The sequence below is a fragment of the Nicotiana tabacum genome, chromosome 23, assembly GCF_000715075.1.
Source record: "Nicotiana tabacum cultivar K326 chromosome 23, ASM71507v2, whole genome shotgun sequence".
Taxonomy (NCBI): domain Eukaryota; kingdom Viridiplantae; phylum Streptophyta; class Magnoliopsida; order Solanales; family Solanaceae; genus Nicotiana; species Nicotiana tabacum.
In genome coordinates this window covers 111,561,096-111,633,184 of record NC_134102.1, presented here as the reverse complement: position 1 = coordinate 111,633,184, position 72,089 = coordinate 111,561,096, and the positions used below count along the sequence as shown (strand labels likewise).

The 72,089-nt window shown below is 37.6% G+C and overlaps 1 protein-coding gene across 1 annotated transcript; it reads left to right on the top strand.

Moving 5' to 3' along the window:
• The first annotated feature begins 25,534 nt into the window (after positions 1-25,534).
• On the top strand, positions 25,535-33,290 carry LOC107786442 (cyclin-A2-2-like). The gene is made up of 13 exons (XM_016607908.2): positions 25,535-25,669; positions 26,790-26,868; positions 28,232-28,597; positions 28,698-28,977; positions 29,608-29,741; positions 30,058-30,150; positions 30,868-31,001; positions 31,449-31,524; positions 31,966-32,042; positions 32,140-32,173; positions 32,247-32,396; positions 32,483-32,617; positions 32,841-33,290. The coding sequence occupies exons 3-13, from the start codon at positions 28,277-28,279 to the stop codon at positions 32,892-32,894; spliced, it is 1,488 nt and encodes a 495-aa protein (XP_016463394.1). The 5' UTR covers positions 25,535-25,669; positions 26,790-26,868; positions 28,232-28,276; the 3' UTR covers positions 32,895-33,290.
• Positions 33,291-72,089: the final 38,799 nt, after the last annotated feature.

The window sequence follows — 72,089 nt, the reverse complement described above, 5'->3', positions numbered from 1 at the left end:
CCTTTGCACCTTAAGCTGGTCTCATCACAGATTTGATCATTCTATATGCTATTGAGAATTTGGCCTTTCTATAAGTTGCCATGGGTTTGTCCCACTTTAAGCTGTTGCGGGTTGATCCTTGAGAATTTATCTGCCTATGTGGTGATTTAGATTTGTCCGTCTATATGATGATATGGATTTATCTGTCTGTACGGTGATATAGATTTATCTGTCTGTATGGTGATTTAGATTTATCCGTCTAAATGATGATGTAAATTTGTTCGTTTATATGACGATGTGGATTTGTCATCTATGTATTGTGATATTTTTGTCCTTCTATATACTACGAGAGATTTATCTTTCTATATGTTGTTGTGGATTTGATCATCTATATGCCGTCATGGATTTACCCTGCTATGGGACATCATAAAATTACCACAACAACTTTTCTTGTTTTGGCATACAAAAAAAAGAGACAAAACGCAGAAAAATAAACTTTTACCTGTCAAGGAACAGTTGAACAAGCTTGCAAACACTGTAATTGATGCTACAAGAATGTAGAGCCTACGGTTTATATAGATGGTGAAAGAGAGCCTGGAAAGACTTATCTCTCGATGTGGGATTAATTGCAGTGGTGGTGGCTTCAATTCTTCCGTGTCCGGGTAGATATCAGTCGAAATAACTCTACTCCTAATAGGATTTGTGAAGGTGTGCGACCAGTAACATAGAAGTATCATGCCCTTGAGTGAAACATGATCTTTATCTTTGTTAGTTGGCCAATTTGGTGAAGTTAACATCAATATTTAATATGCAAAGTAAGTGTTCACCAGAAGAGAACATGTAAGCATCAAAGTATTTATTGATTTAAAGTGTTGTTTCAAAGGCAACACCAAGTAAAAATTATGGTCCAAACCGTAAGCCCTCTCTTTCTGACAAAATGAGATATTTCAATTAAATGAAAGTAAAATCTCTTAAAATATAATTTGAACGAGACATGGATGAATAAATCCATGAAATTATTTGCAAGAAGAAGGGCGCTAATGGCCTTTGTTAATACTTCAAGCCTAGTCATTATATTGGCACTCCAACAGGTCTTGAAGTGGTGGTAATTGTAGGTATGTAAAATTTATTGGATTCAAATTCAATAAATAATTTGGATTATATTTTAAATATACTAGTCTAAATAAATTATGAGATAATATAATTAGATTAATTGTATAAGTCTAATATTGTAGACAATAAATTTGCGTCGAGAAAATAAATTCAAGACCGAAAAATATCGCAACAATCGTAGTATTTTATTTCAAATAATTTGAGTATACAATCTCTATGATTCCTCTGATTTTACTTTTTCAATATAAATTCAAGGGTCTTTGAGCTTAATCTTGAATTTGAATTTGATTTATCCGTCGCGAATGATGATCTCGAATTCAACCAGCACGAACTTTGATTTGAACTCGTACTCCTTGAATCTTGATTTGTTCTTCGTTCTTGAGCTTGAACTTGATTTGTCCTTCGTTCTTGAACTTTAACTTGATTTCTTGAACTTGAACTTGATTGCTTGAAGCTTGAAATTTGTGGAGGAATTTGCAGTGTTTGATCCACGAGCTCTTTCTTGCTTCTTGTTATAACTTCTGGTGTCTTTTCTGAGTTATGAAGACCCCTATTTATAGTTGTGGGAGGGAAGAGTTATGATAAGAACAAACTCTTTCCGACCAATCAGATTGAAGAGTGACAAGACCGCATTTGATTGGCCAGAACATGTCACTTGCCATTTGTGGCGCGGTTTCATTGGCCTTTTAATTTGACTTGGCATACGTTGTCATTCTGACACGTGGAACGATCCTATTGGATCTTTCGTTTGACTTGGCGTGCCACGTCATTTGACACGTGGCACCAAACTGGGCCTCTAGGAAGATGATATCTTGGGCTTAATGAAGTTGGCTCATCACTTTAGCCCAATTAAATGGGCTAGTCCAATGGATTAAGACTTATTTATTTAATCTATATATATTAGACTTATATAATTAATTCAATTATATTAGCCCATAATATTTATTTGGACTAAATATATTCAATCTGAGATTAAATCCAAATTTCTTATGAATTTAAATTCAATAAAAATTTAATTGTCTACAAATGCCCCCTACTTCAAAACTTGTCGTGTGGATAACTTTGTTAGAACCTAGACAAAGGATTGAAGTATTAGTACGACATCATTTATTTTCCATCGTACCGTAGCCTTTATATTCCAAGTACTTATGGAATAGCAGATCCTTTTAATCATTTGGTTGTTCACTTGAAATGTTTAAAACAATATTTATGACGCTACACAGTTTTAGGAGTTGGCAAATTTCATACTAAGCATCTTCATGGGGATAAACACGTAGCATCACATGCATTTGTTGGTCCAAATACATTTTCTACCACTTATTTGGTGTCATCTCAATTACTTCAAATTCTTTAATGACCAAACCTTGCATGACCAATAACTCTAAAAGGATAAGTACGCGTCAAACTGGTTGCACTTCCGTGGAATTTGCTTTCCTGCTTCTTTTGGAGTTTATATTAGAATCAACCATCGCCCCTAATTTGAAGTTTTCCATGTCCATGTCACATCTCCAAGTAGGTTTAGCTAATTTCTCGCCGGATAATGATAATCTATTTCCATTAGGAGTAGTAACCGCGTCCCACATTGTGATAAACTATTATGGACACCCGTCATTCACTGTTATATATAGCACCATGTTCTTTAGTTTCAATATTAAGAAGCAGTCTTTGCATGAACTTTTGGGTTCAACTTGCCAGCACCCGTGAGGTCAGAACTTTTTTTTAATCGTATTTTTTTTGGTATTTTTTTTTGTAGGTCAAGAATAGTAGGACGAGCTCTTGCATCAAGATGGTGATCTTAGGGTGTGAAGGGATGGGTACTTATCCCCATCCGAATATCGGAGAGATTACTCTCAACGTGGCCCAATTATCGGAGAGATTACTATCAAGGTGACCCGACTATCGGAGAGATTACTCTCAATGTGGCTCGACTATTAGAGAGATTACTCTCAAAATGACCCGACTATCGAAGAAATTACTTTCAAGGTGGCCCGATTATCGGAGAGATTACTCTCAATGTGTCCCGACTATCGTAGAGATTACTCTAAAAATGACCCGACTATCGGAGAGATTACTCTCAGGGTGGCCCGACTATCGGAGAGATTACTCTCAATGTGGCTCGACTATTGGAGAGATTACTCTCAAAATGACCCGACTATCGAAGAGATTACTTTCAACGTGGCCCGATTATTGGAGAGATTACTCTCAATGTGTCCCGACTATCGTAGAGATTACTCTAAAAATGACCCGACTATCGGAGAGATTACTCTCAGGGTGGCCCGACTATCGGAGAGATTACTCTCAATGTGGCTCGACTATCAGAGAGATTACTCTCAATATGGACCGACTATCAGAGAGATTACTCTCGAAGTGACCCGACTATCGGAAAGATTACTCTCAAGGTGTGAAGGGATGGATACTCATCCTTGCAAAAAAAAACGGAGGCCATTTCAGGACGCAAAGGTTCATATGGCATATCGAAGTACAAGTCCATGGCAATAAATAGACAAATCCTCAAACATCACATGGGAGGATAAATCCATGGCAGCATATAGAAGGAAAAATTCATAAAGAGACCAACTTAAGGTGCAAAGGAACTTATATGTCCACTTTAAGATTGAAAAATTAGAAAGTTTCAACTTGAACACTTGGTGAACTTTGAAGATTTGGTGGACTTCGCAGACTTTAACTTGAGGAGTGGTGGACTTTTAAACTTCAACTTGAAAAAATTAGAAGGCTTGAAGACTTCAACTTGAAGATTTGGAGGACTTAAATAATTCAATTTGAAGACCGACGGACTTGAAGACTTCAACTTGGAGACTTGGAAGGCTTAAATATTTCAACTTGAAGAGCGACGAACTTGAAGACCGGAAGACTTAAAGATTTGGTGAACATGAAAACATAGTGAATCTCCGGGCTTCAATATAAATACTTAGTAGCCTCTTAAAAGACTAAAATCATTCCATTGAAGATACCAATTTACCACAGAGGCTTGCCCCCTTTAAATCAAATGGGATCCAAAGTTTAACAGAAGAATGGTATCTCAGCTCGATTTTCAAGTGCTGATTGAATGGATTACATTCCATCGTACTTCATTTGGAAAACGATTGGGAGGGGGGGGGATTATGTATCTGTTGAACTTATGCGACTGAACTCAGAATGAAACTCTAAGCTGCCTACGTACCTCGGTGAAAAGGATCAAGTCATACCGTAGTTCAGAATGAGTGATTTGTTTTTTTAAAATCTTTTTATGTCCTAACGTTTTCCTTGGACGCCTCTTTCGAGGTTTTTCAACCTAGCGGACCTTTTTTTTGATGTCCTAATTTTTGCGTAGGCCGCCTCTTTTGAGGTTTTCAACCTAGCGGACTTTTGATTTTTGGGCCGTACACAGTTTATACTCTTGCGGGCTAGAAGTGTAGGAACATGCAGTTTAGGCTCATGTGTCAAGGAGCTTTGTAAATTCAAGGATAATACTTCTTCAAAAACTTGCTATTGATAGGGCTGATTCTCATGTCATTTGCATCAACCAGCTTGTAAGCACCACTTAAATAAGCTTCTTGCACGACATATGGCCCATCTCATTTTGAAGTGAACTTCCCTACAGGTTTATGGGAAGTAATAATGGGTCTTCGTATGTTAAGGACTTGATCTCCTACTTGAAAGGATCTTGGGCGAACTCTTTTATTGAACGCGCGAGACAATCGAGCTTGATAACATTCAAGACACTGTTGAGCTTCCAACCTCTTCTCATCAAGAGCCTCCAACTCTGCTAATCGAAGTCGAGCATTTTCTTCATCAGTGATGCCTTCTTGAATAGCTAATCGTAATGAAGGTATTTAACGCTCGAGTGGCAAGACAGCTTCGACTCCATAAATAAGTGCATAAGGGGTCACTTGTGTTGGTTTGTGGTGAGTTGTCCTATATGCCCACAGAGCTTCTTCCATACGGTCATGCCAATCTCATTTGGATTTGGAGACGACTTTCTTTAACAAGTTGCATAGAGTCTTGTTGAATGCCTCGGCTATACCATTGGCGGCATCATTGTACATAGAAGAGTTACGTTGCTTGAAGCCAAAGAGTTCACAAATCTTGTTCATCAACCTATTGTCGAACGGCTTGCCATTATCCGTTATTATGTAGCGAGGAATGCCAAAGCGATAGATAATATTTACTCGGATGAAACTTGCAACGTTTTCCTTCTTTACTTCCTTAAGAGCAACAACTTCAGCCCATTTTGAGAAGTAGTCAGTTACAGCCAAGATGTATAGGTGCCCATCCGAAGACTTTGGCAGTGGTCCAACAACATCCAATCCCCAAGCGTCAAACGGCCAGGATACAACAGTCGGGTGCACACTTCAGGAGGTTGATGAATAAAATTCGCATGGAATTGACAAGCCTTGCATCTTCGAGCATAGTCCAAGCAATCTTTTACCATCGTTGGCCAATAATATCCTATCCTTTTTATATGAAAGTGGAGCTTTAGTCTAGACTAGTGTGATCCACATACCCCAGAATGTGCCTCTTGAAAAGCTTGGAGTGCTTCTTCTTCCCCCAAGCATCGTAGGAGTACTCCCTCAAATGACCTTCTATATAGAGTATCTTTGTAGTAAAGGAAGCGAGGTGCACGGCGACGGATTTCAGTCATTCTCCTCGGATTTTTTGGAAGTATCCCATAGCTTAAGTAGTCGATAATAGGTTGTCGCCATTCTTCTTTCTCAGCTTCAGAAATAGTGACAAGATGCTTGAGTTCATTTTCTTCACCTTCGGCGTCATTTGGCGACGATACTACCCATTTTTGGCAGACAGTAACTTTCGCTTGATCAGGCAGGTTTAACGATGAAGCTAGGGCAGCTAAAGCATCAGCCTTCTTATTTTCTTTCCTTGGCACATGTTGGATAGTCACATCACCGACCCACCCCATTAAATTTTTTAGCATAATCATGATATTGGCGTAGTTCATGTTTCTTGACCTCATAACTACCTAAAATCTGGTTGATTACCAACTGAGAGTCACTAAAGACTTGCAATTGCATCCGCTTCATTTCGATAACCATTTCAAGCCCAAGTATTAGTGCTTGATACTCAGCAACGTTGTTAGAGCAGAGTTGTGTCAACGTAAAAGAGTAGGGCAGAACTTCACCTTGAGAAGTGACAAATACTACACCAGCACTTGTTCCTCCGTGATGTGCAGTACCATCAAAGTACATCTTCCATAGAGGTTGAACTTCAATGACCATTACGTCCTCATCAGGTAGTTTGTCAGCTAGCTCCCAATCATCGGGTATAGGGTGATCTGCCAAAAAGTCCGCTAACGCTTGTCCTTTAATAGCCTTTTGAGAGATGTACACAATTTCAAATTGTTGAAACTGGAGGTACCACCTTTCTAGTAGATCACTAAAGACAGGTTTTGACATTACAAACTTGATGGGATTTGCCCTAGAAACAAGGCGAATGACATGAGATTGAAAGTAGTGCTTCAACTTTTGAATTGAGAAGACTAGGTCCAAACATAACTTTTCGATTGGCGAATAATTCAGCTCATTTGGTGTCATCATCCTGCTCAGGTAGTAAAGGGGGTTTTCTTTCCCCCAACTATTTTCTTGGGCCAACAGTGCTCCGACGGACCTTTCTTGTGCCAAAATGTATAGTATTCAACGGCTTTCCAAGTATAGGGGATGCCAAAACTGGAGGCTTCATCAAGTAAGTTTTAATACTTTCAAAGGCATTGCTGCAAGCTTGGTCCCACTTGAAAGGAACACCTTTCTTCATGAGGCGACTGAATGATTGGCACCTCCCAGCTAGGTTTGAGATGAATCTTCTAAGGTATGCTAGCTTTCCTTGCAGACTTTTCAATTCATGAATATCCCGAGGCTCGGGCATTTTCAAAATGGCATCCACTTTGGCTTGATCAATTTTGATCCCTCGATGTCGGACAATGAAACCAAGGAACTTTCCAGAAGTAACTCCAAAGTCACATTTCAATGAATTCATCCTAAGTTGGTACTTCCGGAGCAACTCAAACACCATTCTCAAGTCTTTCAAGTGGTTTCTCTTCTCTCGTGATTTTACCACCAAGTCGTCAACACAGCATTCGACATTCTTGTGGAGAAGATCATAAAAAATATTCTGCATAGCCCTTTGGTAAGTAGCACCAGCATTCTTCAAGCCAAAAGGCATTACCTTGTAGCAATAAATACCCTTGGGGGTACGGAATGTAGTAAGTTCTTCATCTTTTGGCGCCATGCGAATTTGGTTATAGCCCAATGAACCATCCATAAATTACATTGCCTCGTACCCAGTAGTAGCATCGATCATCAACTTTGGAATAGGAAGTGAGAATTCATTTTTCGGACACGCATTGTTGAGATCCATGAAGTCAACGCACACTCGAATCTGGCCATTTTTCTTCCTTACAGGGACGATGCTTGAAACCTATGTTGGGTATTTAACTTCACAATAAAGCCAGCTTCGATGAGTTTGTTGACTTCGGTTTTAATCAAGGGAACCAAGTCCGGCCTAAAGCGTCTTTGAGCTTGTTTAACAAGACGGGCACCATTCTTGACTGCAAGGTGATGGACTGCTACTTTCGGTTCCAAGCCAGACATCTCTTTGTAACTCCAAGCAAATACATCCCTGAACCCCTTGAGTAACTCAATATAAGTGTTTTCTTCATCAACTTCTAGTAAAGCACTTAGGTAAGTGGGTGTTGGTTCTTCATCGGTGCCAAGGTTAACTTCTTTTAAGGCATCAACTGTTGTCTTTACCCCTTATTCAAGTTCAGGTGGAGCATCTTTCGCATCTTCATCTTCTTGAGGATCCCCATCGTTGAAGGATATGTGATAACACGGTGAAACATCCTCCAATTTCTTGTCATCCTCTGTTAGAGATAAAATATCATGCTCGCCTTGTGCAGTAACATGATACGAAGAACCCACATTTTCTTCATCTTCATCACATTCTTTAGTGTATACCACAGTGTATGGCTTCACCTTTAGTACCTCATTACATAAAACCATGACTTTTGTTTGTCGCCTCATTCTAAAAAGAACCAGACTTTGGAAATCCTTAGAGACCTTCTGAATTTTGGGCGAAGCGGGTGTTCTTGTATTTCGATAATTTCTCTGAAACTTATTACCCTTATTTAATGGACCCAATCTCTCAAACACAGAAGTCCTCACAATTGATTTTCCAAGTCGATCAAAGACAGAAGGCTTGTTAGAAGCGGCATATTCATCCTCTACAGTAATATAATTGCTTCTTGCCCTTCTTATGGAGATGCACACTGGTGACAGTTGCTTGTATCCCAAACCTTCACGTGGTTGCCTCGTCGCAGCTTCTGATAGGAGCTTCCCTAACTTTGACGGCCCATTAGGATTGTATCTAGTTTTTGCAAATAGCCTGTAAGCGTTAGGATCAAAACCTTCATTTGTTTGCTTTATAGGGAGTGCCACATTCTGCAAACGATTTTGGGCCACAAAACCTGTAAGTGGTTTTGAGGATAACTTTACATCCTCAATTCGTTTTACCGGAAGAGTTAACTCCTTTAGCATGTTAGTTTGGAGATTAGATGGTTCACCTTCATCTTTTTTCCTTTTAGGGATATATTGGAGCGCATGAGTTACTTTCTTGCCATAAGATGCAATATCCCCTCTATAAGGGTTATTCGAGTTAGGTTGTACCTCCTCAGTAACAGCTTTGGCTTTACCAGCAGTCATCTCAGCTCTTTTAGTTGTGGGCTCGTCATTCTTGCTTTTCATGACATCATCAGCTTTTAGCTCATTCACAATGCGGTTCTTCAAGTAGAACTTTGCATCGGCGAAGTGTGACTCAACCTCGGTGAATGGCTCATCATCAGCAATTATCATCTTCTCGACTTCACCCTCGTAGTACTTTAAACATTGATAGTAGGTAGATGGAACTACTTTATTCTCATGTATCCAAGGCCTTCCAAGCAAGACGTTGTATGAGGTCTTTGCATCGATCACATGCAGCCATGCACTTGATTGTATATCTTCGATGGTGATTCTCAACTTGATCGCACCTATGACTCTTTGCCCCCCTTGGTTTAATCCTTGGATCACGACTTTCCGAGAGTCCGTTCATGGGGATACCAAGTTCTTTCACAGTGCGAATTGGCAAGATGTTCACTGAGGATCCTCCATCAACCAAGAGTCGATTTACCCTTTCATCATACATATAGCCAACCAGGTACAACGGGCGGTTATGAAGAGTGTCACCTAGTTAGGAAAATCATCATTTGTGAATGTAACTTTTTCCTCGCACGCGTTAGCTTCTTGAGAAATAGACTCGATGAGATTTTTTGAAGATGGTGTCAACGGTAGGTCATCACTCTTTTCATCTCCTTTATCAGCATTGCAACAAGAGGCCTCAATACTGTCACGGGAAATCTTCATGCGGAACCAACATGGAAAGAAATCCTCCAAGGTCACTGGATGTCTTGGCTTTTGAGGGCGGCGTACCTCCACTTTTGCTTTCTTCAAATGCCTAACTAGATTCTGTTTTATTGGTATTTTTACCATCATCTTCCTTGTTGGTTGTTCTATTAATTATTTTTGTGGGCTCATTTTGTGGCGCCTACGACGAGTCACCAACGTCCAACCTTCATCATCATCAGGTTGATCGACTTCAACTTTGTTGTTCTCCAGTAATTCTTCGTCTTTACTTTCTTTAAAACCATATAATTCATCCGGACTGAATGAGACAAATGTGATAGAGACTTGGTTCGTGCTTGCTTTCTCATCTTCAAGCACGATCTTCTTTTCATGAGCCAAGTCCATAACTTTGTCCTTGAAGACAAAGCACTTCTCTAGAGGGTGGCTTACAAGTGGATGGTTTTTGCAGTAATTTGGGTCATTCATTTTACCAGCTTCATTTGGCCGCTTCATCTCCGGAAGCTCAATGAGATTTAACTCGAGGAGTTCTTCAAAAATTGCTGGCACATCAGAATCCAGAAATAAGTACTCCTTCTCTTACATTTATTTTAGAGTCAACTTCCCACTTGGTTTCTCTTGAAAAGAAGTGGATTTTGTATTCTGCTTCTTGCTCACCTTCGTTGTGAACTTCACAGGTAATGTGTTGACATTCATAGCTTCTTTGTTTTCAGACCTGGATACAAATTTGCTCCATTTCCTAACTTCTTGCTTGTCGTTCCCTTTGCGAGGCTCATATATAGGCAACCTTTCGTTTCCAGTGGAGGCCATGCTTAACTCCATGTCGTGGGCACGAGTCGCGAGTTCTTCAAATGTGTTAGGCTTGATACCTTGCAAGATGTAGCGGAGTCCCCAATGCATGCCTTGGATGCACATCTCTATGCCAGAAGCTTCACTAAGCCTCTCTTTGCAGTTGAGGCTTACATTCCTCCAACAATTGATAAAGTCGATAACTGGTTCATTCTTTCGTTGACGAGTATTTGTAAGTTCTATCATACTCACAGTACGTCTCGTGCTATAAAAGTGATTGAGGAACTCTTGCTCTAGTTGATCCCAGCTATCAATAGATCCAACCTCGAGGTCTGTGTACCAGTCAAAAGTATTTCCTTTTAGCGAGCGGGCAAACTGCTTGACGAGGTAATCTCCATAAGTCCCAGCATTGTTGCACATCTCAACGAAGTGCGTCACATGTTGCTTTGGATTACCTATACCATCAAACTGGTGAAACTTTGGAGGCTGATAGCCAGGAGGCATCTTTAACATATCGACTCTGGAAGTGTATGGCTTTGCATATGTGAAGGAGGATTTGGCAGCAACTTCATACTTGTTCTTAATGGTTCCTTCAATGAACTCCTTCAATTGATCGATTGGAATCATCCCTTCAGATGAGACAGTGATAGCCTTAGCGGATGATACTTGTCTTGGGGGAGAATCAATCTCTGGAACTTCTGGGAGCTTGCCAGGTACATGGCTGGATTCTTCTTCCATCAAGATTCCCACCCTGTCTGTTAGCTTGTCAATTCTAGCATCTTGATTTTGCATGCACTTGGTCAAGCCAGCGATTGCTTCCGTCAAGTTTGCCAACTGCTCTTCCAAAGATGAAGTGTTTGTCACAACGGCTTGCATGATTGTTGTAAATGATGGGGAGTAGCATGGATTGTCACACAGATTGATTCTCGAATGGCTCACGCTATGCGGTGTAAGTGGGGATAATCCATCACTTGAAGCATCATCATTTTCCTTCATAGCAGAGTGCTTGGATCCGGAGAGGCCAAGCAGAGCAAGAGTTTTCTTGATCTTTTCAGCAACATCGCTTCCTCCTTCGGGTGCGTTTGTGGAAGATCTTGCTCCTTTTGAGGATGGAGATCCGAAAATAGAGGTTGATGCGAACGGCACATGGGATGCTTGTTGTCCTAACGAGCTTGCTTTGCTCCTCGTAACTGGTCCAAAGCTTCCAAAAGTAACATCGAGGATGCTTTCCACATCAGCATAGAACTTGGAATTAGCAGCCTTGGTAGAAGTTGAGCTGGAGTTGATTTTCTTTGAAACTATTTTAATGTTCTTGAACATTGGTGATTTGAAAAGTTGAGATGAGAGGTAGAGATTGTCCCACTGGGCGTGCCAAAATTTGTAGACAATAAAATTGCGTCGAAAAAATAAATTCAAGACCGAAAAATATCACAACAATAGTAGTATTTTATTTCAAATAATTTGAGTGTACAATCTCTATGATTCCTCTGATTCTACTTTTTCAATATAAATTCAAGGGCCTTTGAGCTTGATCTTGAATTTGAATTTAATTTATCAGTTGCGAATGATGATCTTGAATTCAACTAGCACGAACTTTGATTTGAACTCGTACTCCTTGAATCTTGATTTGTTCTTCGTTCTTGAGCTTGAACTTGATTTGTCCTTCGTTCTTGAACTTGAACTTGATTGCTTGAAGCTTGAAATTTGTGGAGGAATTTGCAGCGTTTGATCCACAAGCTCTTTTTTGCTTCTTGTTATAACTTCTGGTGTCTTTTCTGAGTTATGAAGACCCTTATTTATAGTTGTGGGAGGGAAGAGTTATGATAAGAACAAACTCTTTCAGACCAATCAGATTGAAAAGTGACAAGGCCGCATTTGATTGGCCAGAACATGTCACTTGCCATTTGTGGCGCGGTTTCATTGGCCTTTTATTTTGACTTGGCATGCGTTGTCATTTTGACGTGGCACGATCCTATTGGCTCTTTCGTTTGGCTTGACGTGCCATGTCATTTGACACGTGGCACCAAACTGGCCTCTAGGAAGATGATATCTTGGGCTTAATGAATTTGGCTCATCACTTTAGCCCAAATAAATGGGTTAGCTCAATGGATTAAGACTTATTTATTTAATCTATATATATATTGGACTTATATAATTAATTCAATAATATTAGCCCATAATATTTATTTGGACTAAATATATTCAATCTGAGATTAAATCCAAATTTCTTATGAATTTAAATTCAATAAAAATTTAATTGCCTACAAATACATATGAATTAATTAAGGGTGAAATTAAAAAATAGCCAGATTTACAAGTGGTAATTCAAAAATAGTCATAGTTTCAAAAGTAATCGAAATTTAGCCACTTTTCATGTAAAGATAAATCTGAACAAAAACACTGTTCAAAATCTGAAAAAATATTCTAGCATAATATAGTGGAGCTCGAATCTTTTGCATGTGAACTTCCAGCATAATATACGGGAGTTCCAGCATAATATACTGGTCCAGCATAATATGCTGGAAGTTCATACACAGGTGCTCCAATATCTAGTATATTGTGCTGGAACTTTCCGTGTGCTGGAGTTCCAGTATAATATGCTGGAAGTTCATACACAGGTGCACCAATCTCCAGTATATTATACTGAAACTTTCCGTGTTGCAGCAAAATAGTGACTATTTTTTAATGACTTTGTAAACGCTGACTATTTTTCAATTACAAGTCTGAAAACTGGGTAGCCCGTGCTATTTTTACATTAAATAAATAAATCCAAATTCATTGGGCTAGCCTATTTAGTTGGGCTAAAGTGATGAGCCCACTTTATTAAGGCTAAAATATCATCTTCCTAGAGGCCCGGTTTGGTGCCACATGACGTGGCACGCCAAGTCAAGCGGAAAAGCCAATAGGATCATGCCACGTGTCAAAATAATAATACATGCCCAATCAAATTAAAAGGCCAATAAAATTGTGCCACGTGTGCAGGTGATATTTTCTCGCCAATCAAATTAGGCCTTGCCACACTTCAATATGATTGGTCGGAAAGCTCATAACTCCTCCCTCCTACAACTATAAAGAGAGGTCTTCATAACTTAGAAAAGAGACAAGAAGTTATAACAAGAAGCAAGAAAGAGCTCGTGGATCAAACGCCGCAAATTTCTCTACAACTTTCAAACTTCAAGCAATCAAGTTCAAGTTCAAGAAATTAAGTTCAATCTCAAGAACGAAGAACAAATCAAGATTCAAGGAGTACGAGTTCAAATCAAAGTTCGTGCTAGTTGAATTCAAGATCATCATTTGTGACAACAAATATAAATTCAAGATCAAGCTCAAAGGCCCTTAAATTTATTTACTATTAAAAAGAAGAATCAGATGATTCATATAGATTGTACACTCATATTACTTAAAATATAATACTACGATTGTTGCGATATTTTTCGGTCTTGATTATTTTCTTGACGTAAATTTATTGTCTACAAATTCAATTTGTTTGCAATAAATTTTCAAGATATGAAAAATAAACTGCAATCACAAAATAGGAGAAAAATATTTTTACTAATCAATTGTGAGTATAATTCTGTTTCTTCCTTGATTCTTCTCTCCTGATTATCTCCGTGATTCGAGGGCTGAAGCAGCGTATTTCTCGAATGTAGGATGATATAGACCTCATGGGACGTATTTGATCTCCAGCTTCTTGAACTATTTGATTGTCAAGAAGTATCCGTCCATATTTTGATTTCTTTGTGAATATCCCAAGAGTTTATGGGATTTTTGGGACCCCTCTTCAAGTGAATATGTATCCTTTTATATATGTGTGCGTTAGGGTTTAGGGTAGAGTAACTTCCAAGAAACCCTAATAGACTCCTAGGATTTCAAGAGTCTTGTAGTATCTTGAATTTAAGATTTAGCTTGATCCGTTAAAATTTTGATGTCAACAAATGCCCCCTACTTCAAGATTTGTCGGGGTGTAGGCTTGCCGAAAGTTGAAGACGAGACTTGAAGTACTCGACCATCGCAACAAATGATTTTGAAACTTGGAGTTTTCGATTTACAGGAGGAAGAGATGAATGGCAGAACTGGTCCCATTAGGCATGCCAATTTATTTGCAATAAATTTTCAAGATATGAAAAATAATCTGCAATCACAAAATAGGATAAAAAATATTTTTACTAATCAATTGTGAGTACAATTTTGTTTCTCCCTTGATTCTTCTCTCATGATTATCTCTGTGATTCGAGGGCTGAAGCAGCGTATTTCTCGAATGTAGGATGATGTATACCTCCTGGGGATGTATTTGATCTCCAGCTTCATGAACTATTTGATTGTCAAGAAGTATCCGGCCATATTTTGATCTCTTTGTAAATATTCCAAGAGTTTATGGGATTCTTGAGACCCCTCTTCAAGGGAATATGTATTCCTTAATATAGGTGTGCGTTAGGATTTAGGGTAGAATAACCTCCAAGAAACCCTAATAGACTCCAAAGATTTCAAGAGTTTTGTAATATCTTGAATTTAAGATTTAGCTTGATCTGTTAAAATTTCGATGTCTACGATAAGCGACAATCCTGTTGACATGAGAAAAATTTCTAGTAAAGTGTCAAAGTATATTAAAAAATTGTTGGTCACAATTTCAAAAGATACGGCATATTAAAGTGAAATAAGTAATTTACAATTTATGTATACACTTTCCTGTTTGGTATGTTAAGAAAGAATGAAATATTTTTATATTTTAAAAATAGTTTAATTTTAATTTTTTTATTTTATTCTTATAACCACATAAATATATGGTTTGTTTTAGACCGAAATTTTAAAGATTTTTTAAACTCAATGCTAAGTACATCACATAAAACGAGAGGGAATTAGGAGTATTATATAGGAGGAAAGAGAAATTAAGAAAAGAAAAATACATGTGAATACCGACACGCTAGGGACAAGATCCTGCTGTTTTTTTAAAGTGTTAGAAGATAGTGTGGTCACAAGAAAGGACTCATCTATTCTTCCCAAGTTCCAGTAGCAAACAAACCTTCACTGAACAGAGGAATTGAATTTGCAGAAGCGTTTTTATATTTGTTTATTCTCAACCTTTTGGTCAACAACGTTCCAAAAAGTCCGCGCCATTGGCCCCAAAATTTAAAAATTGAAAATTTCAACATTATTGCTCAGACCTTAAGATTTAGTTGACTTTTAAATTACTTGCAGTAAAAGTGAAAAGAAAGTGAAGTTATTAGCAGCACTCCAACTATTATTCCATGCTAGAGATATCACTTTCTCTGCTAAGTATGTTGTCTTTTTCACCTTTTACTTTTAAACAAATGATATTACGAATCCTCTTTTCAAATAAAAGAGCTTTTCTTTAAAAACTACTAAAGGTAATAATTTTTATTTTTATTTTCCTGTATTTCTAAGTGCAAAATGTTTAAATGTTTAAAACTTTAAATATATAGAATTAAGTTTGTGAACGGGGCATGCCTAGATAACATATGTATCACTGTATCAAAGCACGTAAAGATTTGAAACTGTTTTCCAAGCTAGCTTAGTTGATAAAAATACTATTTTCCGAAGTGACAGAATAATCGTCGTAATATTATTATAGCTAGTATCTAAGGGGTGAAAATACTCAAGGAGGCTAGAGAAAATTTTTGGGATTTTAAGCTTGTGTAGTTTAAAGAAGGTGAATGAGAAATGGAGAGAAAATGAAATATTTGAGTTTCCCTTGGGAAAGGGACATTGTCTTATATCGGAGGAAGAAAAAGCTTTTGATGGGTATATATATAATTGTTCTTCTTCTAGCTCTTAAAGAGTTAAGAAAAAGGCAAGCCTCGCGCCGTCATCGTCGTCGCTCGCTCGGCTTCGGCTTCGGCTTCGGTCTAAGGTTGATTGATTAATCTTTTTGGACAAAATTCCTTTCAATTATTTAATTAAATAATTAACGAAAAATTCAATCCGGAATAACCCATGACCCGCGACCCGGTTCCTTACGAAATTTTCTGAGCTTCTTCTTCTTCTTCTGCACAATATTTTCCAGTGTGTTTTACGACCATTGAGTGGTTCACAGTTCATCAGAGTTTTGGTACCAATACACTGGTGAGTTAAATCGTTCTATCCTGGGAGATATATTCCAGTACCTCGGGTACTTGACGGAAATAATTTTTTTAAGGACACACTATGTATTCAGTGGGCTCGATTTATTCCTATAATATTTTTTTAATTTGTTTTCGAGAATCTATTTCGTTAAACAAGTATTACTAACTTTCTGTTTTATTTTTTTCAGAAAGTTTAATTGTTTATTACAGCAATACAGAATAATAACAATCTCAAGGAATTTTTTTTAAAATTTTGTATTTTGTTTGTGGAGATTAAAACCTGTGTGGTTTTCTACTCCTTCTGAATTTTACTATTCTGATTTGAAGATATAAAAACTTCATCAGAGTATTGAAATTCGTAAAACGATTTGAAGAACATAAATACTTCATCGTTTTTCTGTAAAACAGTATATAAAAACTTCGGTTTTATTTATTATACATACTGTTTTTTTTTGGTTAATAACAGTATTGTGTACTGTTCTGATTTTGCCATTAATTGAACTATTCTGTTGTTTACAGTGAAAAATAGCAATTGATAACGGAAATTCTTCTGCGACTATTGCGGCAACGACGATAGCCTCGTCAAGCCGGACTGCTGTTTCACCGGCAGAGAAACTGGGGAAATTTTTCGGAGCCAACTTCAAAGGATGGAAGCAAAGGGTGTTCTTCTGGCTTACCACACTTGGTATGCAGAAATTCACTAGTAAAGAACCTCCAGTGCCTGCTGCGGATATGCCGGACAATGAGAAATTCATGATTGTTGAGGCGTGGAAGCAGGAAGATTTTCTTTGCAAAGGATATATCTTAAGCGCTTTAGAGGATGACTTGTACAATGTGTACAGTGTGATGAATACTTCGAAAGAATTATGGGAAACACTTGAGAAGAAGTACAAGACTGAAGATGCATGCTTGAAGAAGTTCGTGGTTGCCAAATTTCTAGACTATAAAATGATAGACAGTAAAATTGTTGGAACCCAAGTTCAGGAGCTTCAACTTATTTTTCATGACCTTATTGCTGAAGGTATGGCCGTGAATGAAGCATTTCAAGTGGCTGCAATGATTGAAAAATTGCCTCATTCGTGGAGAGATTTCAAGAACTATCTTAAGCACAAGCGCAAAGAAATGAAGTTGGAAGATCTTGTGATTCGTCTCAAGATTGAGGAAGACAACAAAACAGCCGAGAAGAAGTCTCGTGGAAATTCAACGATCATGGGAGCTAATATCGTTGAGGAGACTGCTCCAAAAAGTAAGAAGAGAAAGAGGTCTTCTGGACAGACTAAGGAGCAGAACAAAAAGAAATTCAAGGGCAGCTGCTACAATTGTGGAAAAACCGATCACAAAGCCCCTGATTGTCGTCTCCCGAAAAAGTATAAGAAGAAGGGACAGACCAACATAGTGGAGAAGAATTATGACATTGATGATCTGTATGCAGTACTTTCGGAATGCAACCTAGTTGGAAATCCGAAGGAGTGGTGGATTGACTCTGGAGCCACTCGACATGTTTGTGTTGTCAAGGAAGCATTTGCGACTTACTCTACTGCTGGTCCCGAAGAAGAGCTTTTCATGGGAAATACTGCAACAGCCAAGATTGAAGGTTATGGGAAGATATTCCTGAAGATGACTTCCGGCAAGGTGTTAACGCTCAACAACGTTCTTCATGTTCCTACTATTAGGAAGAATTTAGTTTCTACTTCTTTGCTTGTTAAGAATGGATTCAAATGTGTATTTGTTTCTGATAAAGTTGTCGTAAGCAAGAATGAAATGTATGTTGGAAAGGGCTACCTCACAGAGGGCCTCTTCAAACTAAATGTAATGGTTGTTGACAGTATGAATAAAATTGTAGCTTCTTCTTATTTATTGGAGTCAAATGATTTATGGCATATTCGTTTAGGACATGTCAATTACAAAACCTTGCGGAAGTTAATTAATTTAGAAGTGTTGCCTAAATTCGAGTGTAATAAATCAAAATATCAAATATGTGTTGAGTCCAAGTTTGTAAAACATCCTTATAAGTCTATTGAAAGGAATTCAAATCCTTTAGACTTAATTCATACTGACATTTGTGATATAAAGTCGACACCATCTCGAGGTGGAAAAAAGTATTTTATTACTTTTATTGACGACTGCACTTGATATTATTATGTTTATTTGCTTAATACTAAGGATGAAGTAATTGAAGCATTTAAGCAATACAAAAATGGAGTGGAGAATCAATTGAATAAAAAGATCAAAATGATTAGAAGTGATAGGGGTGGAGAATATGAATTTTCATTTGCAGAAATATATTCGGAATATGGAATTATCCATCAAACTACTGCACCTTACACACCTCAATCCAATGGAATTGCGGAAAGAAAAAATCGAACATTAAAGGAAATGATGAATTCTATATTAATAAGTTCTGGATTACCGCAGAGTTTGTGGGGCGAAGCTATCCTTACAGCTAACCGAATACTCAACAGAGTACCCCATAACAAAACGCAGTCTATTCCATATAAAAAATGGAAAGGAAGAAAACCCAACTTGAAATATTTCAAAGTGTGGGAGTGTCTAGCAAAGGTACAAGTTCCTTTACCTAAAAGGGTTAAAATCGGACCAAAAACTGTTGATTGCGTTTTCATTGGATATGCTACAAACAGTAAAACATGTCGGTTTTTGATTCATAAATCTGATAATTCCAAAATTCACATTAATACGGTAATGGAATCAGATAATGCTGAATTCTTTGAAAGTATCTATCCGTATAAAACTGAATGTGAGTCGTTATGTGAAAGACCTAAACGACCTCGGGAAGAACCAAAGGAAAATACTCCAAGTATAGAAGATCCAAGGCGTAGCAAACATCAAAGAACATCTACTTCATTTGGACCAGATTTTGTGACATTCTTGCTTGAAAATGAGCCTCAAACTTTTAAAGCAGCTATGTCATCTTCTGATTCAGCGTTTTGGAAAGAGACAGTCAATAGTGAGATTCAATTAATTTTGGATAACCATACATGGAAATTGGTAGATCTTCCTTCAGGAAATAAGCCTTTAGGTTCGAAATGGATCTTTAAACGGAAAGTGAAAGCTGATTGACAAATATAAGACAAGACTTGTTGTCAAAGGTTATAGACAAAAGGAAGGCCTTGATTACTTTGACACTTACTCGCCAGTAACGAGGATAACATCTATTAGGGTGTTAGTGGCACTAGCGGCCGTGTATGGTCTTGAAATCCATCAAATGGATGTTAAAACAACTTTCTTAAATGGAGAATTAGAGGAAGAGATTTACATGGAACAACCTGAGGGTTTTGTGGTAACTGGTAAAGAAAAGAAAGTGTGCAAACTTGTTAAGTCACTTTATGGACTTAAGCAAGCATCCAAACAATGGCATGCCAAATTTGACCAAACAATGTTGGCAAGTGGGTTTTAAATCAACGAGTGCGACAAATGTGTTTACATTAAAAACACTCCAGGTCATGAAGTCATTGTTTGTTTATATGTTGATGACATGTTGATAATGAGCAAAAACATGGCAGATATAAATTCTACTAAGCGCATGTTGGCTAGCAAATTTGATATGAAAGACTTAGGAGTTGCTGATGTGATCTTAGGAATCAGAATTCACAAGACTCCACAAGGTCTAGCATTATCACAGTCTCACTACATTGAAAAGGTACTTGACAAGTTCAAGTATTTGGATTTCAAAATTGCCAAGACTCCAATTGACGTGAGTTATGCACTTCAAAAGAATGAAGGTGAAAATGACTCACAATTAGATTATGCAAGAGTATTGGGAAGTTTGATGTATATCATGAATTGTACACGACCAGATATAGCATGTGCTATTAGTAAACTGAGTCGGTTTACAAGTAATCCCAATCACATACATTGGATGGCAATGAAACGAGTTTTGGGGTATTTCAAACATACCCAAAATTACGCTTTGCATTATAACAAATATCCCTCCGTGATCGAGGGATATAGTGATGCAAATTGGATCACTGAATCATCTGAAGTTAAATCTACGAGTGGATATATTTTCACAATTGGGGGTGAAGCAGTGTCTTGGAAATCATCCAAACAAACGTGCATCACCTTTTCTACAATGGAATCTGAATTCATAACTTTAGATAAGGTCGGTGAAGAAGTTGAATGGCTCCGGAATTTCTTGAAAGATATTCTATTTTGGCCCAAACCTTTGGCACCTATTTGTATACATTGTGATAGTCAAGCGGCAATAGGCAGGGCAGGGAACGTTATGTATAACAGAAAATCTCGTCATATACGACGGAGACACGATACCGTTAGACAACTACTCTCTAGTGGTGTTATCACAATTGACTACATAAAGTCAAGAGATAACGTGTCGGATCCACTTACAAAAGGCCTATCTAGAGAGGCAGTTAAAAGATCATCAAAGGGAATAGGGTTAAGGTTTAGGACAAGTCATCATGACGGTAACTCTACCTAATAGACTGGAGATCCCACGAGCTAGGTTCAAAGAGATCAAACAAAGTTATGAATGATGGTTCAACATTGTCAAATAACTCAACCCATTCTCGTGATGAAGACAATGTTCAGAAATCGAGGTAAAGCATTAAGGTTTTTTGATGAGTCAACAAAGCTTAAAGGTTTTTAATGATTTGCTAAGTCTGACAGGATATGACCAGATAGTGTGTCTACAGAATTACACGTTTAGAAATCACCTATGTAAGTGTGAAGTGTAAGCCGTTTCAAGGGGAATGAAAGTAAATGCCCATTCTCTAAGCACTCATAAAATTAAGCAGTGTTCATGGCTGAAACGAACACAACCGTGAGAACCATAGATGGCTAAGGATTGATTGTGTGACTTATGTTGTCTAGGTATACAACAAATCTCGACGGTTCAAAGATATCAAATCTACCGATTGACCGAGTATATCCGATATAAGTTCACTACGGAAAGTTCAAAGGGAAACATACTTATCCAGATGCAATTAATTCTTGCATGTAAAACACACACGCGTCCGTGCATTCCTTTAAATTATAGCCATTCCCCATTCATGTGGGGGATTGTTGGGATTTTAAGCTTGTGTAGCTTAAAGAGGATGAATGAGAAATGGAGGAAAAATAAAATATTTGAGTTTTCCTTGGGAAAGGGACATTGTCCCATATCGGAGGAAGAAAAGGCTTTTGATGGGTATATATATAATTGCTCTTCTTCTAGCTCTTAAAGAGTTAAGAAAAAGGCAAGCCTCGCGCCGTCGTCGTCGCTCGCTCGGCTCGGCTTCGGCTTCGGCTTCGGATTATTCGGATTCGGATTTGGTCAAAGATCAATTGATTGATTAATCTTTTTGGACAAAATTTCTTTCAATTAATTAATTAATTAATTAAATAATTAACGAAAAATTCAATCCGGAATAATCCATGACCCGCGATCCGGTTCGGTCAGGCCCGTTTTCTTTCTCGGATTATTTTAAATATATTTTTTCCGCAATATTTCAAACACCCCTTTTCCAACAGCCATAGCTATTTCTGAAAGGTTGCAAACATTTTCAGAAACATTGCCATCAACTCTATAAATAGAGTTTGAATCCCAGAATCTTTCCTTACGAAATTTTCTGAGCTTCTTCTTCTTCTTCTTCTTCTTCTTCTTCTTTTGCACAATATTTTCCAGTATGTTTTACGACCATTGAGTGGTTCGCAGTTCATCAGAGTTTTGGTACCAATACACTGGTGAGTTAAATCATTCTATCCTGGGAGGATATATTCCAGCACCTCGGGTACTTGAGGGGAATAATTTTCTTAAGGACACATTGTGTATTCAGTGGGCTCGATTTATTCCTATACTATTTTTTTTATTTGTTTTCCAGAATCTATTTCGTTAAACAAGTATTACTAACTTTCTGTTTTGTTTTTTTTCAAAAAGTTTAATTGTTTATTACAGCAATACAGAATAACAACAAAAATATCTTCAAACTCAAAAGTTTTATGGATAATCTCCATATTTTTTTTCAATTTGAGGCACGGCTGCGCATTAGTTAAGGAGGGGTTTGTTAGGTATGAATTCAAAAACCAAAGACAATTTAGTAAGTCCATCAAAGCGAGTGAGTGATTATGGTCCCAAGCTTGTAGTACATTTGATAAAAATAGTCTTCTAACTTCTAATGTTTTAAAACCAACTCACTAATAAAATAGAATACGTTTTCGAGATATAGAGGGTGTTTGACTAAGTTTATAAGGTGGTCAAATTGGCTTATAAACATCTTTTGACTTATTTACGTGTTTGATAAACATCCAAAGTGCTTATAATCCAAGTGCATATATAAGTTAAAATCAGCAATAAGTTATAAGTTTGTCACTCTCAACTTATAGTTTTTCAACTTATAAACACTTTTCGTTTGACAAAGATTTTTTCTAGTTTATCTTTAATAATATTTTGTAATCACGGAATACTTTTCCCAAAATAAATTTACTAACTTTCTCCTCGTTCCATATTTGTTGTTCATCCTTTTCTTTACAAAGAAACTTTTTAATTTATATTCTCTTGTAAAGTTTTTAAAGGTATTTTAGTCATTTTAATAAATGAATAACTTATCAGCACTTTTTTATCAAACACATCAACTGCTTAATATCAATTTCAGCACTTCTATCCAAACACGTAAATATTTATTTAACAAATCAATTTCAGTACTTAAAAATATTTTTCAACACTCAAGCTTATCGGCTATTTACGGTCATCTAATTCAAACGGGCTCATATCAGCTAAAATCAACTAAAAGGACACCTTGAAGTTGTGCATTCGATATTAGTCCAGAAAGGAATGAATACAATAGTCATAAACTTTGTTTAAATATTTGACTAATTTTTGGGTTGATTTCTTTGTTTAATTAATGAGATCACCACAGCTCAATAGGGTATTTACCATCAAAGTAGACCATAAATGGTGATTTAGAATGTCCAGATGAATGTGATAAGTAGTTTCAAAAGAGACTAATCCCTATTAGTCAGGGCTAAATGTTTGCTGTTCCTAAATAAAAAATTGCCTAAAAAAACTCACAAATTGTTTTTGCAGTTCATCCACAAGTTGAATTTACTCTATTGATTGTCAATTATTTTCCAATCTGTCCTTGAAATTTGGAATCATCATATTCTAACAAATGATTCCACCCCCACTCCAAAAGAAAATTGAAATAAATTTATGAAAAAAATTGAGAATGCATGTTCATTTATAGGGCTGCGAATGGTAAGTAAAAAATAATTCTGAAATGTTTTTTCCAGTTTTTGAAATAAATGCCGTCATTCAATTGCGTTGCGTCCAGGCATATTGCAGGTCTCATAAATTGGTAATAAAACCTGAGTCATAAATTTGTAGGTTTAATTTTTAATTAAGAACATCAATCGTTTTTTGTTATCCACTCCTTTTATTAGTTTATTACTCCTATTTCCTTTTAGGGGCTTGGATAGGTTCATTGGCTTTACACTATTTCCTCTTCACTTATTTGTCATTAATAATCCCTTAAACGTTTTTTTCTTCTACTTCATCATTTATTTAATTAAGTTTATATTTACCAATAAACACAGCCTTTTATTGAATCCCGGGGTATATTTCATCTCAAAGAGAGAGTGATAATTCAATATAGCAGAAAAATTAAAATTGAAAGTGAACTTATAATAAACCATTGCCTTTTTCAACCCTAGGGCACATTTTATCTCAATGAGATAGTGTTAATTCATTAAAGCCAGAGACGAATATAGAATTTAAACTCTATGAGTTCAACTTTTACGATACTAGCATTAAACTCATTGTATTTTTAAAAGTTATGGGTTCATATAATCTATTTGTTATAATTTTAGTAAATTTTTATTCATAAGTTTATTCTCCGCATCGAAAGTACTGAGTTCAGATGAACACGACATCAATATGCTGCATTCGCCTCTGATTAAAGCGTGAAAATAAAATTAGAACATTAACACAAAAAAAAGTTTTGAAATTTAAAAGTGAGATTATCAATAACTCTATCTTTTATCGAATGAATGTTTCATGTCAAAGAGAGAGTGTTAATTTAACAAAGCATGAAAATAAAATTTAAAAGTAACATTTCAATGTCTAAGCGCAAAAACATTAAAGTTTAGAACGTTATAAAGTGGTAATAAAACCTTAGTCATAAATTTGTAGGTTTAAATCTTAATTAGGAACATCAATCGTTTTTTTGTTATCCATTCCTTTTATTATTTTGTTATTATTACTCCTATTTCCTTTTAGGGGCTTGGACAGGTTCATTGACCTTACACAATTTCTCTTCACTTATTTGTCATTAATAACCCCTTAAATGTTTTTTTTCCTACTTGATCCTTTATTTAATTAATTTTGTATTTACCAAGAAACACAGCCTCTTATTATAACTCAATTCAAAAATAAAATAAAATATTGAACGATAATATTTAATTTCAAAGCGCAAAAAAATTTACAATTCAAAAGTGAACTTATCAGTAAACCATGGCCTTTTTCAACCCTATGGCACATTTCATCTCAAAGAGAGAGTATTAATTCAATAACGTGTGAAAATAAAATTAGAACATTAACACAAAAAAAGTTTAAAATTAAAAAGTGAGATATTCAATAAACTACTCCATCTCAAAAAAAAATAAAAATTATCAATAAACTACTAGTATATTTTGTCAAATAAATGTTTCATCTCAAAGAGAGAGTGTTAATATAACAAAGCATGAAAATAACATTTTAATATCTAAGCGCAAAAACATTAAAATTAGGAAGTGAAGTTTTCTATAAACCATTGCCACTTAGGATATATTTCATCTGAAGGAGAGTATTAATTCAACAAAGCGTGAAAATAAAATTTGAACAATAACATTTTTAATGTCTAAGCACAAAGAAGTTTGAAATTAAATAGTGAGCTGTAAAATTAAAAGCTAAGAAGAAAGGAAGAGGTAAAAAAAAGAACAAAAAAAAGAAGTCTATTGTCGGATAAATATCAAAATCAGGAGTGGAATTAGTAAAAGAAGGCCTTTTTTTTTTTCCTTTTATTTTTTGTCATTTGGCAGATATTTAGAAGTTTAAACTATGGCTCTATCCCGCTCTCACGCTCCAAACCCCACCCCATACCCCACCACACCACCTACATGTGTACAGTCCTAGTGCTGTTATATATCTAAACATTACTCACTCTACACACTTCCACTCTCCTCCACTGGACCACAGCTACAAACTTCATTTTAATGGCCGATCGGTGTTGAGAAAAACCCTAGCTCGGTTTCCGAGGGACCTCCATTAGAACGCTCTCTCGGAGCTCATAATTTATTTGTTAATGCAAAGTAAGCTCAGCTCCCATGCATACATTATTTACAATTTAACACATACATACATTACATGTTCCTATGTGCTTGTGCTTATATACGGACATGTATTCTGATATGTATATAATCAAGCAGATTAGGTGCAACGTACCACTTGCATTGTACTCTTTTTTTGTTGAAATTTTGAGCTCCGGGTGCGGATTCCTCGAGAATTGCTTCGATCTGTCTTATTTGCAATTTAATTCAGTTTTTTTTTCTTCATGTTTTTGTTTTTCGGAGTTTCAGTCTTTGGATTCAGCAACTTCAATTTTTTTTGGTTTAGTTTTATTGTTTTTTTTCATTTTCTTGAGGTAGGCAAGTTTTCTCTTGAAAATTTTGTGTTCTCTTTAATCCTGGCCAAAAAAACATAATTTTCCGTTTTAGTTTTGAGATTGTCATTTCTGATGGAGGAGTTATCCGGTTGTGTTCGGAGAGATTTATCCTGCTACTGTCAAAAAATATAGGAAATTGTCAGAAAATATAGGAAATTTTCCAATTTAAAAATTACTTTTGGTTTATAAGATAATCCACCAAATATTACATTAACTGAAGATATTTCTAGTATTAGCATTTTAGCTTTGTTCCAAAGGTTAATAAATTGTACCCGGTGACACAGCTTAGAACCTTAGGTGAATAAGACCTCTTGTTTTATTCAGTTATCTGTAAATATATTTGATTTATGGATAACAATTAATGAAATATGTTAAGTATATATGTCAGTTCTGTTTCTGAATTTTTGGTGTTATCAAGTCTTTGTACAAGGCATAGATGGGCATTATCATCCTGAGTAGTGCAATGCACGAATTGTAAAACTCTTTCAACAGCACAATCTTTGTGCTGTTTTGATTCTAATAAAATTCTCAAATAAAAAATAAAAATAATAATAATGGTGTCTTACTGACTGTCTCCATATGTCATATGTGTGATCCATTCACCTTGATGTGGAAACATGCTAAGAGTTTAGAAAAAGAAAATCTCTATGCACAACTAAATATGCTACTATAATTATCATTAAATAATTTGCATTGTATATTTGAAACATAGCTCTTTTACTGCTCAAGATGAGTTCTATTTTAATTTAATGAAGAGTTTAATGCAGGCTTGATTTTTCTGGCGAGAAGAACATGATTGCTGCTTATTTATTTATACCTCTGGAATTGCATCGGAATGTAATACGGGTGAGTTCTACTCTTTCAAAAGTGAATACGTATGTTGTGCATGTGCTGTCGTTTTTTGTGATATTCGTACTATTTTGATGATCTTGAGCCATAAAGAACTGAAAAAGCAGATATGAAATAGCGTCACCTCACTTGACAGTTTGTTATATAGTTGGTATTTTTGATGAAAGGATATGTTGGTTGTTGTGTTTGTAACGCTTTCCCTTTATTGCTTCTCTTCAGATAATTCCATTCTGTTTTGAATATGGATATATAATAGTATATTTCTTTCCTAGTTGGCTCCTGGTCGATCAAAAGAGAGAAAGAAGGGATTCTTTTGCCTAATTGACAGATGCTATTGTGAATTTAGCCCGTGGTACTATCTAGAGATATAATCTTTTTTCCCAGTTTGAGCTCTGTTACATGCTTGGACCTTTGTATTCTCAATCTCTTCTTAAGTAGATTGCTAGTTGGTCCTTGTTATTGTGTGATTGAATCATTATGAAGAAACAGCATATGACTGCTTGATGACGGGTGGAATAAGACATTTTATTACAAAAGGAAAAACAAATATTGCATCCTATGTGGTATGATGGCAGAAGTTGAGTAAAGTCCGAGAGCTAATTACCAGTACTGCCTTTTGGTAAGTGGTTCGTATTTCATTATGTGCTCTTGAGAATGCTAGCATCCAAATCTCGTTCATGATGGACTTCTCTAAGTATTTCACTGGTTCTTCACTTCTTTCCTAGTTCAACTTCAACATTGTCCTTTTATCAGATTATGAGTCCTAAATTAGAACTACTTTTGGGATTTAAAATTTCTAAAAATTGCACTGATCATGGTTTCCATTTCAGGTTTATATTTTAGGGTAGACTTGGTGCTTCAATACCAATAGCTCCATTTGGCATAGGCTGCATATAGTTAGCTAACTATGATAGCTCCTATTTGAATCTATCAAACCAGTCGATTATGTTTCCATTGATTGATCTTCTCAATTATGAGCTCCCAAATCCAGCTTGTGGTTGACAGTCGCCATGGTATATTAAACAGTCAAGCATTTTAAACTGATCCTGCATTCCTGGTTCTCTTCTTATATGGTCAATGATACTCTTTTAGCTTTACTTTGGTGTATCTGAATTCGCTGGGAGATAATTCTTATTTCTATCAAGCTTTTATGGTCCTTTATTGGGGCTAATTCCAAAAGGAAGTCTTTCTGGTACTTGTTTATATTAATCAAGTTTTTTTGGCCATGGTCTTGATGTTTTAGGTCCGTGGTATCTGTACTTGCTTCTAGATAGTCTTCTTTTCTTAAATTCTTTTTCATTGTGCCATATTTATTTCATGTGTATTTTTTGGTAACGGGATGTTGGTTCTGCAATTGTAGTTTTGATATTAGGTGTGTCATCGAGTTCAACGCACTTTCTGCTCGATGAGGCATGCAAATATAAAACATGGATCTTTTCATCTTGAAGAGCACAATATGCGAATCACACGAGCACGAGCAAGAGCAAGTGTGTTGGGTTCATCAGGACGATTACCACCCCTACACCCATCCACAAAACAGGATAAGAAGCATGTATTGGGAGCAGAGTCCAAAAGATCGAAAAGATCTGCCTCAGATGAGAACAGACCTGGTACCTCTAGTACTGCTACTGGTGTTCAGCCTAAGAGAAGGGCTGTTCTTAAAGACATGACGAATGTACTTCATGAGAACTCTCACATGAATTGCATCAACGGAAGCAAAATTCAGGTTTTCTTTTTTTGTTGACACACAATGTTCGCCATTTGGAAATAAAAATAATTGTGTTATATGAATTGCTTGTGGTCAAATATGTTCATATTGGTGATAGGTTAAAAAAGGCTCCGATAAGAGGAACAATAAGGCGAAACCTGCTGTTTCGGTAAAATTGTCACAGCTCCAAGAGAAAGGAAAAGAGGATATAGCTGATAAAGTAAAGAAAGTGAAGGTTGAGGGATCACAAGAAATAAGTTCGGGGGCAAACTGCAAGGAGGATATGTTACCTCAGCTAAGTAGATATGTCACTCCAGCACAATGTGGTTTAGTCCATCTAGTGCCTGTGAACAGAAGTTCCTGTAAGGCCATCCCACTTCAGGATATAATGAAAAAAGGTTTGATGTTGTCTGTCATCGTGCAAGATATAAAAGCATTGAAAATTTAATACATTGTCTATCCTTTTAGCCTTTTAAATAGATTAATGTGATACAGCCATGGTGGGGCTAAAATGCCAGCTTATTTTTAGTTTAACAAATGCTGGGCTCTCTTCAAATTATTATAGTTGCTCTCTGTTCTGTGACATGGATCACAAGCTAAGTACTTAATCAGCCAACTTTTGCTGGAAATTGTCTCATTCTGAATAGGGAAATTTACCACTATCTGTCCTGCTGCAACAGGTTTATATGTAATATATTTATGTTTGATCCTTGATGCATTAGAGTCTTTTATTATCGTGAGAAGCCTACTAGCTTGTTAGAGCCTTTGCATTGAATTGAAGTCTCAATATGTTAATTCGTTGAACTTTCCTGTTCTCATGCCCACTTGTTCTGTAGTGTATGGTAAAATGACACTTAGATGAATAAGAGATTGAATAGCTGGTAAAAAAAAGGGAAAGAAACTTGTTAGTCTGCCTTATCTTCTGCAATGACCTCCAAAAAACTCTAATCATCTGTTCATCAGGTGAAACTTTACTGTATCATATCCTTTTGTGAAGCTGCTAAGTTTCTTTCTGTTGCATCATGCAGATGAAAGCAAAGTTTGCCGGAAACAAGAAGGCTTTGCTAATCTAGGAGTTGCTGATATTGATTCAAGACACAAGGATCCACTGATGTGTAGTCTGTATGCTCCTGATATTTATAACAATTTGCATGCCATTGAGGTACGTAAAATGACTGTTATACTGCTGATATGTGATCATACACAGCATCATGCCACTCTGGTGGTACAAATAAAATCAATGTTCTGTAACCTACAATCAGTTACTATAACTTATCTTGGTTCTAGTGCAATGATATCATGGATAATAAAGGGCTTAAAATGACATACCCTGCACACGTCATGGATAAAAAACTGAATAATTTTTCACTTTGAACAAGTTTAAAAGATGTAGCTGTCCTTTTCTTTGCCAAATAAAGGAAGAACTAAAGTTTTACTGGTGAGCCCATAAAGCACTGATGGATTTTTCTTTCCTGCAGTTTGACCGTAGGCCTTCTGTTGATTACCTGGAAAAGCTGCAGCTGGACATTAACAAGGGTATGCGAGGTATTCTGATTGATTGGCTTGTGGAGGTCAGTTAACTTTGGATGCATTACCAAATGATTTAAAATTTTCTTCTCACATTTCTTACCAAGCACTATCCTTTTTAATTGTTTACTACTTTTTCTTGGACGTTTTTGTTCTCTAGCATTAGATTGATCAGTTTTTACTGAACAAGCATTATCAACTGAAATGTTTGCTTCATATCCAAGTTTCATCATCTTTGTTTAATATTTCCTTTTTACTACGCATCTTTTTTTTCCATTTTGAGATATTTACAGAAGAAGCTTTCCTTGACCAAAATTCTAGTATTTGAGAAACAGCATGCAATTAGACTGCAGTATCATTTGTGTATGTTTTTAGTAGGATTGGCATATGGGGTTCATAGTTTGATAGTTTTATCAGTTTCTCCCTCCCTGATTTTCTTTCATAATTGGTCCAACCCAAAAAACTTGACCTCTTTCTTTATTGGAAAGTTTTTCTATCTTCAACAATTCGAACTATTATAACTAGTATTAATTTTATTTTGTCTAAGACATGATATAACATCTTGTCAAATATCTCACTTCTTGAGCACTTTTTTGCCAACTTCAATACAATAAATTCAAATATCTTATTATTAACAACCGGACCCCGCGCATAGTGGGAGCTTAGTGCATCGGGCTGCCCTTTGCAAGTCCAAATCAGTTCTACTTTATTTTCACTATCTTACGATATCATTACATGTTGATCATCAATATCTCTTGCAGGTTTCAGAAGAATATAGGCTGGTTCCAGACACACTTTACCTAACTGTTAATCTTATTGACCGTTTCCTATCTGAAAATTACATTGAAAAACAAAAGCTGCAACTACTTGGAGTTACCTGCATGCTAATAGCTTCGTAAGTTCTTGTTTCTGACATTTTGATAATTTGAACATCTGGCCCCGCTTACTTCTGACATTCATATTTAAGATGACCGGGCATCAAGAGTAGGCCCTTGGAATGGGCTATCTTCTGGTTGCCTGCCTGTGTAAATGTCTTGCTGCACTTTTGTGTTATCTAGCTTGTGGAAGATGATTGAAATATTGTCAGATTATAGGGTAGAAAGAAAAGGATTTACTTTCAAGAGCTTAGTTGATTTCATAAACATGCTACAAACTTCTGAGCATGGATTGTGGTCTACCCTTAAACTGAGTTCTTTTTCTCATTTTCTCAAGAAGATAATAGTGTCCCAACATATAAATGTACCTACCTTCAGCAATAGAGAAACTAACTGAATCTGCCTTTATTCAGTGGCTCTTTTCTGCAGTACTAAGATTTTCTGTGTCATTGCACTGAATGTTGCAGCAAATTTGAAGAGATTTGTGCACCTCGTGTTGAAGAATTTTGCTTCATTACAGATAACACTTACTCGAAGGAAGAGGTATCCATTTTTTATGCTAATATACTTTATCGTCATCATCTCTTTGGTCTGTGATTTGTGCAGGTCATTTATACATTTATACAACCCAATGATATTGTGTTCCAGAGTTAGTCCTACTGAGTACTGATCAAGTTTCCTAGTAAAAGCTGATCCTTGTGCAATATTGTAACCATTTGTCAGTATGTTTGTCGTTACTTGCAAAGTCAACCTAACATTCTTTTCTATTAAACTGGTTTGTATTGCTTAATTTTTCCATATTAAGCTGATCTTCCACAAGGTAAAATTATCTAGTTGCCTTCTTGATTTTTCCCACTTGGATATACTTCTTCCTAAGTACTTAAACTTCCTAGGTTTCAGCTTATTTGCGCTGTCCATCTTCAGTCGACCGACATAAACTTTGTCATGTGGATGTGTAAAGGCCATAATTACATCATATTGCAGGTAATAAAAATGGAAAGCAGAGTCTTGAACCTTTTGAGCTTTCAACTTGCTTCTCCAACCACTAAGAAATTCCTGAGGTAATACAATTTGTATCATCTGTTAGTAATTTTTACTTTAGTATGATACATTGAAAAGCAAGCTTTTCATTGTGGCATTGTTCATCCTCGCTTTTAGGAGATTCATTCAAGCAGCTCAAGCTTCTTACAAGGTATGAGATAGCACTATTTTGCCCGACATCATGATAAGAATGCTTATATGTAAATAATTGCTCCAACCGGCAGGTTCCCTCTGTCGAACTGGAATTCATGGCAAATTATTTAGCTGAGTTAACACTTGTTGACTATGGGTTTCTTAAGTTTCTTCCATCTCTTACTGCTGCATCAGCTGTATTTCTAGCTAGATGGACGCTTGATCAATCTAACCACCCATGGGTATGCATCTTTTAAACTCCTTGATACTATTCGTCTTCCGTTCTGCATTTGAATGCAACTATGAAATGACTGGTGATGTATCACAGAATCCAACTTTGGAGCACTATACCAGATACAAGGTATCAGAGCTTAGAACTACAGTTTTTGCACTGCAAGAGTTACAGATGAACACCAGTGGCTGCACCCTCAATGCCATACGTGAAAAATATAGACAACCAAAGGTAAACAACTACTACGTCACATTTTGCTAATCACCAGCTTATGCTAAGAAATTCAAACTACCTAGCGGACAAGATTTCTGTAGTCGAATGTCTGCACCTATTCAGAAACAAACGTCATGATAGTTATAAGGATACATTTCAAACACAACCTTTTGGATTATACCTCAAATATCAGCTGTTCAATGTTTTATGCATATAACTAAACCTCTTGTCATGTTGACAGTTCAAGTCCGTGGCTACTTTAGCAGCTTCAAAACCAGTCCAATCACTGTTCTAAGAAGAGCTCGTATTCCATCTGCTTGGCCAGTTCAAATGTTGTGAATCCATCCTAAATCTCTCATATTAAGTCAGACTTGCATGGAAGTATCCCATAATCTGTCAATCGCCAAAAGAGCCCTCATTTTGTTTATTCCTCTTCCAAGGTTTAACTGCTGTATCATTCTAGATTCTAATTTGTTCAAGGTACTAATAGATTATTAGGTGGAAATGTGAAGGCTTAGTTGAAGTGAAGCTGTTAATTTAACAGAATATTAGTAGAAAAGAAGTTAAGAGTAACCGATAGCTACTTGCTATCTTGTAGTTTGACTTTCGAGCTTACTGAAAGCTCCAGTTGTAAAATCGTTCTGAAACTGACATTTCTATTCTTTTAGTCAACAAATTCGTTCATGTTAAATACTTGACTAGTGTTGGATCTACTTTTAAATATAAGAAATTGGGTTGAAATGTGGTAATCCATTTTTAGCTTCCTGACCTTAACGTTTGTTGATTTTTATTTTCATTTCTGGTATTCCAATTACTGCTTTCCTTTTTAGGGTTAAATTTGATTTGTAGATTGCATATATGTAAAGTAGAATGATGCTGAACTACAGTTAGGATATCGTTTGATAATTTTAAAGAATTGTTAACGGGGGGTTATAATAATTGAGAGATCTGTTAATAACTCCCGTAGTTGGATAATCCCGCTAAATCACTGATCCGATCTTACACCACCTAACATCTACAATGTAAATATCCATAAAATGTGACCCTTTTTTTGCTTACAATTGACTATATTAATGTATTGCTTCTTGAAGCCGTGAAAGAGTCTTACAGACCACACCAACTAAGTGATCATGTCAATGGAGGAATGTTGCACCAATCCTACAAACGCCTTGCAAAAGTAGGCTCCATCATGAATCAACTACTTCAGCATTAGTTCTATTTGACTTATAATTATATTATTATTTGACTTACATACGGAAGTACGGAACACTTGCTGATCACCATGAAAACGTTAATAAAACTCTTAACTTCCTTCAGCCAACTACTTCTATATCATAAATTAACCTAGTATAAATTGAAAAGTTATGTGCCTTTTTATTTTGATGATTTAACAAACTTCATATGAGAACTAGATAGGGAACCTAATACACAGCATCAAAGTGCTCAGAACAACAAGTCATACGTCCGGCACAAGTTCCAATAATATCAGTCAAAGAAACAGCAGAGGGAACAGATGACTATCAGTTCCTCTGGTCATAGTACAAGTCAACTTCTTACAGCTGTTAAAGCTGTTGCACTGTTGCACTGCACACGCAACAATGCAGGAGTCACTTTTTGGAGCATGTTGTGTACCAGATACTCGCTTACATCATCCCAATGACCTCATTTATATATTATCAACATGAGGCAAGGGAAAACATGCACTTGAAAACCCTAAATCATTAAGTCTCTCTCAAGTGTGCTGCCGCATCTATTCACTCCAAGGCTTGAAGAACAAAGTAGCAACAGAACAAAGGACCAGATCCCAGCAATGAGTTCATCGTGTGTCCTTAGTAATGTTGACCTTTGTTAATGTTATTCATTTGTAATTCCTACTCAGCTTAGTTAGAAGTCTTGTAGGATATCTTTTGTAAACCATAAACCATGTGTTTGTATTTGGCTAGAGTTAGTCAAAGTGGTGAGCTATGTAATAGAGTTATTATAAAGAGACTTGCAATAGAGTTATTGCAAGTAGGTGTGGGATTAAGAGTCTAATTCCTAGGTTACAATAGGTTGTAATCTAAAGTTGCTCGGTTAGTGAAGTTGAAATCCTACGAGTGTAGGTCGTGATTTTTAATCCCGTGGGCTGGGAGTTTTTCATGTAAAATACTGTTGTGTGGGTGTGTTCTGTTGGAATTGATAGAGAACCAGGTTCTCTATACAGTTTGGTGGACTCTTAATTTACATCAATTGGTATCAGAGCAGATTCTTTCTATAAGGCTAACATCTAAAAAGGATCCACATGGCTGCTTCACCAAATTTTGAAGAAGGCCAATCAACCTACAGACCACCAAGATTCAATGGACAATACTACGGCTGGTGGAAGACAGGAATGCATAATTTTACCATGACTGAAGATTCAGAGCTTTGGGATGTCATTTGTGATGGACCCTTCATCCCCATGAAGACCATTGGCGAGACAGTAGTGACAGTCCCAAAGACAAGGAAGGAGTACAATGATGTCGACCGCAAAGCTATAGAGAAAAACTTCCAAGCAAAGAAGATCCTCGTCTGTGGTATTGGACCAGACGAGTACAATAGAATCTCAGCTTGTCAATTTGCCAAGGAGATCTGGTAGGCTCTTCAAACCGCACATGAAGGAACAACCCAAGTCAAGCAATCAAAGATTGACATACTTACTACTGAGTACGAACTCTTCAAGATGAAGGATGATGAATTTATTCAGGACATACATACTCGCTTCACTTCCATCATCAATGAAATCCATTCTCTAGGAGAGATCATTCCAAGGAACAAACTGGTCAGAAAAATACTCAGTGTGTTACCTGGTTCTTGGGAGATTAAAGTCAATGCTTTCATGGAAGCAAAAGATCTGCAAAAGCTGACGATTGACGAACTCATTGGAAATCTAAAGACCTACGAAATGAAAAAGAAGAAGGACCATGAAAGAAGAGAACCCCAAAAGGAGAAGAACCTGGTTCTCAAGGCAGACAACAGTGACTCAAGTGGTGATGATGCTGACATGACCTATTTGACACGGAGATTTTAGAAAATGGTTCGCAGAAATGGGGGTATTCCGAAAAAAGGGTAGCTCTAACAGAACAAAAGGCTTTGATTGTGGTCACAAATACGGGAAGCTAGGATATTTCATCAAAGACTGTCCTCTCCAAAGCAAAACGAGCACAAGCACAACACAGACAAAACGACCAAGAGGAACCCGGTTCCTGACAAGAAATTCAAGAGAAAAGATGCCGCTGACAATGTTATGAAACAAGCTCTTACTGTATGGGAAGACTCCTATAGTGAATCTGAGGGAGATGATGAACAAGGCGACACCTCCATGATGGACGTTGAAAGCGAAGCAGTTGAATATGACTCCATCTTTGCCCTGATGGCAAAATTTGACGAGGATGAAGATGATGATGATGATGAGGTAAACTTTCTAGACGTTCAAAGAAATTTGAAGTCTTACTCTCAAAAGAAGCTTGTATCCTTAGCAAATGCTCTGATTCATGCTTACCATAACTTTATCAATGATAAAAATATTTTAACTGTGGAATTAGGAGAGATAGAGCATGTGAGAGATGATTTACTAGTCATAGTTATTGATTTAAAAGAAACCATTGAGGATTTAAAGAATGAAAAAGATATTCTAACTAAGAAAATTGAAAAGGTAGAGCATGAGAGAGATGACTTATTGGTAGTAATTGTGGATCTAAAGGAAACAACAGAGGAATTAAAAAGGAAAAATATTTCTGTGAAAGCTTTAATTGAAAATGGCATGAACTCTTCAAAAGGTAAGGAAGTGGCGAGTGAGACATACCTTAAACTTGAAAATAAACTCAAAATGGTAAAATTGAGTCTGTGTGCTGAACTTGAAAGAAATAGACAACTTCAGGAAGATCTAAGCAGGGTTAAAAATGACCTAGATAAATCTCTAAAGCAGACCAATAGAATCATTTCCATGTATAAAAGTAATGGGGGGAACATGTAGGGAATTGGGTTCCAAAAGGAAAAGGCTCATTACAACCCACATAGCAAGTATGTTATTGTCCCTGATAACTAGCTTTGCACTCATTGTGGTAACACTGAGCATTTTAAAGATTCCTATAAATCTATTGTTCAGTCCCAACAGAAAAATAAAGTTTTTGTTAAAAAAATATCTACTGCTAGGGAACCTGGTCCCTACAATAGAAAACGTGTGATGCCTGCTTGGGCAAGAAGGAGTTTAATTCGCCCTTTTCCTCACTACAAGGGACCCAAACTTGTTTGGGTTCCTAAGTCTAATTTCTAATTTTCTTGTGCAGGGAGCAATGAAAGGAAGCAACCAAAGATGGTATATGGACAACGACTGCTCTAAACATATGACTGGAAGTACTGGTGATTTCCTTTCACTCAAAGCCCTGCTAGGTGGGAGTGTGTCCTTTGGCAATGACAAAAAAAAGATATATTCTGGGAGTTGGAAGAGTTGGGAAGACACCTACTCACTCAATTGAGACCGTGTATTATGTGAATGGCATGAAATATAGCCTGCTGAGTGTCTCTCAAATCTACGAGAAAGGAAACAAAGTGAAGTTCTTATCAAAGTCTTGCACTGTCACCAATCTTGCGATGGGTGAAGTGGTTCTGATGGCAAAAAGATTCAAAAATATTTACGTGGCTGACTTTGAGTCCTTAAATAGTGGGGATCTTACTATATGGTTTAAAGCAGGCCCCTCGTGCATGGTATGAAAGGTTGTCCAAGTTCCTTCTGGAAAATGGCTTTACAAGAACAAAAAATTGACAACACTCTCTTTTTGAAGAAAAGAGGGAGGAACCTGCTAATTGTGCAAGTTTATTTTGACGATATCATCTTTGGTGCAACAAATGATTCCTTATGTGAGGAGTTTGCCAAGCTTTTGGGAAGCGAGTTTGAGATGAGCATGATGGGGGAACTGAACTTCTTTCTAGGTCTGCAAGTTAAGCAAACCTCTAAGGGAACGATGATAAGTCAACGAAAATACATTAAAGAGCTTCTGAAGAGGTTTGAGATGGAAAGCTCAAAGACTATTGATACTCCTATTGCCACTTCCACTCGTCTAGACATGGATGAACCTGGTTCCCCTATGAATGAAACCATGTATCAGGGTATCATTGGTTCACTCTTGTATCTCACAGCCAGCAGACCTGACATTGTGTTCAGTGTGGGATTATGTGTTAGATTCCAATCAATTCCAAAAGAATCTCATATGAAAGCTGCTAAGAGAATTCTGAGGTATCTCAAAGGAACACAGGTAGCTGATATCTTTACCAAAGCATTAAGCAGAGAGAATTTTGAAAAGAATCGACTGGAGTTGGGACTAATAAAATTGAACCGAGTACTAGGTCCCTCAATGATTGGCTATGAAGGAATGTAAAGGTTAACTGGCAAAAAGTATTTTTTAGTAATTTCTAAATCAATTCTATACCGTTACAGATAAACACGCATGGCAATTACAGAGCAAACAAGCAGTTAATGATATTGCAATTTGGTAGAAAGATGAAGCTTATATTTACAAAAATCAGTCAGGGAACATGGTTCCATTGACTCAGGTTAGTAGTTCCTCTTACACTCATACGTATTTTAAACTGCTAAAAGTGACACGTCATTAAAATGTGTCCACATTTTCTCTCACACCTTTTTAAGCCCAAATGTCATACTCGTTACAAACCGACCCGTCTCCCCAATCCGTTGCACCCAATTGTAACCGATCCCTCATCCCCTCTAAATAACCCCAAAAGACATGTCTCTCATAACTGTCTACATCAAAGCCATCAAACTTTTTTCCTCTCTCAGAAAACCCCCCTCTGTCTTAGTCACCGTGTGATCGACACGGGTTCAATCCCAACCTGATCGAATAGGCCTAATCCACGAGGTGCCACTCGCTTCATGGTTCTCAGCGCTCATATATCATACCTTAGCCTAGCTAAGTAAATTCTCAGCAACGAGACCCTCAGCTCGTGTGCTCCCTACTTTGGCACAAGTAGTTTTAGGAAGTCAACGCCTTGATCAGGACCCTCGGCCTGGACGATAACCCTTCTCAGAATAGAGGATACTCCCAAAAATACTTTAATAATAAATTGTTCTGTGTGACCTCGCTAGGACCTAAATCAACTTCTCAACTTTCTCGACCATTCAAGTCTAAATCTTTTCTGGAACAACCTATACATACTCATAGTGGTATCCTTAAATGTAAAGTATGTCAAAAGCATGAAATAAACATTCAAAAGTATTTCTAGAGATTCTTGCTTCTTCATGAATTTTCAACATGAAAATGGCACATAAGAATAACACAAAAGTCAGAAAATTTATGCACATATATCAGAATAAATCATCTAAACTTTAGCTAGAACAATTCTAAGGTAATAGGTACTCACTCGCTCCAATTAAGTACATATTAACTCTTTTAAGCAATTCATCAAACACCTTGTATGCGTGCTTTTATGAGTTAAACCACTTTAGTTAAGGGCTATATCAACTCACCTCAAAACTCCTTGAGCTAATACGTAGGCCCCAATCTAATTTATACCCTACAAATAATTAATTCTACAACAACCAGTGTATTTTAATTAATTTCAAAGTTTCACACCTAAACATGGAATTTACTGTAGATACATAGAAAGAAGGGAATTAACTATTCAATTCTTACCTACTACTACTGTAGGATAATTGACGATAGAAAATTTTATATACCTGAGTTCAAGAATTAGTGATTTGTAAAGAAACCTAGAACTTCCCGTTGCATGCGTGAATATTGAGTAGCAAGGCTGCCTCTGTTTCGTGATTCTCTATTTCATGAGTGTTCTATTTTTTTGTATAAGGAATTTTTTTAATCCTTTTGCCTTCCAACAACCCTTTATGGGATTTTGGCTTGTCACGTCTCTCTCTCTCTCTCTCTCTCTCTCTCTCTCTCTCTCTCTCTCTCTTTTATTTTTTGACTTAACAAGTATTTAATTATACTCACTTTTAATAATTAATAATATTAAAATTATTAATATTTTCCTAATTGTATATCCAATTATTTATAAGTATAGAAGTAACTCAAAAGTCAATCACAAGGGTTTAAATCCGTAATAGAATATAATTTTTATGCACTTAAGGCAAGATTAAAAAAAAAATTAAATTCTATATATATTTAGTGTGTCTTAAAACTTTTATAGATTTGAGCAGTGTTACAAAAGTGTTGAATAAAAGGAGTTTGGTGAGAAAAGTAAGTCTGAAAAGAAGGAGAAAAGTGTGAAGAAGTCTCAGAAGAGGAAGTCAAGTGACAAAGAGGAACCTAATTCCTCCAAGAAAACCAAAGTGGAAGTGTCTGAAGTTGAGAGAAGAGAAAAACTGAAGAAGCAAAGGGTGTTGTGGGGCAAAGTGGTTGATGTTGATATCCTTAAAATGTCAGGCATGGGATAACTTGTTGCAATCTGGAGTTTCAGAAGTGGACTCATCTGTTTACCATTCAGAGTCCCAAGGTCTATGAAGAGGAGGTTCGCAGTTTTCACGCGGATCTGTTCACTGTGGAAGACGACAATATCTGCCTAAAGGTTAATGGAGTGGATTTTGTGATGGATGAAGCTGTACTGGGAAGTATCTTGGGTGTGCCCACAGAGAGGCTCTCGTCTGTTGAAGGGGCCTGTTCCCCTGACTTTAGGAAGATCATTCTAAAGACTCAAGCCGTTCAGAGAGGGAAATGGATACACAAGAAGGCCCTACATCCAGAATATAAGGTCATGTTTGAGATGGTGAACAAGGTCCTGCTCCCTCGCGCAGAGAGATATTCCATTACTTCAATAGTGGATCTGTTACTCATGATAGATACACTACCATCAACCTACCTGGTATCATGATTGAACATATGAAAAAGGCGGCAGACTTCAAGGACGAGAACCATGGTTTGCCTTATGGGTTCTTGCTCACTAGAGTGTTTAAATATTTCAAAGTCCCTTTGGAAGAGCAACGGTGGGAACTCGAAAGCAAATGTTCTCAATGACTACCTTGGATGAGTGCGAGTGTATAGACAAGAAGGGGAGAGTTGGCAGCAATTCTACAATTTCTCAACTGATCGATGCTCAGACTACTGCTAACGAGGAAATAAGGAGGATGAAAGCTAGGAATACCATTCTTGAGGGAAAGCTCAGTCAAGCTAAAGAGGAACTTGGTTCTAGCAGTGCACAAGGTGCAGAGGTTGCCCGCTTGACGGCTGAAAATACAGACCTGAGGAAATAGGTTGAGAACCTGTAAGAGCAGCTGATAAATGAGCAGCGGTCTACATATGCTTGAGTGGATATTCTTCTCAAAGCCCTTGCCTCTTCATCCTTCCCTCCATATTCCAGTGCCCCTTAAACAATCCCCTTGTCAGTGTCCAGTTTAACTGTGCTTGTCTTAGCCTCAATGTCCTGTTTTGGCTTGTTGCTTTTATGACTATGTTACTTTAAGTTTGTTTTTTGTGTGGAAGTTTTGTAACAATGGTACTACTGCCTATATTTTTCTTCTAAAATTAATCAATGAGCATCTCAGTCTTTTTCTATGCATGTTATACTTTTGTACTCTATTTTTAGCTTTGTTGTGTGCTGTAATGACTTGGCCGGCCATTTTGAGTGTTATAACCCTGTTCCCCCATTTATTGCTTCTTCTATGCTCAATTGTTGTTATGTGACTTACTGGGGTGGTTGGTTTAGTTCCAGGGTTATTTCGGAATGAGTTGGGACACTTAGTCCCAAGGTTGGAGGCTTAAGTTGAAAAAGTTGATCGAATATTGACTTGTGTGTAAGCGACCCTGGAATAGAGTTTTGATGGTTCTGATAGCTCCGTATGGTGATTTTGGACTTAGGAGTGTGTTTGGATAGTGATTTGGAGGTCCGTAGGTAATTTTGGCTTGAAATGGCGAAAGTTGAAAAATTAGTATTTTGGAGAGTTGAGAGGTTTGACCGAGAGTTGACTTTGTGGTTACCAGGCTCGGATTTTTGTTTTGGAAGTTTAAATAGATTCGTTATGTCATTTATGACTTGTGTGCATCATTTGAGGTCAATTGGACTTGATTTGATAGGTTTCAACATCGAATGTAGAGTTTAGAAATTCATAAGTTCATTAGGCTTGGATTGGGGTGCGATTCTTGTTTTTGATGTTGTTTGATGTGATTTGAGGCCTCGACTAAGTTCGTATTGTGTTTTAGGACTTGTTGGTATGCTTGGTTGAGGTTCCGGGGAACTCGGGTGTGATTCAGATCATGTTCGGCGCATTTTGGAACTTGCGAAACTACCGATTTTGCTGGTGCTGGTGCCCTTGTACGTGATCGCGAGAGTAGGGTCGCGATCGCTAAGTGTTAATTTTGGTACCTGGAATTTTTGTTCTACATGTTCGGGAGCCTGGGTCTGCGATCGTGTAAGTTGGTGAATCGCGAACGTGTGGGTAAGGTCGTATTCGCGAAGAGGAAAGAGAAGGCTGGGGATTCACGCGCAATTGTTCATCGCGATCGCGTGAAGTCATTCCCGACAGTGTAGGTATGAGGAGTCAGTGCATCATGTTCACGTGGGTGTTTTCGCGTTCACGTAAGAGGATTTCTAGGGCAGCTGAGCTTTGTTCTTCGCGAACGCAAGGCTATTTCTGCGTTCGTGAAGAAGGGACATATGGGTAGACTTAAATTTTTCAAAAACGAGGGTTTGAGTTTATTTCACAATTTAATTTTGGGAGCTTAGATTGAGGCAATTCTTGGAGAGATTTTCAAGGGAGTGATTGGGGTAAGTGATTCAAACTCGATTTTGGTTAAATTACATGAATATATCATTGATTTCATCATATAATTAGTGATTTGGATTGAAAAATTAGGAAAATATTTTAGAAACTTCCTAGGCTTTAATTTGGGTATTTGAAGGCCGAGTTGTGATCGTATTTGAGTAATTTTAGTATGGTTGGACTCATGGTTGAATTTTTGTTCGAATTTTATTAATTTTGCCGGATTTCGAGACCTGGGGGTTGACTTTTGAGTTGACTTTTTGACTTTTGATTAAGAACTTAGCTTTTTCATATGGAATTAATTCCTATAGTTTGTGTGGATCGCATCGAGTTGTTTGTGGCTAGATTCGAGGCGTTTGGAGGCCGATTCGTTAGGCAAAGGCTTGTTGGAGTAGAGACTTGTACGGTTTGAGGTAAGTAACACTTCTAAACTTGGTTATGAGGGCATGAATCCCCGAATTACGTGTTATGTGATTGGTATTGAGGTGACGCACATGCTAGGTGACAGGCGTGTGGGCGTGCACCGTAGGAATTATGACTTGGTCGAATCCGTGGAACTGTGTAGTCATATAACTTGTTATCTTCCACGTATTTCCCATGTGTTAAAGAAATTGGAACTGTGATTCATATTAGAAATCATGCTTAGGCTACATGCTGGTACTGTTGGGATCCACAAAGGTCGTGTTGCATGTTAAATTATTTTCTTAATTTGCAATTATGTACTCAGTCACAACTATCATTTGCATATCATATCTCAGTCTCTGTTGCCATTTATTGATACATCATATCATCATTGTTTGGGCTGATTATCATGATACTTGTGAGCCCGAGAGACTGGAGAGATTGATGAATGAGTGACATCGAGGGCCTGATTGTGATGACATTTATGGGATCGGGCTGCACATCGCAGCATGCTTTATTGATTCATGCCATGATTGGCTTATTATAGCGCTTGGGCAGGATCCGCCCCTCCGGAGTTTGACTTATCAGTAGTGAGCGCAGGTACCTACTAAGTGCGAGTGCCGAGAGCGAGTGTCGAGCGATTGGGAGGATTGAGTGACCGTGAGGAATGAGGGACTGTGAGGATTAAAGGAATGGGAGGACTGAGTGACTTGATACTCTGAGAGTATGCATATGAGTTCATCATTGTTCTGCATTACAGTTGGCATACATAATTGACATGTAAATATCGAGACGTATCATTCCTCATTTCAGTTACTCTTGGCATATTTTACCTGTTTGAGCTTTAACTGTTGAACTTGAAAGCATGTCCACATTTTCGTACTGTCATTTCTATATTTGGATTGTAACTGTTGAGCTCATCACTGCTTTCAGTCCAATGGTTAAGCTTGTTACTTACTTAGTTGGTTGTACTCACGCTACACCCTGCACTTCGTGTGTAGATCCAGGTAGTTCCGGATATGGTGGTTGCTGATCTTGGAGTTTTATCAGTTTAGAGATTTTCGAGGTAAGTGCTCTAGCGTCCGCAGACCTTGACTCTCCTCCTTTATCTTTTAGTTTTGTTTATACTGTTCTACCTTCCTAGATAGTATTTCATTTGACAGTCTGTGTTATTGTATAGATGCTCATGTACTCTGTGACATCCGGATCTTTTGGAAAATTTAGTATTGAGGTGTGGTATTTTCATCCAGTTTTTATGAGACTTTTACTTACTTAAGCTTATTTCAGTATATTTTGAATTTAAGATGTTGGTATGTGTGAGTTGTCGGCTTGCCTAGTATCATGATAGGCGCCATCACGACACTTGTGATTTTGGGTCGTGACATGTGCACACAAGTGGCATGAGTTAATTTTGTTGGACTTCTTTTTGCGTTTACTTGCATATATTCTTTTTATGATGCCAAAAGGGGAAGAAAATTGAAGAGGAGAAAGAGAAACAAGTTCTCAGGGGGAATATAACTAATCTGCAAGGTGAATTGTATGGAGATCTGGTTCTCAGGGGAAACTTCAATTCGAAGTTTGTCATCATCAAAAAGGGGAAAATTGATAAATTATGTGCCTTTGTATTTTGATAATTTAACAATTCATATGAGAATCAAATAGGGAACCTGATACACAACCTCCAAGTGCTCAGAACAACAAGTCACACGTCTGGCACAAGTTCTAATAATATCAATCAAAGAAATAACAGAGGGAACATATGTCTATCAGTTCCTCCGGTCACAGTACAAGTCAACTCCTTACAACTGTTAAAGCTGTTGCACTATTGAACTGCACACATAACAGTGCAGCAGTCACTTTTTAGAGCATGTTGTGTACCAAATACTTGCTTACATCTTCCCAATGACCTTACTTATATATTATCAACATAAGGCAAGGGAAAACACACACTTGAAAACCCTAAATCATTGAGTCTCTCTCAAGTGTGTTGGTGCCTTCATTCACTCCAAGGCTTGAAGAACAAAGTAGCAACAGAACAAAGGACCAGATCCCAGCATTGAGTTCATCATGTGTCCTTAGTAATGTTATATCTTTGTTAATGTTATTCACTTGTAATCCCTACTCAGCTTAGTTAGAAGCATCTTGTAGGATATCTTTTGTAAACCATAAACCATGTGTTTGTGTTTGGCAAGAGCTAGTCAAAGTGGTGACTTGGCAGAAAATACTTGATCGACCAATGAAACGCTTGGCCATAATCTTCGGCCAACTACTACACTTGATAGTAGCCAAACGTTTCTTTGACTTGGCTTTTTCGATTTGTTTTTTCTTGTTGATTTGTTGTTCATAAAATTTTCACCCATCATTTATGAAATTTCTCTTTATGTTTTCAGATCCAACCTCTTTATGTTTTCTCTTTAGCCCTGTAACTTCAACTTGGCTTTTTTTATCTCTTCACACAATTCTTTTTCCCATGTCTTTTTTTTCTTGTTGATTTGTTGTTCATCAGATTATTCACTCATCATCACTGAAATTTGTCTTTCTGTTTCCAGATCCAAAGTCATTTTTATCCATGCAACTTCAACTTGGCTTGTTTTATCTCTTCACACAATTCCTCTTTCCGCATCTCCTTCTTGAATGGTGTATAAATTGATAAGTTTTTGCTAGGGTAGTATACGAAGATGTCACGACCCAAATCCAATTAGTCGTAATGACACATAACCCAACCCGCTTGGTAAGCCAATTAACAGCTATCCAATTCATTGAGATTTAATGAGAAAATATGTGAAGAAATAACTGAACTTTTATACAATGAATTCCTAAGGACTGGTAGTACAAATTACGAGCTTCTAAGATTTAGAGTTTACAAAACTGGTATGAAATAAATACATTATCTATCCGAAATGTACATAAACAGATTTTCATAAGTCTAAAGCTACCATGAACAAGAGGAAGCTATAACTGGAATGCAGGTACGTCTTCAATGCTAGCTCCTGCCATACACAACAACATCAACATCCAAAATTTGCACGCAAGGTGCAAAAGTATAGTATGAGTATAACCGACCGCATGTACTCAATAAGTAACAAACATAACATTAGGTTGAAAGTAGTGAAACGGTCAGGTCAACTTTCTCAACCAATCCAAACTCAAATCGCAACACCTATAACCTACTAGTAGAAAAGAAAGCCTTCACACTAGGAGTGGGCATAATACTGACCGAACCGATAATTTCAATTTTTTTGGTTTACATTTTTAAAAAGTTTGGTGTTCGGTTTTGCTGCCTTGGTTTTTCGGTTAACCAAAAAATCGAAGTTTTTATATGGGTTCTTGGCCTTTGGCTCTAGGCTCTTCTAATTCTTTAAGTCATTGGTAAACCTAGTAAATTTCTCAAATAAGAATAAGACTTAAACCTTAAGTATTCGCCTTTTGTTGTCTAACGCCAGTAAGTTAGAGTATATCTTTTGTAGATTCAATAGTATTTATTCAATTATTTAGTTGACAAAAAATAATTTTTTTAATTAGAAAATAGGAATTTAAGGTGATGGGGCAGTGATAATCACAAATATTTTTTTTATGTGGTTATAGTTAATATGGATAACTTTATATGAAAATAAAATATTAGTTAGAAATGCATTTTACATCCTAATTACAATGAGGATATAAAGTTCTATGTTTGTGCATCATTTGTTGCTAAATGTTTAAATGATGAATCTTTAGGGAAAACTTATATTGTATTTTGGTTGTAAAAGAACTATACACATCTATGAGGTATAGCTTCCGGAGGTAAAAGAGACATAGTTTGAAGGATTGAGTTAATAATTTATTTTCGGAATAAATAATGCATAAGAAATTACGGATTGAGTGCAACTAATTTCTTAGTTGCTTACTTACTCTTGATTTTGTTTTGGTGAAAAATGTGATGCTAACCCACTGTTTAATTTTCTTTTTCTTATTTCTTTTTTATATATCTAAACTGACCGAATCAAACCGAAAATCAACCAAACCGAATTAGTAAAAACCGAAATAACCGAACTAATTTTGGTTCGGTTATTGGTGCAGCAAATATAAAACCGAAAACAGAATAAACCGAATCGAATTTCATGCAAACCTAACCGAACCGACTAATACCCACCCCTACTCCGCACAACATCATAAGGATCACACACCGTAGACTAAGGTTGTCCAATGGGACGGGTCGTCGCGTCCCGGTCCCGTACCGCGTCCCGTCCCGTCCCGTCCCACTTAATTTTAAACGGGATGGGCCCATGTTAAACGGGACACGGGATGGGACGTGATGGCCATTTCGTCCCGTTTATCCCATCCCATTTCGTCCCATTTCGTCCCGTCCCGCGTTCATTTTTTTTTGAATTATAGCCGTTGGGCAACGGCTATAATTGCAAAAATAGTCGTTCCCAACGGCCGAAAATGGCCATATTTGTTCCCCACCCCCCAAAACACCCGTACCCCCAAACTTTTAATATAATCCCTAAGTTTATTAAATTATACTTTGGCCCTATTTTCTACTATAAATACCCCCATCCTTCTTCATTTTTTCTCACAAAAATAAATCATTCTCTCTCAAATCTCTTACATTCTATCTATATTATTCTCTCAATTTTCTCGGTATCAAGTGATAACTTTCAAGTATTTGGGCAAATTTTTTGGAGCAACTTTCAAGCTTCAAATTAATTCGTCAAGTATTTGGAGCAATATTTTGGGCAATTTCTTCAAGTTTCAATATTTAATCATGGTGCACTCGTTCCATCTCCTAATTTTAATATATATATATTTTGCGCATTATTTTAGTGCTTAATTTTTGTGTTTACTTTACATGTTCTATTTTCGTATTTCATTTGTGTTTTTAATTTTTGTGTTAATTTTTTTAATTTAATTTCATATTTAAATTATGACACCTAAAAATGTATTTGGTGTATTTAAAAAAACTAGTAAAAAAAGTAGTAAAGGTGAAAGTAGTAGTAATCCTAATCCTAGCCCTTCTCCTATAATTAGAAAACATATAGATAAAATGACTCATGTTGATGAAAATTCATTTTTTCAACCACCCGCATGTTATAATATTAATTTCGGAGAACAACTAGATCATAAAACTTTACAACGACAATTTGGCAATGATATTTTTATTGAGGACGAAGAAAATGAGGATGAAAAAAAATGAGGAAGAAGAATTAGATGAAACACCCACTAGTCCTGCAACACAAGCTCCAACTCAGAGTCAATTTCGGTCTGGAGCTTTACCCCCTGTACCTCCTGTAAGGGGTAAGCCTAAGGGTGAACGTCCCAAAACATCACTTGTATGAAATTTTTTTAAACATGATAAAGTCAATCAACGTGCTACATGTGAAATATGTAAGCAACGATTTGCGCACACCAAAAGTGGTGGGACATGGGGGTTTATCTAGGTACTTAGGTAGGGACCACAAAGCTTTATGGATACAAGCTAAAATAGAAGCCGGATAAATATCGGATCCCAGCACCGGTACTAGCACTCCTAGTGGATCTGGCGGGGGTTCTAATTTTTTACAACAACAGCTTGACCCTGCTTCTGGTACTATTTTACGCCCCTATAACAAAGATAGAGATCGTGAGAACTTAGCAAAAATGGTGGATGTCTGTGGCTTACCTTTTACTTTTCCGTCTCACCCTACTTTTGTGCATTATATACAAGAAACTTATAATCCTGCTTTTCAAGATTTTCCTAAGACTACAGTTACAACCTCTCCCTCTGCTTCACCGAAAAAAATGGCAGAAGAGGAAATGATAGACGGAGAAGAGGGAACAGAAGTTTTGAGTCAGCAAGTTGGGGAGATATCTGTAGCCCAAAAGTTTGTTGCTGGTTATGGTGAAGCATCTTAAGTGCCTATTATTCCTTCTGCTCCAACGTTTGATCTAAATGTTGCTTCTCCATCAGGTAATGCCTCTTTTGCATCTAGTGATTCTACATTGTTGGATGTGAGTGAGAAATAAGCTATAGAGAACATATTGTTTATTGCTACCGAATGAGGGTTTGTTGGGGAGTATGTGTATGGTGATGTGATTGTTTGGTCTTAGGGGGAAGGAAAAGGGAATGGGGATGGAAGTGGGGAATTGGTGCCTCACGGTGACTTGGTGCTAGTTAGTACTACAAGGAGCTAACATAAGGACCTGCTCCCTCTGCCCAAGAAGAGCACTCTGTTCCTACTTGAGATGAAACCCCATGATCTATAAAAGAGCTCCTGGACAGTACTGACCCTGATCCTTCTCCTCACTTTGATGCAGTGCCATTAGATTTTGTAATTCCTGAGATGAGACATTTGTCTGAAGAAGAAGATGATGACAGTGATGAGGCTAACATAGAAGCTGGAAAAATTATAGATCCTACCATCAGTTTGGCACTCCTAGTGGATCTGGTTCTAATCAAATTCAACACAACTTGACCCTGCTTCTGGTCATGTTTTACGCAAATATAACAAAGATAGAGATCGTGAGAACTTAGCAAAAATGGTGGCTGTCTGTGGCTTACCTTTTACTTTTCCTTCTCACCCTGCTTTTGTGCATTATATACAAGAAACTTATAACCCTGCATTTCAAGGTTTTCCTAAGACTACGGTTAGAAATGATGTTTTTAAATTTCAAACCGAATATCTTCAGTATATTCATTGTGTATTTTTTCACTTAGATTGTAAAGTGTCTATCACATCTGATATAGGTCGTAGTCCTAATGGTTGTGATTATTTAACTGTTACATGTCATTGGGTTGATCATCACTTGAACATGCAAAAACGTATTATTGGTTATAAATTTGTTGATTCAAAATACACTGGAGCATATATTGCAACTACTGTTCTACAAATACTTGATTTTTATGGACTCATTGATAAAGTTTTAACTATCACCTTAGATAATGTTTCTGCTAACACAACTGCAGTAACTAGCTTAAGAACTAGACTTTGTCCAATTAATCCGGTAATTTTTTATGTTAGATGTGCATGCCATATTTTTAACTTGGTTGTAAAAGATGGTATTAATTTATTTTCTGATGCTTGTAGTAAAGTACAACATGCTTGCAGCTATATTTTTCGTGCTAATAAAGCGAGTAGAATTCGTGAATTTTCTCAACAATGTGCTAGTGCTAACCTTCCATATAGAAAAGTTCCAAAAGATGTTTGTACTAGGTGGAATTCTACTTATGAAATGCTTAAAGTTGCTTATGATTATCGGGTGCCTATACAAAAGGTATTTAATATGCATAATGGTATCCCCGCTGATCAAATTGTTGATTCTGATTGGGATCAGATCAAAGAGCTTACTAAATTTTAAAATTTTTTTTATTATGCTATAAAATAATTTTTTGGTATATATTATCTTACTATTACACAAATATTATGGTATATTTGTGGAATTTCTGTTGTATTTGGTAAGTATAAAACTAATCCAACTTATGCACCGGCCATTAATGAAATGATTACAAAATTTAAAAAATATTTTTTCCCTATTCCCCAAGTTTATTTAATTTCAACTATACTTAACCCATCTTTAAAATTAAGAGGTGCAAATGGATTTGTTCGTAAAATTTATGAGAATTTAGCAATTCAAGAAAATGAACAACCATCTCTCGAAGAATGCCAAGCTAACATATATTCTTATGTTAGATCAATGTTTGATAAATATAAATCTATGGAAACAACAGGTGATGAAACTGCTCCTTCTACTTCTAAGTCTAGAGTAGAAGTTCTATGGGAAGATATGGATGATATAACAGGTTTTGATTCATCTATTGATGATGAACTTGACTCTTATCTTAATCAAGGATTGGGAAGTATTAAAGACGAAGAAGGCAACAAATAACTTTTGGCATGGTGGAGGGAGCGTGGCAAGGCTTTTCCAACACTTTCAATAATGGCCCGAGATATCCTTGCTATTCAAGCATCATCAGTAGCATCGGAGAGTGCTTTTAGCGCGGCAAGATTTCAAATCGGAGATCATAGACATTCATTAGTGGAGGACAGCCTAGAGATTTCCGTATTATTCAGAGATTGGATTAATTCAGAAAGAAGAAATCTTGGTTTTGAAAAATTAACCACTAGGAAAGAAGAAGAATACAATGAGATACTTAGCACTGGGAGCAATGACGGCATGGAGCTCATGGAACATCAATCAACATTGCCAATTCCAGAACAATGTCCGAGAGAAATTATAGATAAGTTACAACGAAGTTATATAGGAGCTTACAAATATTAGTATGATAATTTGTAATTGGCTACTAAGAGGCCAAGTTCAAACAGAACCCTTCCTAGAAGGTGGCTGCGTAGATTAGGTGCTCTTCAAAAGAATTATGTTTGTATGTGAGATTTGAAAGTTCTATTAATAAAATAAAAGGCTCTAAGCGTTGAATTTTTTTATGAATTGTCTTACACTCTTACTTAGTTACTTAATGGCTTAAAAATTATATTAAATAAATTATAACTCTATTATAAATTTATAATTACTAGAATATTTTATTACAAGTCTTTTGTTTTAATATTTTATAATTCTTTACTTAGTTTCCTAATTTCCGTTTAATTTTTAAGTTTATTAAATAAGTCAAAAAACTAGATGTTCAAACTTTAAAAACTTAGTCATTGTCAAAAGAATATCCGTTGCCAAACTCAATGCTTAAATAATTTTTTTTATAAAAACGACACTTAAAGCCCGCGAACCCGTCCCGTCCCGTCCCGTCCTATCCCGTTTGTTAGCGGGACGGGATGGGCCTACCGTCCGTCCCGTCCCGTCCCATCCCGTTTGTTAGCGGAACGGGATGGGCCTACCGTTTTGTCCCGTTTGTCCCGTCCCGTCCCGGCTAGCCACCGTCCCGGCTAAATGTAGTCTCGTCCTGTTAATTTTATCCCATGCCGTTGGATAGCCATACCGTAGACCACCCGCATGAGATAACCCATCTGCTTAGCTTCAAATTGGCATCCTTCTATACCCTTTCGCAACCACAATTACTGTGCAATCACTTAATCTTCCTGAGTCTGAACTTATCAATAAGACATGAGAATCTAATTCGTTCTACAGTTAAACAACATGAAAGATCGTTCAATACACTCATAACTCGAGACTATACGTCACATCCAAAAAAATATCAAGCACCCAATAGTCCTTTTCACATCTCAATCAAACTCTTCTTGTCACATTCAAATCATCTGAACATATTCCACAGTCACATCATACTCATCATATAGCCATCCAACCGCTCATCGAGCCATGAATTCCACTCATAGGGATACAACCGGACATATAAGCCCAAAAACACGTGCTCACCTAACCGGAATTCCCGTGCTCAAGCTACAGTCCAAACCCGACCTCAAGTCCTCCAGACTGGCCCATCATCAGCACACAGAAATCACATCTAGCACCTCATCCATGGAATCACAAACCGTCAATGCACAGCTGATACCGAGCGCTCACATACGCATACGAGTGAGTGGAATGAATTCAAAGAGTTACGTTTCAAGCTGAATCAATGTCGCACGATAAGGAAAGAAAGATGAGAAGTTTATCCTAAATGCCTTGTAGCCTCTCGAAGATAGGTATGGACGTCATCATACCGATACGCAAGACTCTACTAGGCACTTGCTCATGAGTCGTAGAACCTATGAACCTACAGCTCTGATACCAACTTTTCATGATCTAAAATCCAACTAGTCGTGATGGAACCTAACCCAACCCGCTAGGTAAGCCAATTAACTACTATCCAATTCATTGAGATTTAATGAGAAATATGTGAGGAAATAACTGAACTTTTATACAAAGAATTCCCAAGGACTGGTAGTACAAATCATGATCTTCTAAGATTTAGAGAGTGTATAAAGCTAGTATGAAATAAATACATCATCTGTCCGAAATGTACATAAACAGATTTTCATAAGTCTAAAGCTACCATAAATAAGAGGCAGCTATAACCGGAACACAGGTATGTCTTCAATGCTAGATCCCGCCATAAACAGCAACATCAACATCCAAAATCTGGACGCAAGGTGCAGAAGTGTAGTATGATTACAACCAACCCAATGTACCCAATAAGTAACAAACCTAACCTTAGTTTGAAAGTAGTGACGAGTTGGGACAAGGGTTAGAGTCCAACACCAATAGCCAACAACAACTCATAACAATATAATAAAAGTGGTACAAGAAATAACTCAGAGATATAATGCTCAGCTCGTTCACAGTTCCGGAAAACAGGCATGTTTTTCAAGTATAACAGTGAAAACCCAAATCATTTACTGAAATCACCAAAATATGAGTAAATCTGGAAAAAACTCTGAAATTTTCCCCAAAAACTTTCAACAACAGGTAAGATGTTTGATTATCAAATGGCATGAGTAAAGTACATATTTATGCCTACATGTCAATGTGTATGTGAAGTCATGAATGATTCAATACTGTACGACATGAAAAAAATGCATCTCTATGCCTGTATGTCAAGTGTGCATATCGAATGCAATGCAACAAAGTGATAAAACCATATGCATACTCTCAGAGTATCAATTAACTCAGTCCTCCCAGTCACTCAGTTCTCACAGTCACTCAGTCCTCCAAATCACTTGGCAATCACACTTAGTAGATACTTGCACTCACTGTGGGTGTGCAGACTCCGGAGGGGCAGATCCAACCCAAGGGCTATAATAAGCCAATCATGGCATGAATCAATAATACCTGTTGCGGTGTGCAGCCCGATCCCATCATGAATCAATAATACCTGCTACGACGTGCAACCCGATCCCATTAATATCCTCACAATCAGGCCCTCGACCTCACTCAGTCATCAATCTCTCAAGTCTCTCGGGCTCACAATATCATAAAAATTAACACAAAATGATGATATGATGTATCAATAAATGGTAACAGAGACTGAGATATGATATGCCATGAATGTGTATGACTGAGTATGTAATTGCAATGTAAGCAAATAACTCAACAACAGAAATGACCTCAGTGGGTCCCAACAGGATAAGCATATAACCTAGACATGGTTTCTAATACGGATCACAACTCAATTACTCTAGTACGTAGATATTTCATAGATGCAAATAAGATTAGGTAACTACACAATACCACAAAACTACCGAGTCACAATTTGCATGGTGTACGCCCACATGCCCGTCACCTCAACACCAAATGCATATCACGTATATTCAGGGGTTCATACCCTCAACACCAAGTTTAGAACTGTTACTTACCTCGAACAAGCCAAATCTAATACCAAGCAAGCCAAACGATACTCCAAAAATGCCATCCCGCGCGTACCAACCTCCAAACGGCTCAAAACTAATCAAAAGCAACTCAAATACATTAAATAATGCCTAAGAAAATAATTTCAAAGGATAAAGGTCGAATCTTTAATCAAAAGCCCAAAGTCAACCAAAAAGTCAAATCCCAAGCCCGCACCTCGAAACCCAATAAAACTAACAAAATCCAATAACACATTCAATTACGAGTCCAACCATACTAGTTTCACTCAAATCCGACTCCGAATCGATATTCAAAACTCAAAAATTCACTTTATGAAATTTTAGACAAAAAACCCCCAATCCCCCCCCCCCCCCGGCCTAATTTTTCTCATTAAAATTCACAATCTAATTACCAGAAACGAAGATAGATTCATGAAATATGATCAAAACCGAATAGATAACACTTATTCCAATCCATATGGTGAAAATCGCTTCAAGAATCGTATAAATCCGAGGTCTATATCTCCAAATATGAATAAAATAACCAAACCCTCGATTTAAAGCTTCTACCCAGCAATTTTCGCTTTTGTGAACAAATGAGCCGCTTCTGCGGAGTCGCTTCTACGACACGAACTCCGCTTCTGCGGACTCCACTAGCCAACTGACCTTTCGCACCTATAGACACTATTCCGCTTCCGCGCAATTGCAAGTACGGGGCTAAAATACGCATCTGCGAAAACTCCCAAGCAAGCCGCCATCCGCTTTTGCGATCGAATTCATGCGTCTGCGGATGCGCAGAGGCACCAAACATCCCCCTTCTGCGATTTTCCCTTATCCAGCCTTCCTTCGCTTCTGCACCCATGATATCGCATCTGCGACCATCGCACCTGCGCCCATTACCCCACAGGCGCGACCACATCAGGTCCATCAAAACCTGCCATCTCACATGAATGGAAAAATTATCCGAAACACGTTCGAAATTTACCGAGCCCCTCGGGACCCCGTCCAAATATACCAACAAGTCCCATAACATTACACGGAGCTACTCGAGGGCTCAATAATATATAACAATATCGAATGACGAATCGCACCTCAAATCAAACTTAATGAACTTTTGAATTTTCAACTTCCAAAACTCACGTCGAAACATATCGAATCAACTCGGAATGACCTTAAATTTTGCACACAAGTCCCAAATGACATAACGAAACTATTCTAATTCCCGGAACCACAATCCAAACCCGAATTCATCAAAGTCAACTCCCGGTCAAACTTATGAACTTTCCAAACCTTCAAATTTCTAACTTTCGCCAATTAGCGTCGAAACCTTCTAGAAATATCCAAATGCAAATCTGGGCATACGCCCGAGTCCAAAATTACCATCTGGACCTAACAGAATAATCAAAACTCCAAACCGAGGTTAAATACTAAAAATTTAAACTTGGTCAACTCTTCCAACTTAAAGTTTCAATCATGAAATTCATTCTTCCGAATCACCTGAAAACCAAAACCGATGATTCGCACAAGTTAAAATACATCATACGATGCTGCTCAAGATTTCAAATAACTGAACGGAATGTAAATACTCAAAACGACCGGCTGAGTCGTTACAGAAGAGCAATTTAATACTGAGGAGCAACTTTTGTGTAGATCTAAAGGTGAGTAGAAAAAAATAAATAGGCAACTATTAAGCGGTTAACACACTTTTCGATCTCCTAGAGGAATGCAATTAAGTGTTTGGAGAAAATTTGATTCAATTTTACGACCATTCTTTTGGAAATTTTAAGACCTTCTCTTTTATGATTAAATAAGAAATGGTTGATAAGTTTTCATATCTCCTATAGTAAAGTAATTGCGTGTTTAGAGAAGATTTGATTCAATTTTATGATCATAGTTTTGGGCCGTGCCAGCACGGGTCCAATATTATAAAAGTTAGAATTATATTTTTAGGAAATTTTACCTTCTATATCAAATTATTACATCCTATTTATTATAAACTAATATAATTTCAAAATATTATTACTTATATTTACCTTTTTTATTTTATAGCAAAATAAGTATTTATTTATACCTACCATTGAGGCATGAAATATGCCAGTTATGTTCTTTCTCTCTCTCCCTCTTTATATCAGCAAGATTCTCAATCCTCTCCCTCAAATCAGCAGAATCCTGTCAAAGGCGGTGGTCACACTTCTCATATCTACGCTATTCGTCTATCCATTGCTAAAGCTCTAGTCGCGTTTTATCAGAAGTACGTTGATGAGCAGTCGAAGAAGGAAATTAAGGATATTTTGGTGAGGTATGATAGGACTTTGCTTGTTCCTGATCCTAGACGTTGTGAGCCTAAGAAATTTGGAGGTCGTGGTGCTCGTGCTAGTTTCCAGAAATCCTACCGTTAGATTAGTTTCAATCTTCAATACTTTCAGCTGATCCTCTTAGGCGAACAGGTTTGGCCATGGCTATGTCGGAGAAGATTTGAGGGTCGAATTTTTGTTCGCCTCCATTTTTATTAATAAAATGTATACAGTATTTTGTTTGGCCAGAAAATGCGGCGAAATTTCTTCTCTTCTTTGCTATTTAGTCGCATACAATGATACATATACATTGTATTCTGTATAAATACACTACACTCAAATACATTATATTTTTGTATAAATATATTATTTTTTATCTGTATTTATGTATTCCGAAGGTCTGTATTTTATGAATGCAACCGAATATCACTGTGTTTTGCTTTTTGTTGTTTGAATACAGTCGAATTGAATACGGGGAATTGAATACAATGTATAATAGTGAATAATGAATATTTGTGAATTAAATACAATGTATACAATCGAATTGAATAAAACACTCTATTTCTTATTTTTTGTTGTTTAAATACAATTGAATTCAATATAGCGAAATTGAAAGCACAATTTAATATTGTGCTTTCCGTTATTAAGCACCCGTAATCACTTTTTTTAGGAGGAGATCACCATTAGCATTGAGGTCAATCACCACACTACCTCTATCATACATACGACATTACACGAAGCGAGAGTGCATGGTCAACACACACCTAAAGCGCCTACAATATAGTAGCAGCGAAATTTATATAAAATTAATTTTGTTGAGTTAAATTAGGAGTGATACCCGCTAATTGATCCTCTTTCCGTTAGGAGTGACTCTCCTATTTTTTAGGCGAATTCTGCTATTGTATTCATGAATACAGTAGCACAAATACATCGAATACAGTCGTGTAACAACTAAATAGTAGCTTAAAGAAGTAATTATGTGTATGGTAGCTATAGAAAATTAATAGTCACTAAATAATGGTTTCTGAAAATTTCTCTAAACTTAGTTTGATATATATGATATGGGAAAGGAAAAATAGATGCATATAAATGCCTGCCAAATCATATAACATCACATAACTTTGTTTTGGTACGAAATGGCACAGAAGGAAATAGGATGTCTATAGATGATTACCAAATCAATATATAGACAACATCGCTTACTAACTGTTGGATATTATTTAGATACACTTTGGAGCAAAATATCGACTCATGGTTGTTATATAGTTACCAACAGACATACTTTACATCCATCATAGCAATACAACAATGTACACAAATAATAGCTGAAAAAATCGCATCTTCCATTATAGTCATCATGTGATAATAAGTTCAAGTGATGATTTACATATGAAAATGTATTGTTCCTTCCCCACCACAAATTTCAGTTTAAACTTCAATATGTTATAAAAGACACTGCTTGTATTCGGTGACGGAGCCAAGAATTTCATTAAGAAGGGTCAAAATATAAAGAAATAAATTCACCAAAAAATCAATGAGTGTCATTATATATATAATATATATACATATATTTTTTTAAAAATTTCGAGCTACACTGTATAATTTTCTGACGAAAGGGTGTCGGTTGACACCTCTTTGGTGCATGTGGCTCCGCCACTGCTTGTATCTTCCTGGTCATGCCATTTCACTTATATCATCTCCTCTAGAAATTGTTCCATTTTTTTTGCAGCTGCCTCTATTTGTAGTCACTTTATGCGATAGCAGTGAATAATATTATATCCTTTAGTATGGAAATAACATACAAAAAGTTACACATATTATAAAATATAAGTCATCTAAGAAGATCACATCTTTATAACAGGGAGAAGTACGCCCAGGTTCGACAAATAGTGCAGAAAGCATAACACACCCCAGAACTAATATGAGTCGCTATAACAGGAGCAAATACAACTGAAAACACAAGCAAGATATAGATTACTTTACCAGGGATAAGCTTTACCGTGAACTATTTCTTTAAGTAGTTGTGTGTTAATAAAGAGAAAAGCTCAGAAAGCCTTATATTCTAGGTATCATTTTTAATTTGTATGACATAAATGTGTACAAAATACATGTCACTGCCTGGTTAAGCTACTAAAATAAACGATTAAATAATGAAGAGTTCATATATAATGAGATTCGAATTTGAACTTTGAAGCCAAACAGTAACAAATAAAAAGCATGAAATAAAACACTTAACCAGACTAAGAGAGATAGAGAAATAATTATAACAGAAATATTTCTGCAAATAAGTAGAAACATTTTGTAGCAGAAATTTTTTGCTTCATTATATGCTGTAAAAAAATTTAATATAGAGATGTCAACAACTCTCAGTTTTTATTCCTCTTCACTTTAAAGAAAAAAACTGGAAGTAGGGAGGCAAGAAAGAAAGTCGTACCTGTATATGCCCTCATCTGCACCAACGATTATGTCACGACCCAAAATTCAACTAGTCGTGATAGCACCTAACCCAACCCGCTAGGTAAGCCAAATAGCAACAATCCTATTCAAATGAGATTTAACTGAAAAAATAAATGATTAAATAACTGAGCTTTTATACAAAATTCCAAGGACAGGTAATATAAATCATGAGCTTCTAAGTTTTAGAGTTTACAAAGCCGATTTGAAATATACATGAATATATTAATAATTCTAAAGCTACCAAGAACAAGAGGCAGCTATGACCGGAACGCAGGTATGTAATGACCCGACCGGTCGTTTTGAGCATTTACACTTCGCTCGGTAGTTTACGGGCATGAGTAGCTCCGTATGATGTATTTTGACTTGTGTGAATCGTCGGTTATGGTTTTCAGGTTATTCAGGACTGATTTGGAAGAATGATTCACAACTATGAAGCTTTAAATTTGAAAGAGTTGACCAAGTTTGACTTTTTAGTATTTGACCTCGGATTAGAATTTTGAAGGTTCCGTTAACTCCGTTGGGTGATTTTGGAATTAGGAACGCGTCTGGAGTGTAATTTGGAGGTTCGTGGTTGAATTTGGCTCGAAATGGCGAAAGTTGAAATTTTGGAAAGTTTAATCGGGAGTGGACTTTTTGATATCGGGGTCGGATTCCGATTCCGAAAGTTGAAACATGTTCGTAATGTCGAATGTGACTTGTGTACAAAAATTGAGGTCAATCGGACGTGATTTGATAGGTTTCGGCATTGGTTGTGAAAGTTTGAAGTTTCAAAGTTCATAGATTTTGATTTGAGGTGCGATTCGTCGTTTTAATATTGTTATGTGTGATTTGAGGCCTCGAGTAGGTCCGTATTATGTTATAGGACTTGTTGGTACATTTGGACGGGAACCCGAGGGGCTCGAATGAGTTTCAGACGTAGTTCAGATCATTTCAAATGGTTTTTGTATTGTTGGTTTTTTCTGCTGTTACATGTTGCTTCTAATGTTCTTCGCGATCGCGAAGGCTTGGCCGCGATCGCAAAAGGTGTTTGGTCAGTGGAGCTATTTGTTCTTCGCGTTTGCGCTTCTGAGGACGCGTTCACACTGGATTGAAGATTGTAGTCTTCGCGTCCGCATCCATGGATATGCGGTCGCGTAGTGTTGAACGGGGACTGGTCAGTCTATATGGATTCTTCATCGCGTTCGCAGTGAGTTGTCTGCGATCGCGAAAGTCTAGTAGTGTGTTTCATCGCGTTCGCGAGGGTTTCGCCGCGAACGCATAGTGCAAAGTGAGGCAGTGTGTGTTTGTGCTTCGCGAACGCGAGGCTTCTACCACATTCGCGTAAGAGGATGCCTAGACAGAAGTATAAAGTACTCTATTTCGAGGGTTTCAACCATTTTTACATTTTGGGAGCTGTGGAGCTCGGATTGAGGTGATTCTTGAAGCCATTTTTTACCATATGAATTGGGGTAAGTGTTCTCTACTCGGGTTTAGTTATATTTCATGAATCTATCTTCATTTTATGTAATTGGATTGTGATTTTCAAAGAGGAAATTAGGGGTTTTGGCCTAAAGTTTCATAATGTGAATTTTGAGTTTTGCACATCGATTCGAAGTCGGATTTGAGTGAAACTAATATAGTTGGACTCATAATTGAATGGGTTGTCGGATTTTGTAAGTTTTGTCGCGTTCCGAGGTGCGGGCTCGGGTTGGACGTTTTGGCCGATTTTGGGCTTTTGATTAAAGATTCTACCTTTTTCATTTGGAATTGTTTCCTTGGGCTTTATTTGATGTACTTGAGTTGTTTTTGGTTAGTTTCGAGCCGTTCGGAGGTCGGAACGCACGTGATGGCATCTTTGGAGCATCGCTTGGCTTGCTCAGCATTGGTATTGGCTCTTTCGAGGTAAGTAACTCTTCTAAACTTAGTATTGAGGGTACGAAACCTCGAATTACGTGTTATGTGATTGGTATTGAGCCGACACACATGCTAGGTGATGGGCGTGTGGGCATGCACCCTGTGAATTGTGACTCCGTTGTTTTCATGGCACTGTATAGTGTCCCTATTTTGTTGATATCTGTGTTATCTCCATGTGATAAAGTAATTGCGGTATCAATCATGCTAAATATCATGTTTAGGCTTTATGCTGATATTGTTAGGACCCATAGTGGTTATTTCTTGCTGTCATTATATCCCAGTTTCAGTTGTTATTTATTGATACATCATATCATTGTTGTCGGGCTAGTTTCATGACATTTTGAGCCCGTGAGTGAGACTGGAGAGATTGATGACTACGTGAGGCCGGGGGCCTATTTGTAAGGATATTGATACTATAGCATGTGAGTTGTCCGTGCAACACGTGAGTTGTCCGTGCAGCACGTGAGTTGTCCGTGCAGCATGTGAGTTGTCCGTGCGGATCCATATATTAATACTATAGCATGTGAGTTGACGTGCAACACGTGAGTTGTCGTGCAACACGTGAGTTGTCCGTGCAGATCCAGATATTGATATTTTGACACGTGAGTTACCCATGCAGCACATGAGTTGTCCGTGCCGATATAGCGCTTGGGCTGTAGGAGCCCCCTCCGGAGTCTTCATACCCCCAGTGAGAGCAATTGACTATATATGTGGATCGGGCTGCATGCCGTAGTGGGTATTGTATAGCGCTGAGTGATTGAGTGTGCTGAGCATTGAGCATAGTGAGAAAGGATGTGAGACAGTGAGATTGAGTACTCTGAGAGAGTGAGTACATGATTCATTTTTGAGATACATGGCATTGGCATGCACACATGACATACAAGCATAGAGATGCATTTTTCTCATGATGTACGGTATCACGTCATTCATGACTTTTTACACACATTGATATGTGGTCATAGAGAGGTATTTCACACTTGCTATCTGGAAAAAAAAATGAAACATCTTATTTATTGTGGAAAGGATATTTGGAAAAATTACAGTTTTCAAACTGACTCGTATTTTTGGCATTTTCGGTAAAAGATTTGGGTTTTCTCTAAGATACTTGAAAAGTATGACTATTTTCTAGAACTGTGAATGAGCTGGGCATTTTACTTCTGAGATACATCTCTTATTACTTGTATTATGCTGTTATGAACTGTTGTGGGATATTGGTATTGGACCCGACCTTGTGTTAGCTCGTCATTACTTTCAACCTAAGGTTAGGTTTGTTACTTACTGAGTACATGGGGTCGGTTGTACTCATACTACACTTTTGCACCTTGCGTGCAGATGTTGGTCGTTGATGTTGATGTGTTTGATGGGAGCTGGATTGAAGATGTACCTTGTGTCCCGGTTGTAGCTGCCCCTTGTTCGTGGTAGCTTTAGATCTATAAAACTCTGTTTATGTACTTTTCAAATAGACGATGTATTTATTTTATTTCAGCTTTGTAAATTCTATTCTTAGAAGCTCATGACTTGTACTACCAGTCCTTGGGAAATGTATAATATTCAGTAAATTACTATCGTTTATTTGTCTTGTTAATATCATTGAAATTGGATAGTTACTAGTTGTCTTACCTAGCGGGTTGGGTTAGGTGCCATCACGACCAGTGGATTCGGGGTCATGACAAGTTGGTATCAAAGCTCTAGGTTCATAGGTTCTACAAGTCATGAGCAAGTGTCTAGTAGAGTCTTGCGGATCGGTATGATGACGTCCATACCTATCTTCAAGAGGCTACAGGACATTTAGGATATACTTCCCATCTTTCTTTCCTTATCGTGCGATATTGATTCAGTTTGAAGCATAACCCTTTGAATTCCTTCCACGCATTCGTATGTGCATATGAGCGCTCGGTATCAGCTGTGCAATGACGGCTTATGATTCCATGCTTGAGGTACGAGATATGATTTTGGCGTGCTGATGATGGGCCAGTCTGTAGGACTTGGGGCAGGGTTTTGACGGCAGCTTGAGCACGGAGATTTTGGTTGTGTGAGCACGTGCTTTTGGGACTTATATGTCTGGTGGTGTTCCTGTTAGTGGAATTTGTGATTGGATGACTATGTGGTGAGTATGATGTGACTGCGAGTTGTGTTTAGATTGTTCGAATGTGACAAAAAGAGTTTACTTGAGATTTAGCAAGAACTATTAGGTGTTTGATTTCTGTCTTGATTTGGCATATGGCCTCGAGTTATGGGTGTGTTGAAGGACCTCCCATGTTGTTTAGTTGTGGAGTGCAGTAGATTTCATGTCGTGTTATGAGTTCAGACTCAGGAAGATTAAGTGATTGCATAATAGTTATAACTGTGGAAGAGTATAGAGAGATGTCAACTTGAGGCAAAGCGGGTGGGGTACTTCCGCTGGGTGTCCTGAGGTTGTGCAGTCCCTATATTATTTTTGTAGAAAGTTCTCTTTTACCAATGAATGATATATGTTTCAATTTGAGTTTGGATCGCTTGTGGAAGTTGTCTTGACTATTACAAGGGTAAGTGCGAGATTGGCAGATAATGTGAAGTATTAGATAGTTTGCGTTACAGGAGCTTAGGAAGGATTTGGCTGAATCTCACTGTGGTATTATGGCAGTAATAGAGTATGGGCATTGTGAGTTGTGTGTTTTGATTTATGGCTTTGAGCCAAGTGGGGGAGTTTGCTATCGACGAGTTGATTGCACGATTATGTGTTGTATTGGTTTCGGTTTGAGGCATACTGGTGAATCAACTATGACTATAGGGGTTGAGATTGAGGATGACTCGGGTAAAGGAATTTCGGGATACAGGTTGTATTACACTCTATAGGTATATGGGAATCATAAAATAATTGAGTGGTTATTTGCGAAGGATGTAGTGTACATGGAGTAGGAATTTGCTTGGTCGCATTAAGGTAGGGTTACTCCTTTGGGTGTCGTCGTGCCAATGGGGCGCCAGTCGTTTGGCCCATTTGGGGCTGTGCAACTGAGATTTGGGCAGAGTGGATGACTCTCGAGAATGGTTCTAATGAATTCAAGAATTATATATAGCAATTGAGATTTTCGGATTGGAATACGGCTAGGATCTGATATTTGCATTGGACGGTGTCGAGACTTCTGGAATTTTTATATCATTGTGGATTATGCATTTCAGTATCAAGAAGGTGAAGAAAACAATTTTAGTTTCACATAAGGTCTTTTTAGAGTGGGTGTTTCGGTTGTGGTGCTTTGGGGTGCTTAAGAGGGAAGTCAGCGGTTATGGGCCTTAGGGCGTTTTGGTTTTATATTAGGGTCCCTTGTGTGGTGAGTTTTGGTTGAGGATCATGGTATTATGGCGAGGAGAACTATCAATTTGAAGGTAATTCAGAAAGAACTCGGAGAGTTAGGACAACTTGGTAGTAGGTTGGATCAGCACAGTAATGGATATAATCGGTTCTTTGGGTACTTACGACGTGGCTAGTCTCTACAAGTGTTTCGTGGTAATGCTCTTGGGTTTTGGTAACATGTGTGGCTGGGTTGAGTTAGAGAGATTCGGTTCTGATAGCTTGGTTATGTGCAAATGGGTTCAAGGAGTTCTCAATGGTTTTTACCAAGGTTCGAGGGGTATTTTTCCTGTTGGCGCGAGGAGCATATGGTGTATAGTGAATTTCTTCTGGATGAAATCAAATGGAAGGTCCTTGGCTAATTGAGTATGTAGTTGATTGTGACTCGGAGTGGATTATGAAGTTCTCATACTTTTCTTATGATGGCATGGTATATGCGGTGTGTTGTGTGGGATTGAGATTTACGTGAGCGGGATCACAGTTCTGTTTTGGAAGGGAAGGTCATAAAATTCATAGGCAGGATGGACAGTTTCAGATGACTAGGTAAATGATATTACTATTTGGTATGGCTTGATAAGAGTTTACATTTCAGAAGGGGAAATGTGTTTTGATGTATGTATACTTACTGGTACTGCGGCACTCTCCTGGTTGATCGACTGTTGATATTCAAATTTTGCTATGTGGAACGGAAGAATTTTAGAAGTATTCCTCGTAGGATGATCGTGTATGAGAGATGTGTTAGACATTCTGGCGGTGGAGTTGGGATAAGCTATGGTGATTCGTGTGTTCTATGGATTTGGAGACTGGGAGTTCTCAGGAGCGGATTGTTTCATGGTTGTGGATTGTGAAGTCATGGCCAAAGCTATCCAGATGATAGTATGTGTTATTATTCAGTCATTGTGGGCTTTCAGAGATTTATTTATCTAATTGTGGGTGCCCGGAGTTGATTTGGGGGTCCATTGGTAGGCCCAATTAGGATATGTATTCTACAACGAGCCAGATTGGTTGGCTCTATACTGATATTATTGAGGGATGTGCCATTCGGTTGTTGTTGAGCTTATTCGTGTTCTGAAAGGATCTGTGAGTTGCTCTTCTATGCTACGAGGAGTTGTGATTCATTGGCTATAAGCACACCTGGTACGGTTCTATTTGGGCTTATCAGCGAAATTTGAGCGAGATGAGTAATTGGGCATCGCATGGTTGATGGTGTATGGGTTATGCTCTTTTCGGGTTTTGTATGGCATTGTGTCATCTGCTCTCCATGGTTATGGTAATGCACTTTGGGTACTTGATTTCGAATTATGCGTGGTTATTGATTTTGAGCATTGTGGCTCGAGGTGTCTCATATGGGCTAGTGTTTGGATGGGTCGCACACTGCGGTAGAGTTATGTGGAAATATGATCCTTATGTTATATTCGTATGTTTTGGTTCTATGATGTGTGATAGGTCCTTAGCATTGCATTGTGGTGGTACCCGTTGAGCTTGCGGGACAGTTCTCTTGTTTGAGTTATTTTCGTGATTGAGTACATTTGGATTGTTGCTTATTGGTGCACAGATTGCACGGGTTGTGACTTTAGATTATATTGATGTGTCATGTCACTAGAGTGGTCGTGTTGGTTGAGATGAGGTCACTGGACCTAGAATGGTCACTATCGGAATTGATTACAGCTTGGTTGGAAGGATAATATCGAAATTTGGTTTAGAAATCTGCTATAATTCTTGTCGAAGGAGAGGGAGTTTTCATGACTGGTTGATCTGATAAATAGTTATGAGTTCTGCGTGTTTCTTTCGTCATGAAGGTTTTAGAACAAGGTTTGGTTTGACATGAGGTTTATTACCGGAATTGGGTTATTTTGGACAACTGTTGTGATTAGAAATTATTGCTATGAGTATTTGAGTTATGCGGTATATCATGTGATTACATCTTAGGTTATGGATAGCTTGATACAGCTTGTTCATACTAATACAATATGTAGATGCGAGATTCTGATCTTATAGAAATTTCAGATGTTGGAAATTGGATTCTAAAGCTTATTGGGCTAGGTTGAATTAAGGAAATCTCGGTTATGTTGTGTTATCAGACCTATATTGGATAGGGTGACTTGAGATCACCCTCGGGTATGTGCATGGTAAGGTTACACAGCGATTTGATGGATTTTGGAACAACTCTAGATACGTTCGAGGATGAACGTATGTTTAAGTGGGGGAGAATGTAATGACCCGAACGGTCGTTTTGAGCATTTGCACTTTGTTCGGTAGTTTACGGGCGTGAGTAGCTCCGTATGATGTATTTTGTCTTGTGTGAATTGTCAGTTTTTGTTTTCAGGTTATTTGGGATTGATTTGGAAGAATGATTCTCAACTAGGGAGCTTTAAAATTGAAAGAGTTGACCAAGTTTGACTTTTTAGCATTTGACCTCGGATTGGAATTTTGATGGTTCTGTTAGCTTTGTTGGGTTATTTTGGACTTAGGAACGCATCCGGATTGTGATTTGGAGGTCCGTGGTTGAATTTGGCTCGAAATGGCGAAAGTTAAAATTTTGAAAAGATTGACCGAGAGTGAACTTTTTGATATCGGGGTCGGATTCCGATTTCGGAAGTTGGAGCAGGTCCATAATGTCGAATGTGACTTGTGTGCAAAAATTGAGGTCAATCGGACATGATTTGATAGGTTTCGGAATTGGTTGTGGAAGTTTGAAGTTTCAAAGTTCATAGATTTTGATTTGAGGTACAATTCATCGTTTTGATGTTGTTATGTATGATTTGAGGCCTCGAGTAAGTCTGTATTATGTTATGGGACTTGTTGATACATTTGCAGGGGGTCCCGAGAGGCTCGGGTGAGTTTCGGACGTAGTTCGGATCATTTCAAATGGTTTTTGCATTGCTGGTTTTTCTGTTATTATCTGTTGCTTCTGTCGTTCTTCGCGATCGCGAAGGCTTGGCCGCGATTGCAAAAGGTGTTTGGTCAGTGGAGCTATTTGTTCTTCGCGTTCACGCTTCTGAGGTCACGTTCGCACTGGATTGAAGATTGTAGTCTTCACATCCGCGTCCATGGCTATGCGGTCGCGTAGTGTTGAGGGGGGATTGGTCAGTCTATATGGATTCTTCATCGCGTTAGCAGTGAGTTGTCCGCGATCGTAGAAGTCTGGTAGTGTGTTTCATCGCGTTCGCGAGGGTTTCACCACGAACACGTAGTGCAAAGTGAGGCAGTGTGGGTTTGTGCTTCGCGAACGCGAGGCTTCTACCGCGTTCGCGTAAGAGGATGCCTGGGCAGAAGTATAAAGTACTCTATTTGAGGGTTTCGGCCATTTTTAATTTTGGGAGCTATGGAGCTCGGATTGAGGCGGTTCTTGAGGTAATTTTTCCCCATATGAATTGGGGTAAGTGTTCTCTACTCGGGTTTGGTTATATTTTATGAATCTGTCTTCGTTTTTGGTAATTGGATTGTGAGAGGAAATTAGGGGTTTTGGCCTAAAGTTTCATAATGTGAATTTTGAGTTTTGAATCGATTCGAAGTCGGATTTAAGTGAAACTAGTATGGTTGGACTCGTAATCGAATGGGTTGTCGGATTTTGTGAGTTTTGATGGGTTTTGAGGTACGGGCCCGGGTTGGACGTTTTGGCCGATTTTGGGCTTTTGATTAAAGATTCGACCTTTTTCATTTGGAATTGTTTCCTTGGGATTTATTTGATGTACTTGAGTTGTTATTGGTTAGTTTCGAACCGTTCGGAGATCGGAACACGCGTGATGGCATCTTTGGAGCATCGCTTGGCTTGCTCGGCATTCGTATTGGCTCGTTCGAGGTAGGTAACTCTTCTAAACTTAGTGCTGCGGGTACGAACCCCCGAATTATGTGTTATGTGATTGGTATTGAGGTGACGCACATGCTAGATGACGGGCGTGTGGGCGTGCACCCTGTGAATTGTGACTCCGTTGTTTCTATGGCACTGTATAGTGGCCCTATTTTGTTGATATCTGTGTTATCACCATGTGATAAAGTAATTAAACTGTTAATCATGTTAAATATCATGTTAAGGATTTATACTGATAATGTTAGGACCCATAGTGATTGTTTCTTGCTGTCATCTCACTGATTTCATTGATATATCGTACTCAGTCATATTCATGCATTCATATCATATCTCAGTCTCAGTTGTTATTTATTGATAAATCGTATCATTGTTGTCAGGCTAGTTTCATGACATTTTGAGCCCGTGAGTGAGACTGGAGAGATTGATGACTGAGTGAGGCCGGGGGGCTGTTTATGAGGATATTGATAGCACATGAGTTGTCCGTGTGGATCCAGATATTGATACTATAGCACGCGAGTTATCCGTGCAGCACGTGAGTTGTCCGTGCAGATCCAGATATTGATATTTTGGCACGTGAGTTGTCCGTGCAACACGTGAGTTGTCCGTGCAGATATAGCGCTTGGGATGTAGGAGCCCCTCCGGAGTGAGCGCAGTCGACTATATATGTGGATCGGGCTGCATGCCGCAACGGGTATTGTATAGCGCTGAGTGATTGAGTGTGCTGAGCATTGAGCATAGTGAGAGAGGATGTGAGACAGTGAGATTGAGTACTCTGAGAGTTCTAGTACATGTGCTCATCATTGAGATGCATTGCATTTGACATGCGTACTTGAGATACATGCATAGAGGTGCATTTCCTTTTGCTACCCAGTTTTAGGGATATTTATGATTTTACCCGTGATATGTGGGCATAGAGAGGTATTTCACACTTGCTATATGGAAAGAAGATAAACAACTTATTTATTGTGGAAAGGATATTTGGAAAAATGACAGTTTTCAAACTTACTCGTGTTTTTGGCATTTTCGGTAAAAGATTTGGGTTTTCTCGAAGATATTTGAAAAGCATGACTATTTTCTAGAACTGTGAACGAGCTGAGCATTTTACTTATGAGATATATCTCTTATTACTTGTATTATGTTGTTATAAACTATTGTGGGATATTGGTATTGGACCCGACCTTGTGTTAGCTCGTCACTACTTTCAACCTAAGGTTAGGTTTGTTACTTACTGAGTACATGGGGTCGGTTGTACTCATACTACACTTCTACACCTTGCGTGCAGATGTTGGTCACTGATGTTGTTGTGTTCGATGGGAGCTGGAATGAAGATACACATGTGTCCCAGTTGTAGCTTTCCCTTGTTCGTGGTAGCTTTAGATCTATAAAACTCTATTTATGTACTTTTCAAACAGACGATGTATTTATTTTATTTCAGCTTTGTAAATTCTATTCTTAGAAGCTCATGATTTGTACTACCAGTCCTTGGGAAATGTATAAAATTCAGTAAATTACTATCGTCTGTTTGTTTTGTTAATATCATTGAAATTGGATAGTTACTAGTTGGCTTACCTAGCAGGTTGGGTTAGGTGCCATCACGACTAGTGAATTTGGGGCCGTGACATACGCCTTCGGTGCCAGCTCCCACCATACACAACAACATCAATATCCAGAATCTGCACGCAAGGTACAGAAATCTAGTATGAGTGCAACCGACCCCATGTACTCAATAAATAACAAGCCTAACCTTAGGTTGAAAGCAGTGACTGGCTTGGACAACGGTCAGAGTCCAACACCAATAGCCAACAACAACTCATAACAATATAATAAAAGTAGTACAAAAAATAACTCAAGGATATGATGCTCAGCTCGTCCACAGTTACGGAAAAATAATCATGCTTTTCAAGTATAACAGTAAAGCTCAAATCTTTCACCGAAATCACCAAAATGTTAGTACATCAGAAAATTGTGATTTTTCCCAAAAACTTTCAACAACAGATAAAATATTTCAATCTCACATAACATGAGGAAAGTACATCTCTATGCCTACATGTCAACATACATGTGAAGTCATGAATGTCACAATACCGTGTAGCATGAGGAAATGCATCTCTATTCATGTATGTCAAATATACATGTCAATACAATGCATCACAGTGATGAACTCATGTACTCATGCCCTGAGAGGACTCAATCTCACTGTCTCGCACTTCCACTCATCATGCTCAATCCCTCACCACACTCAGTCACTCAGCACTGTACGATACCTGCTGTGGCGCGCAGCCCGATTCCATCATGAATCAATAACACTTGTGCTCATTGCTGGTATGACAGGCTCCAGAGGGGCGGATCCTACCCAAGCACTAATATAAGCCATCGTGGCCTACTGCGGCGTGCAACCCGATCCCATCAATAATATATATAAAGTCAATATGGCCTGCTGCGGCGTGCAGCCCGATCCATATAATAATAATAAATATAAAGCCAATATGGCCTGCTGCGCGTGCAGACCGATACCATCATCAATAAAATAAACCCGATGCGATGTGCAGGCCAATCCCATCAATATCACACACAATCCGTCTCTCAGGCCCCAACTCAGTCACCAATCTCTCCAGTTTCTCGGGCTCACAAATCTCATGCCAATCAACCCAAACAATGATAATATATTATGACAACAAATGATAACAAAGACTCAGATATGATATACAAATGAATGACTATGACTGAGTATGTAACTACAAATTATAAGCAAATAACTCAACAACAGAAATTACCTCAACGGGTCTCAACAAAATAAGCATATAGACTAAACATGGTTTCTAAAATGGGTCACATCTCAATTACTCTAGCACGTAGAAATTTCATGGATAAAAATAAGATTAGGTAACTACACACTACCACCGAATCAACCGAGTCATAATTCACACGGTGCACGCCCACACGCCCGTCACCTAGCATGCGCGTTACCTCAACACCAAACACATAACACGTATATTCGGGGATTCATACCCTCAGCATCAAGTTTAGAAGTGTTACTTACCTCAAACAAGCTGAATCCAATATCGAGCAAGCCAAACGATACTCCAAAAATTTCACCCCGCGCGTACCGACCTCCGAACGGCTCAAAACTAGCCAAAAGCAACTCAAGAACATTAAATAATGCCAAAGGAAACATACCCAATCGATAAAGGTGGAATCTTCAATCAAAAGCCCAAAGTCAACCAAAAAGTCAAACACGAGCTTGCACACCGGAATCCAACAAAACTCACAAAATCCAACAACCCATTCAATTACGAGTTCAACCATGCTAGTTTCACTCAAATTCGACTCCGAATTGACGTTCAAAACTCAAAAATTCACTCTATGAAACTTTAGACAAAAACCCCCAATTTCTCCTTTGAAATCATCAATCAAATGTCGAAAACGAAGATAGATTCATGAAATATAATCAAAACCGAGTAGAAAACACTTACCCCAATCCATATGGTGAAAATCGCCTAAATATTGCTACAATTCGAGCTCCATAGCTCCAAATATGATAAAATGACTCTAACCCGCGAAATGGGATTTAATAGAGTCTGCCCAGTTATTACACTTCGCGAACGCGGACAATCCCACGCATTAGCATAAAACGAATTCCCACCAGCTGAAATTCGTCTTACGCGAACGCAACATCACAGTCTCGAATGTGATGGTCAATCTCCTAGAGCTACGCGATCCTGTTCCACACTTCGCGACCGCGAAGAACAAATGCCTGAGATCCTCAAGCCCTCCTTCCTTCTATGCGAACGCGTCGTTAGACTAGCAAATGCGCTGAACAATTGCCTCAACCTTCACGAACGCGTCTCTGGACTCGCGAACGCGATGAGTCGTGGTCTATTCTACGCGATCGCGAACAAGGAAACCAAATGCCCAGAACACAACAGAAACTAGCAATGCCAAATTGAAGAAAAATGGTCTGAAACCAATCTGAATCATGCCCGAACCCCTCGGAACCCTGTCCGAACATTCCAACAAGTTTCACAACATACAACGGACCTACTCGAGGCCTCAAGTCACGCATAACAACATCAAAACCACAATTGCGCCTCAAATCGAACTTAATGAACTTTGAATCTTTCAAGTTCCAAAACTTGTGTCGAACCTTATCAAATAAACTCGGAATGAACTCAAATTTTGCACATAAGTTCCATATGACATAACTAAGCTATTTTATTTCCCGGAACCACAATCCGAACCCGATACCATCAAAGTCAAGTTCCGGTCAACTCATGAACATTCCAAATCTTCAAATGTTCAACTTTTGCCAATAAGTGTCGAAACCTTCTAGAAATATCCAAATGGAAATCC

Excerpts from the sequence above, each read along its gene's own strand:
- LOC107786442 (XM_016607908.2), top strand. The coding sequence starts at position 28,277 with ATGAGGCATGCAAATATAAAACATGGATCTTTTCATCTTGAAGAGCAC. Across the intron at positions 28,978-29,607 it reads TCAGGATATAATGAAAAAAG|ATGAAAGCAAAGTTTGCCGG; the intron begins GTTTGATGTTGT and ends TGCATCATGCAG. Across the intron at positions 32,618-32,840 it reads AAAAATATAGACAACCAAAG|TTCAAGTCCGTGGCTACTTT; the intron begins GTAAACAACTAC and ends TCATGTTGACAG.